This window comes from Calonectris borealis, chromosome 11 (assembly GCF_964195595.1).
Source record: "Calonectris borealis chromosome 11, bCalBor7.hap1.2, whole genome shotgun sequence".
Lineage (NCBI taxonomy): Eukaryota > Metazoa > Chordata > Aves > Procellariiformes > Procellariidae > Calonectris > Calonectris borealis.
The window spans coordinates 7692366-7764454 of NC_134322.1; the positions used below are offsets into that span (position 1 = coordinate 7692366).

Genomic DNA, 72089 nt, shown 5'->3' on the forward strand with positions numbered 1-72089 from the left:
GCCATCAGAGGTGCCTGATGAGAAATCTCCCCCTGCACAGTGCTCTGGGGCTCTGGGGCTCAGGCTCAGCCTAGCAGGTAGCCGACAGCTTGAAACTGAGACCCAAATCAAAACACAGCCAATGCTGAGAGGACTGCACCCATTACCCATTTTGCTCTGGAGAGCCGTAGTTTGAAGCCTACACTGGTTTACACCACGACAAGGACAGCAAACAAAGACATCAGGAGTACTGGCTAAGCCTTGGTCACACTGAAGTGGGATGGGAGACATCAGCCCAGGTGTCACAAAGGCAAAAATGCCTGGGCTGGAGCCGCTGCCCTGGACTTCTCTGTTGAGGAAGGAGAGGAGCAGGGCTATCCCGGGCAAAGCCACCTTCTTCTCGGCATGGTGCCTGAGCGTGGTCACATATATTGCCTATGCCTTCCAACTGAGAGTAATGGGCGAAGAGTTCAGATCCAGACATCTAACTCGTAGGTGTCTAAGGCTGGGCAATATGGTTTCTCCTTAGCTTTTCCTTTCTTCCTTCTCTGTTCATTGTTGTCCTTTCCCAGGCCCTTGTGTACCAGCTGCAGTGTGTTTGCCCTTTCCTATTAGGTCAATGAACTCCCTGGTCAAGTCAAGGATAGGAGTCTTGTCGCGACACATGTGCATCGTCCCCTAGCCCTCAGGTGACTGACCCATGATTTTAGGGGTGCAAAGAGTTTCTACAGTCACGTGAGTAGCCCAGGTGAGGTTGACAAGATCCTATTGCTCTTTACCTTGTCCCAACTAATCTCTCAAAGGTGAGGTTTAGCAGCCTGTGAAAGAGCCATTCTGTAAAGAAGGAAGGTTTCTAAGATTGGATAATATTTCCTAATATTACCTTGCCATTTCTATCTCCTCAAGACCTCAATCTCTTCCTTCTCAGAAAATTAACAGACAAGTTTCGCAAAATAAATTATGTCATTAGAGTCACTGTACAATGTCAATGGAGAACACAAATTGTCAGGTTTGCTGTCAGAGCATTGGATGATATGTAACTAAGAGCGCTTTGTAAAATAAATGAAGATAAGTTCTGGCTCCACAGAGAGCACAAAAAATAGTCCAGAAAATGAAACAAACTTTTTTTCCCCAAATGCACTGTGGTAATTGGCATGCACAGTCCAACAAAATGGATGAAACATGAAGACCATGGTAATCTTTTGTGTTGAAATACATATTTAGCTGCTTCTCACCATGCAAAAGGACCAGACATTCTTAGAGAAAAAAACACATTCCGGGCTGTGATTCTCAACAGAAGCTGTGAACTGCTGCCAAAGGACATAATTACATTCACTCCTACCTTAGAGAAGGAACCTTGCTGTTTTGAAGACAAATCAAAAAAAGGCCCTAAGCTACCCATAAAATGAAGAAATGAAGCATAATAAGCTCGGTTATTACAGCAGCTTGTGATTTTATCAATTTCATAAACCTCAAAATAAATCTCAAAAATCCCCAATAGCCCATCGTAGCCTAGCTGCTCCGTAAATGTTTATCCCTGATTGACACAATGATAAAAGTGATGCTCATTAGAGGGTTTTGCCTCATCGGCAAGGATTTGCTTCCTGTGATCTAACCACGCTCTGTGTCCCTCACCTGTCCTCTGCAGCAGCGCTGGCACTGACTCCCACCGTTACGGGGGGCTGGCCCCGTGTGAGCTGTTCGCGTAGGCTGCCTCTGCGCAGCTGAAGGCAGAGGTGTTAGACTTCAGTCCTGCTGGACTTCAGCCTAGCCCTGCATGTTTTTCTTAAAGAACAAAAAAGAGGGATCCAAAGAAAGGTAAATAGGAAAGTCATTAGCAAAAATACAAAAGAACTTTTTATGTCACAAAATATCCCGGTGAGACAGATTGCCTGCATTATGTGACAATTTCTGCTCAATTCCGGTCTATTGCCGAGCTTGTTGAAAGGGTCTAATTAGCGCTATCTAGTCAACTGTGAGCATTGGTGGGTTATTTAACAGTATGCAGTTCATTCTTGCTTCCCAAGAAAGTATATCCAAAAAGACACAACTCACTTTGCTTCTAGGTGCAACAGAACTTAAGTCATATGATCAAAAGGGCATATGAAATTCAAAAATGGTCTTTACAGGATATCAAACTTAACTGTCCCATTTAATGGAGAATTTAATGTTCTGTACAGTGAAAGCTTGCTGCATGCATTCCCTGTGTAACAAGTTAAATGGCTTTCAGTAACTGTGCTTACCGTGTTTCAATGAGACCCAAGTATGTAAGAAAATCAAGCATCATATTCTTTAAATAATATGGTTAAAATGCTGGTAAATTCACAGTTACCATACTCTAAGTATTAGACAAAAAGTCCCCTATTTACACTGGATAATATGTACACATTTGGTTTGTGGAATGCTCCAACATCATACCAATTCCTCCTCTGTGAAAGTTGTAGGAAGAAAATTCTTAATCATCATAGAAAGATATATTCCCAGCCATCAATACATTTAAATACTTGGTGTCTGGATATAAAGAATGAAGTGTCACTAAATTGGTCACGACTCCAGATAATCTTGAATTAGTGGGATTAGGTTTTAGTGTCTCTCTTCAGATCTTCTTCAGGGTGCAGATACTAAAAATTATAAATTTCAATAGCTGATCACTTCAATGTGTGTATGTATGTTTGCAAGTATGTGTAAATACATATATATATGTAAAATTATGTATATATTTCTCTCCCAGACCAAGAAGGTGCCTAGTGATTCTCTATGCCCAAGTGAAGACAGTAAAGGGCTTTGAAACCCTGATTCTTCTGAGAGAGCCGAGCACCCACCCTCACATCCTCCAGAAATCAGGATTCTCTCACTCTTTCAGGCGGTTCAGGTGGTAACCCCAAAATAAAATCAGCTAGGGTCACTAGCCACATTTTAGCTCTTGTCCCTGTTGCTGGAGCTCACCTGCAGGAGGTTTGTTACCTGCCTCCCCTTCGGATGCCCCTCGTCTCTGAGCACAGCTGATAGGGATTGCCAGGTAGTGCTGGGCAGAGCAGGAGGTATCTCGCAGCTCGGCAAAGGCATAAGGGGGTCAGGACCTGCTCCCCCGTCGGACACGCTCACACCCACGCAGGCGCACACATGCACGAAGTTGCTGTTCGCGTCCTGTGCCGTTACACTGGGATGGAGAGGGACAGGGTAGACTCCCAGTGTAGGCAAGGTTAAAACCAAGCTCTGCAAGGGGCGTGTGGTAGCTGCATGCACCAGTCGTGGCTGTAAAAGGGTCAGAAACTAGGGGTTTCATTTTTATCCCTTTGGGCTCTTCATTCCCTCCGCACTCTCTCTTTGAGGTATCGTCAGAACAGTATAGAAATGGACATTGTGATTTTTCCAAATACAGCTCTTTTTTGTTCTTCTTCTACGCCTGCCCCCCAACCCCCCTGGCCTCAGTTGCTCACATCAGGACCTGTTCTCGAGTCTCTGGCAGGCGCAAAGCAAGCAGACCACCTCCAACCAGAGCAGAGGAAGCCAGAAGGATGGGAACCACCTTGGTTATCCCCACAAAGGAGGCAAAGATTGAGTTCCCCAGGATGGCACCAAACTTGCAAAGCCCATTGAGGATGCCAAAGGCTGTTGCCCTGCGCAGAAGAAAAGCAGAAAGCAATGGTTAGGAGGGAGGTTCTTGGCATAACTACAGAAGATCTGGATGGGTAATTTTGTAAATGCTCTTACGTTGCACAGGCTATGCTTCTAGCAAGTAAAGCCAGGCAGAATAAATAAATAGATAAATAGACGTCACTGTTTTGCATGTCTGTGTGAATGAGGGGAATGTCTGTGTGTACTCATTTGTCCTCTTCATCTCAGCTTCTCCCTAGCCCTAGAGTGACCCGCTATGATAGCCTTTGCCCTCCCCAAAGACAGCAGGACACAACCTGCTGTCTAGAACTTGTCAAAGCCCTTCCAAGCGCTGGCTGGAGTGGGTTGTCACCAGAGAAACAACCAGGGCTCTCCTCCAAATCCTGCTTCACCCAGCAGCTAAAAGCATGCTGCCTTCAAAGCACAGTCCTTCTCCTTCCCTTCTGACTCCCCTCAACAGCCTGAAAAAGGCTAAAAAGGCTTATAATGATGTCACAAGGAAAGATTTCATCTGCAGCACATTCTCCCAAAGTCTCTTGTGCTGCCTCATCTCCCAAACCATTCTGAGCACATGGTTGTCTCCAGGTTGCGGAGGGGAAGGCTGTCACAGTGATGAGCTATGACGAGAGGCTGGGGCATACAGTCTGAAGGGCCAGACCTCCATGTACATCCACGGAAATGACAGACTCCGTATTTTCTCTGCGTACAATTTCCATACGCCCATACGACTCCCTGCGTACAACCCACCATGCATGCAGAACTGTGCTTGCAAATGTCTGTGCTGATCCAGCATAGCTGCAGGACTACCCAGCCCTTAAGGACCGGTGAAAATAAAAACCTCCCCCATCTACATGTACCTAGAGTGACTTTTTCCATCAGGAACCGAGAGGCTAAAGTCAAAAGGTGGAGACTAAAAGGAGGAATACTCTGAGCACCTTTTGTCAGTGGGGTAAAGCTCCACGGTGATCACGTCCAGGGCATTCCAGGCAGCAATGCTGGCGCCGCAGAACAGGCACTGCCAGCCGATCATTGCCGACTCGCTGTTGCCAAAAAAGAGAAAGAAGCAGCACACTGCCGAGATCAACATTGAGCCACCTACGGGGGGAAACCAAGAGAAAAGTGTTGGCACCAGTTTCCCCTGTCCACAGTTGAGCAAACACGTTTGTGGATAAGGATGACTTCCAAGTGATGGCATTTCCCCCCAAAATGAATTAAATCTGCAAGAATCCAAAAATACCTTGATGCTGCCTATCTGTCATTCTCTGATGCTGGATACCAGCCTGAAAACGTTCTCAGTGACCATCTGATCTTACTGATAGTCCTGCTCTATGGAGACTTTGAAGACAGGCTTTTCCAGGCAGGTTTCCAGCATCTCAGGCATCCAGATGGACCCAGGAAGAGCAGAGGCAAGTAAACATGAAAGTCAATGAGGAGGAAGAATCATTGTGAAGGTTTTTCAACTTGAGTTTTGAGTGAAGAGCTGGTGCATTTCATATCGTATTGAAATCACTTGACACATTTCTAGTCTCAATTAGGATAATTTACAGTCAATTGTATGAAGCACTTGAGGTCTCTTAATTATAAGAACATCATTAGATTTCATGGCACATTTGCACAGGAGCCATAATTTTATGAACACCACCGAGGGAGAAAGTGAGAGTATTCATGCTCAATTAGGCACAGTTCAGATTCAGAAATATTAATGGCTACATCACTGCTTTCTACCCCATTGGGAATTTTCACCTGAAAGATGCAATTTCTGCAAAATCAAAGTATCTTTCACTGGAAAGTTCTGTTGTTGCTGAAATATCTCCATTTACTACCAGGAAATTGAACAATTTTTTTGTTTGTTTGGGGTTTTTTATAATCAATTCGACACCATCCAAAATAATTTGGATGCTGAACTGGAACTAAAATGCTTCATTTTGGACATTATATTACATTTTGCCACTGCAGTGCCCTGCCTATGAAAAGCTGTCGTGCAGGACTCCATATCCACTTCTCTTCCATGGTACCTGGCCAAACTACATCCCCCACTGTGCGGCGTGGATATTCCCTCTGCTGAAGAGGTACAGTGCAGCATTAGGGTCACCGTGTGTGCACCAGGAGATCTGCTGTTTGGTACAGGAGAGGGTTTAGTGGAGCATGATAAAACTGAACTGAAGTCCCAGCGAGGTACATAATGCAAAAGCGAAGTTCAGTTTTCATGTTAAGCTGACCAGAAATAATACGTTCAACAGAATGATATGGGTGGGATGCCAGAAGGCTGTTTCAGTTGAAAATTCCATAGTGAAACGTTTCAGCGTGTCGTTACTAATTTTTGTCCTGTACTTTTCATTCTGCAGAAGAAATAAGCATTTAGGATTCCAGCTGTCATCTCAATTCCAGATGAAGATGCTGAAATGCTGATATGTTTGCAGGGTGGACAGTCTGATTCTCATTCAGCTTTATTTAATTTATTTCCCACAGACCCTCTGATTTGTTTGGGTCTTTTCCAAATTCACTGCCTGAATGCTCATTTTCCCCCGCAGCATACATTCCCGACACGCTGGTGGGGTCATCTTTCTTACCTGAACCTGTCTGACGGTGAGGCTAAGCTGACTAAACTTCCCTCTGTTCTCAAAAGAGAGAGATAGGTGAGCTCAAAAGAGTAAGTCATCCCTTACCCCTGAGCCACATCCCTGATTTTATTACACTCACTTGGCTGTCCCTTGAGGCATGATTCCCGCAGTACCTGCAGAGCAAGGTCTGAACCCTGGAGGAAGCAACACCAGAAATTCCCAAAGTAATCATAAAGCTGACAAGGTGATACCTTATTCCCATAATGCTAAAGGGTGGCAACTTGCTTGGTTGTGACATGGTCAGTTAAGCTACCATATGCTTTCTGAAGCTGTTTGTAAAATCATTTGAAAATCAGAAAACCAAAAGAGGGAACTCCTGGGCTGTCAAGCAGCTGCATCAAATAATCTTTGTGACTATTTATTGCTACAAGCAAAGTGTTTATTTATTTATACAGAGAGCTATGGACATCGGCATCAACTCAACAGCACCAAGAGGTCCTGCTTCAGCTCCAGCCCTGTTGTGTTTAGAGCTGGATAAACATACAGGCTTTGACATAAAAGCCAAAATAAGAAAGGAGGATGTCACAAATACGCAGAAAAGCAGGGAGAGGAGGCGGGGAGCAAGTAACTTGCCCACTGCCACGGAGTAGATCACTTGCCTCACCCTGGAGTCTTTTTACCTTTCTGCTCCATTTGATGTGGGAATGACTCATCCCCACCTGAGCCATCTCGGCTTGCGTTGGTGTGTGCAGATGCAGCGAGACCTTCGCACTGACCTTGGCTCTTTGCAGAGTCGTGCTCCCGCCCACGACCTGTGCCATGCACCCATCGTCCCCACTCACCGATCATCTTTATCCTTCCTATTTTGTCCATGAGCAACGCAGAGATGATGTTGCCCGGCAGCACAGACAGGCTGCCCAGAAAGCTGACCAGGTAGATCAGGAAATCGTTGTCCTCCTCAAAGTCCAACTGACAGCCTTCCTTCTCCTTCAGAAACGTGCTGTTTATGAGCCTGCAGTTGATGAATTTGTGTTCATAGAGATCTGCAAGGGAAAAAGGCAAAGTCTTGACCCTGCTTGACTGATCTCCCTTCCTACAGCAGCAACAGGAGTGAGGATCAAAACCAAATCAAAGATCTGAGAGGAGCTCCTCATCAAATGGAAACGGCCAGCAAGTTTTTATTTTAGTGGCAAACTCTAGCTGCCCGCTTGCACTCATGCACTCCTTGTATTTGTGGAATCATCTGGACCAGTATCCCCATGCCACAAGGAGAGGCAATGCAGGCTCTTGCTTTCATGGCATTATGGTTTGTTCTTTATTAGCGTAGGAATGAAAAGCTTTTTCAGGATAAATGGATGACTATTTTACTGCTTACGATCATCAACCACAGGTCGGTTAAAATTATATTTTAAGCCAAATGTGTTCAATCGAGCTGTTAAAGTGCTAGGCGTTTTGCCGTTACTTTAACCTGCCAAGGTCTGAGCGCAGACTTTTGCATTTCCCGCGCAGCAGCCAATGGCACCAGAAGCCATGTGGTTAAACACACTGATGGAGCAATCTGAAGCCTCCTTCCAAATGCATCACCCTCTTTTTTCCATCATCACTCTCATTACCCAGCACACACACAAACACACAGATCCCTATCATCCTTTCTCCCAGAATCTGATAAAATCGTTCCGAATGAGCGAGAGATGAGACCATAGCAGGAATCCCATTACCAGTGTTATAAAAGACAGTAGAAATGATGGTGCAGTTTTCGAAGAAGGTCTCGCTGGATGTCACATTTTCAAAGTAGCATTCCTCAAATAGTGAATCCTCAAATCTCACTTCCTTGAATTTCATGCCAATAAATCTGTGGGGCAGGAAACAGAACTTCACTCTGTGCTTTAAGGTATTTTCTACACATATAGCATGTAACGGCTGTTTCAAGAGACAGAGCCCTAATGGCAATTTCTAGGGTCATTTACAGAAAAGGTGTTGCGTGAATGCATAACTGTCTTTTCCACTCCATGCTTACACATTTTGTATTTTAGTAGGGAAGGTGGATTTGAAGAGGGTTTGAAGATGGACCTTTTAGGATTTCTGTCAGTTTTTCTATTCCTCAAAGTAGTCACATCTAAGGCTGAATGGACACAAATCCTCTTGCTTTAAGTACTAGTCCTCTAAAGAAGACAAAATTTCACTCAGTGCATGGCATTTTCTTTGTGAGCTGGCCTTGCTGCCTTCCTTGTTCTGCCCCTTCCTCCAGCATAAATACAAACAGACATTATCAGGAGCCCATCGAGCCATTTGCTGAAAGGCTTCTGACAGTTGTTTAAACTCAAAGTGATTTTTTTTAAGCAAAAATGCAGTAGAGCTTCTAGAGAGAGTGGGGAGATTATCTGAGTTCTGCTTGTAACCATCTCTGTCCGAGGACTATTGCTTATCATGTAATGAAAACAGATTACACTAAAAATAATCAGCTCTGTCAGGTGATTGATTTCTCCTCTGATGGGAAGCTTGACATGTCTGACCTGCCTGCCTGAAGGATGACACAATATTGATTTACCTGTGAAATTTTGCAGGGACACTGAGAAGATGTATTAGTTAATGCACAGGCATGTTTGGAAGATGTAAGGAGCCATTAAGAGCAAGCATTATTGCTCTAGTTAAGGAGGCCACAGCTGTCGCCAAATAAAAAGCCTTCTAACATATACCCAGAAACTTAATTGAATTGAGCACTTGCAGCACATGATGGCTGTTTACACCATTAAATGAGCACTGCAGGACTTCTTAACTGAAGCTACTAACAGATATTATTAATGCTCAAAATAGCACAAGAAGACTATTCAAGTCTTTTGCTCCACGTAGAAGGTCTCATAGGTTACAGCAAAACTTAAGCTGTTCTGCATTTGCTCAGTAATAGCTTGTGATGTATTTACTCCCAAAGGCTGTTAGAAGCCCTTTTCCTGCAGTTTGCTTTCTTAACATCCATCTTTAAAAGTCATATAGCAATGGCTTGGTGTTCAAGGGACTTTTAACTCACAGGCAAGGGCTGGAGGGAAAATGCGGCTATAAATCATATTGAGATATGCTCGGGTATTACTGGAATGTAGTTTGATCAGGTTTTGAGTTACTGAATTGGAAAGGACCGAAGCAGGAGAATAGTGGTGTACATCACAGTTTTACGTCTTCATGCTGCAAGGTGCTGAGCATCCTCAGTTCTCAATGAAGTTAGTGAACACGGAGCATCTTCCCTGAGCATAAGATAAGGTTTCCAATCCCTAAATTTGACCATCATCCACTTTTCACCAGACTTTGTTTGGCTGCTCGATAGGCAGGGGAATAAGAATTATGGGGCTAGGTTTGCACCGTCAAGCACAGCTCCTTACTGCAGGGCAGGTCTCTGGAAGGACATGGGGACACATACTGGGGTCCCCCACCTATGTCTATGAGACAAGGAAATGGAGAAATAGTTTCTGGGGGGAGAGGAACAACCTAGCTGGGCAATGAGCTATAGTTTCACCCGTAAAGATTAAAACAATGAGTGTTTTGGGTAACATTGAACGTCCAGTGGGACCTCCCCACATAGCGCAATGCAGCTGGAGCAATGCCCTGTCTAGTCTATCTGGGGCAATGGGATCTCCACAGAATTTACATAGGGGTATTTTTCCACCCATTTTATTGGGATTTAGAAAATAATGGCCTGCTACAAATCACTAGGATTTATATTGCTGTGGAACATAGAGTGATTAGGGTCCAGGCTGGATACAGAAGAAAAACCACCCGGCCCAGCCTAAATAGGAGAAGAAAGGGAGGAAAGCAGTGATGTTCTGCTAAAGTAACTTCACTGACTTCAAAGCACTAAAAGAGAAGGTGACACCCTCATTCTGCGAGGAGATGCCAGCCGGTGTGGCAGAAGCACAGCAGCACAACTGGCCGTGACACAGCTCGCAATAATGGGCTGCAGGATGGAGACCGGAGTAAGTCATATCGAGGACTTCACGGGGAAATAGCTTTTTATTTTGGAAATGCAGCAGCTGAGCAGTTTCATTACAAGTGATGGGCTCTGCTGCCCAAGACCAGTAGATGTCAGTGTGTGCTAAATAAAGAGAAGTCACCTCTGCATCCAGAGCTGCCCAGCAGAGCCAGGTGGGCGCCCGCTGCCCTGATCCCAGCGAGGGGCTGCTGGAAGCAGGACTCCCCGCATGCATCCCCATAGGTCTGGAGATGCGTGGGCTGAGGCAGAGAGTGTGAAAAGCAGGAGAAAAAGGATATTTGGTCTGCGGAAAACTGCCTTTGGGATTTGAGAGGTATAGACTGAGTGTCCAAAAGAACAACAGAGATTTTTCAAGTTGGTGGAAAAAGGAAAAAAAAAAAAGAGAGTTTTCTAGAAATGTATTTCAGTTCACATGCATCGAACCAAGTTCCGTTCACTTACTTATCATTTCTGTATTCCCCATTTCTATGGATCTGGTTTTCCAGGGTGAAATTAAAGGTGAAGTGTGACACTTCTTCCTCATCAAAGATCTTCACTCGGGATTCATATGCCTCTTCTTGGAAATACCGGATCATATCAGGGAACCAGACAATAAGGCCATAGTAACTATAGCAGGACAGGAGAAATACATTAGGGATGCAGGATCCTGGCACTGCAAATATCACAGTGCTTTTCAATGATCTACTTCATAACTTATAAACTTGTTCAATTCCTAATGCAAATGCATTTCTGATACAAATTCTTGCTCAGCTCTGGCACAGGACGGAGCAAAGTGTCTCCCTACTCTAAACACCCAGCTGCTCTCAGAAGCATGTTGATCCATTTTTGTTCACTTAAAGCAGGACAATTCATTTAAGTTTTAGTGACATTGACTCCTTGGCTGGGAAATACAGCAATGTGCTATCCTTGCTGCCCAAGAGACCAGCAGAGTAGCAAGAAATTTGGAAACTCCCGCAGAAGGCAGATTTCTGCAAGTGTGAGGTTTAAGTGAGTGTTAGAAAAAATTTACCTGTAGTTTAGATTTAGGCCCACCTGAATAGTTTTTATCTAGACTAAGGAACAGCTGAGAATCAGGTAGGGTTGTGGGTTTTTTGTGTGGACAAGGTCAAATGAAAGATCTAGAGGTAAGAAAGTCGATATACTGCTGCCCTACTGACCAGTTCTCAAGTCCTGATTTGTTCAAAGCACCTTGTACTCTCACATAAACAATCAGACCGATCAATAGTTTGTAGGAGAGCAAGGCTTAGTACACAAAGACCCTTTAAAATAAGACCAGGATTAATTTTGTAATAGCTTAGTTAAATGTGTAAATAATTATTCAAACCCTGAGGGCCCTCTAGTTTCCTGAAAAAGTTAAAGTACCATACCTTAAGGCCATTGTAAACCAAACCACAGCCAGCATCAGTGTGTTCATCCTGTACTGGGCTGTTAAACAATATAGCACGTTGTCCCAGACCTACAAATCCACCAGAAGGAATTAGCTGCAAGGAAACCCTAGCAAACACTTGACAGATTAATTTCTGAGTGCATCATAAATTTAATGTCAGTAAAAAGGGCTCATTGGGGGGAAGGTCAGATGTGTGGCTTATATTTAGTGTTTTTTCAAAATTATATTTATCGAGATAAATGGCTTACAAAAAGATCACTTACTCAGCTATGTGCCAGGGTACTTGATCTGACCTCTCTGTAATGAGCTGGAGTGCATGACTAGGACTGGGCTGGGATGATGCAGTGTCTCTCTCAGATTGTATCAGTAAATGTGGAGCCTGTTCTCAGACCCTCTGACAATTTTGTCTTTTCAAATATATGTATGGTCTCAGGGGTGATTTCAAACCGAGCTCCCAAGCTTGCTGAAGAACAAAAAAGAGCCAAACACAGCTGGCACTGTGATGAACTCAGGTAGGGATGGAGCCAAGGAGAGCAGCAGGGAGACCGAGATCTGCTCTTTTTGACCTGCTGCAGGAAATACTGCCAGGAACACGAGGGCACATAACTCCTCATGCTTTTAATTGCCACATAAATACAGTAATAGTATAGCACCTGCATTGCTATTAATTAAGAAAGACTCTCCTTTACTTTAAGCTCATCCTCTTAGACTAGAAGATCTAGCAAGATTTTCCACAAAGTTTTGCATGGGCATAGGTAAGCAGCATAGCACGTGTGAAAGGTTAAATTAGCTGGAGAGACACTATAACATTGTTAGAAGCTCAGCCTCAGCAGGAGCACGGAGCAAACACTCTTCTGAATCCACTGCGGGTGGTAAATTCACTTAGGCTCCAGGGAGAGGGAATCAATATTTATCTGCCCAGAAGGAGAGTCAAGGGCTTGGGGCTGTGACTCGTCCTGGAAGCTCTGCCATTAGCACAGGTGGGCTACCGTGATGCTCACAGGGGCCTTTTGGGGCCTGGCAGTTTGCAGATGCACACATCTGCATAGAAAGTGCAATCAGATTACAGCCCTTTGCAAACACCAGCAGATTTCTGAGTGAGAGGCAGGGTTTCAAGACACGATGACCTGAAGCAATGAGGCACTAGAGCCCAAAGCTCAAAAGCCCCCGTGGGATGTTTTTTCTTCTCTTTACCTGTTTGAAAATGGTGGTGATTCTGACCAGCCACCGCTGGTACCACGTCCCTGTTGAGCTCTGGATTTCAATAAATTCATCTACTTGCTTTGGAGTTTTGATATAGGAAACCTGGAAAAGAAAAAAAAAGAAAGAAGAAAAAAAAATACTGGACTGAAGTTTCCGGAATTGGTCTTGGGCGGATTTTAAATTCCATTGTCTTCTGGGCAATGTTTCCACCTGATATCCCATATAGATTTTCCTTGAATGATATCACTAACAATTGAGCTAACTGATTTAATTACAGCAAGATATTTTATTATAGAAAGAAGCCTGCCCTCCTTCCTTCCTTTCCTCCACCACTCCATCCTTTCTCTCTCTCTCTCCCCTTCCCTGAAATATTTCAAGTGCATCATATCCACTTCAATCTTTCATTTATTGGCTAATGTGCCTGTGTACTTCTTTATTTCTCTATCCCTTAGATTCCCACTAGAAATTAGGACTAGGCAATTATAGTAAAAAGCATCTCCGTGATCAGCCACTTGTATCCGGACCAAACTGTGCCCGCAGGATCTGTTTCTTCAAAGACAATTGGCAGGAATATTTCTCATTGAGCACCTTTTAAGTACCACTGGCAGAACTTCTATGACAAATGAACGTGTAAATGGGAATCTTTGCATCTGAAAATGCATCCTGTCATCAAGCGAGCCCACACCGTGCGCTCAATTCTCTCCACCAAAACAGTCTGAATTTTCAACACCGAACACCTGAACCGGACTGCTCAAGAAACCTTAAAAATGAGTCCCAGAAAATAGTTGCTCAGTAAATTTAAATGAAGGACATATTCAAGGGAACCATGATCTGTTTGTAAACACAAGAAGGAGGTGAAAATTTACTGAACACATTTCTGAGTATGAATGAGCGCCTTGGCTCAGCTGCGGAGTCTCCGTGTTCCTCTTGCTGGCACCGTTTAAATGTCAGATCTGGGAACTGTCCCGGTACCAGCTGACTCACCACAAACGGACAGCTTCTGGCCTATCAGAAAAACACAAAATCTGACAGTTTGTGCTACACCAGCCGCACTGATCGTCTGCCCATGCCAACGGATGTCAGTAAATCTTGATTCCGCCGGCGCGCCGTACCTCGAGGTGCGATACGGAGATCAGCTCGTGCTGGAGCAGTCATGACACTGTTAGATGGAGTAATGAGCACTAATGGGTGCTGTACAGCTGCTCCTTCATTCTCCTACTCAGCTTAGACTCTCATAGTGCCCTACTTTAATTTTTTTTTTTTTTTTTTTAGTTTCTGTCCTCTTTTCGCCCTGCCACGCAGGGGGACCGGCCAGCCCAGCTCAGCATTACAGCAAAGCCAGGAAGGGATTTAGAGAGAGATGGTGTCTCTCGCCTTTGCTATCAAGTTCACATTAGTCAAAAGGTTGGTAGCCTAAAGATAACACACGCTCATTAAGTTCCTACTTGAACATGCACACAATTGTCATGCACTGATATTAATCTTTTCCTGAAGGATCATTCCTGAGGGGTCCTGTTTCGTGACAACCCTTCAGAACACGGAGCCTTGCTCTCCTTCTTGTTCAAAAAGACATGTTTTACACACAGCCGTATCTCCTTTTCTCCATCCTTTAAGAGCATAAATCAAGAGCTATTCCCTGGCTGGCTCACTGGGAGTTTACAACTGAATGATAGTAATTTGCAACTAACCCCAGCATACACCTTTTACCTGATTTTACTATTAATGAAGTCCACTGGCGTGACCTTTTTCACAACAAGCAGCAGACTAATGAGTAATAGCCACTCATCCCACTTTCCCGTGGAGAGATTAAAGATTGGGTATGAGGCAGGTGGAGTTTGGGAAGCTCATTAGAAGGTACATGAAGTTTAATCAGAGTTTGATTAGAAGCCAGAATGGAGAAAGGAGTGACTCAGATCTCCCACATGACTAATATCTGTCTTATTTGGTTTTAGTCTCTTACAGTAGACCAATTAAATGTGTGTGTAATTGAAAAATCACTGGTCTATACACTGTAGAGTAACACCAGGAATGAAGAGTACTCACTGCAATTCACAGGATTGACTAATTCTTGAAAAAACAGACTGGCATCTAATATTAAATGCACAAAACGTATCTCAGAGTCCTTTTTTCTGATTGCTGGTGGAGGTCACGTTAAAAGAGTCTCAAGGAGGAATAAACCGGTGCTGTGCTGCACCAAAGAAGGTATGTCCAACCTTCCTTTTTACATGCTGATGGCTTTGTTGAACTCACCGTAAACACCCTCTCTGGCTCGCCCTTGGCCCGCATATTGGTGTCATGAACTTGCTTGAGGATCATCCAGGCTTCATCATGTTTACCTATCTGAAAGCACCAAAGAAAAGGAAAACAAATGTTGGAGTTCCCAGCTCTGTAATTCCCAAAGCATAGGGAAACCAATTCTAGAGGTCCGATGTAGTGGAGAAGCACACATATAGCACTGGCTGCATTAAACGCAAAGAGCTGAAAGCACAGTTTGTATTCACAGAGTGAAGCATCTCTGTGCTGAAGAAAGGAGTTACCCTAAAACTGTTTGAGGCAGGAGTGGAGTCAGGAACAGAGCTTTAAAACCAGATGAAAGAAGAGGAGATGGATGAGGAGACCTGGTCTCTAATCCCACCACTGCTGAAGACTTGCAGCGTTAACTTGAGCTAGGTATTGCCACATTTCATATCTGTGAAATGGGAATAAAGAATACTTGCTTAAGATTTCTGAGGTTTATGTATTTTACTCAGTAAAATGTACTCTGTCCTTCGCTCTTCCACCAGGATTCATTGGTTACGTGCCCAAACTCTGTGAGATGTTTTCAAAATGCCTTTGTTGGACTTACAAAATTCCCAGCACTCACCACCTTCTTTCTGTACCACATTTGGCAGTGAAACACTAACCATCGTTGATTGACCCTGTAGTCTTTGGGGTTTAAGCAATCTGTGGAGCTGGTGTAGACATATAGGAGTGGTTTTGCCTCTGAGCTTGTGCTATGCATGTTTGATGGGACGACGAAAGACAGACGGTGACACATTAGGGACCAGCTATCCTCTGCTAATATCAGACTGCAACGTTCAGATGAATCATCTTACCTCCAGCAAAAAACGCGGGCTTTCAGGCATGAATTTCAGTGCCACCAGGGAGGCGATACAGGGCAGAGAGCAGACAAGTACAAAGACTCTCCAGCTGTGGAAGTGGTACTTGGTTCCCATACTGAACCCCCAGCCTGGAAACAGCAAGAGCCAAAAAGTAAAAATACTGACCAGGCATTCTGAGTTTTTCTCTCCTAAAGCAGCTCTGAACTTTACAGCTCTGTGTGACACGGGGACAGGTGGAAAGGTTGCTATTCTTAGTAATGACAGCTCTTAGGGGCTCAATAGCATGCTCAGTAGATAACAGCAAGTGAGTTCATGCTCATTACAGAAAATGGAACATACTTGCTCAGGCTCTGCCTTTTAAAAACCTTCTTTTATCTTTGAGTTTAGAAATCATCTAGTGATAAGAATAGCTCCATGCAGCTGTAGGCAAGTAAAGCTGGGTAAGGATAGAGGAATCAGGGCCATAATTTATGGCTGCTCAGTGATGTTACAAAAAGTTTACAAAGGTTAAATCGTCTCTGCCATCTGAGAGGCACTTTAGAGACAGCTCCTTTCCATCTAGTACCTCACGCATGTATTTCACTTTTTATGGAAGCAAGCTAGGAAAGCAAGTTTATTTTTTTCCAGACCTACAAAATCTGAGCTGGGATTCAAACTTAGAAGAACCAAGATCCTAATCCTGAGTTTGAGATTCCCCCTTTTCTGCTTTTTTCCTGATGTCTGACCAGGTCAGGTATTCCCCTGCTAAGGACTAGAAAGTACAACATCATTCTTACATCGCTCCATTTACCTTCCCTAGGCTCACATCTCAGAAGGAATGTTTAATTCTATAAACATTTTTATTCACATAATAAGGAAATCATCAAGCAATGGCTTTTGCAGAGGTCTCATCTGAGTCAGTCATGGTGTTCTACTCATTTCCCAAAGTTCCAAAATAGTAGGGAACATGGGAAATCAAAAATAGAAACTATAAAAACAAAACATCAAAAAGACATCTGAAAAATAAATGTAATGTAAATATATAAGGGCTTTTTAAAGCAAATGTAGTTGCAGATAATAGAATTATTTCAACCTGACACCACTATGCAGTAAGTTTGCCTATTTGTTCCAACAGTCTCTGTCATATCAATCAAAAGCATGAACATTTCTTTATACTGAGTGTACTTTAAACATGGTAAAAATGAATTGATAGATAGGTAAATGTTAGTGTTTTTCTTCATGGCCAGTCCTATTTTCCTCAAACAAAATTTTGCAAACAGCTGCTGTGCTGGTTTTGGCTGGGATAGAGTTAATTTTCTTCACAGCAGCTGGTATGGGGCTGTGTTTTGGATTTGTGCTGAGAACAGTGTTGATAACACAGGGATGTTTCGTTACTGCTGAGCAGGGCTGACACAGAGTCAAGGCCTTTTCTGCTCCTCACCCCACCCCACCAGCGAGGAGGCTGGGGGTGCACAAGGAGTTGGGAGGGGACACAGCTGGGACAGCTGACCCCAATGACCAAAGGGATATCCCATACCATATGACATCATGCTCAGCATATAAAGCTGGGGGAAGAAGAAGGAAGGGGGGGACGTTTGGAGTGATGGCGTTTGTCTTCCCAAGTCACCGTTACGCGTGATAGAGCCCTGCTTTCCTGGAGGTGGCTGAACACCTGCCTGCCGATGGGAAGTGGTGAATGAATTCCTTGTTTTGCTTTGCTTGCGTGCGCGGCTTTTGCTTTACTTGTTCAACTGTCTTTATCTCAATCCATGAGTTTTCTCACTTTTACCCTTCCGATTCTCTCCCCCATCCCTCACACACTGGGGGGGGAGTGAGCGAGCGGCTCGGTGGGGCTTAGTTGCTGGCTGGGGTTAAACCATGACAGTTGGTGTCACTGAATACTGAGGGAATTAATCTTTTCCAGTAGATATTTGCTTCTGATGTTTTCCTAAGATATACACGAGTTACGAGGAATACCGTGTGACATGCAGATTTTTGCTTCTCAGAGGATGAATATGTTTCAGAGTCCACCCACCTACTTTTTCTCTCCCACTTCCAGCTCTGGGCAGGGAACCCATTCCACTCCTCAGCCCAGTTAGGTGAAGTCAGATGTGACTCCAGCCCATCGCATTCTGGGGAGACATGTAACCAGATACACAGCCCCGAGAGTGTTTCTTTGGCTAAGAAAAAGAGCATGTGCTGTCCTCACTGCTATCATTCATAGCACCCAGTATTTCCCTGATTAAAGTTACTTATTTTTGATAACTGGATCAACTTTTCCAATATAATCTCAGTCCAGTTTTCCCTGAGCGCACTGACATTTAGATTAAGAGCTCAGGCTCTGGCAGTATAATTCAAGGGGTGTATTTGAAGCTTTTGATGCAAAGCAGCCCTCATCAGTCCTATTTACAGCCTTAGTATGAGTCAATCAATCATGCAGTCAATTTATCAGACCTTTTGTGTGCACTGCAGTGTCTAATATTTTCAGGGTTGTTTATGCTGGGATGTTTAAGGACTGACTAATCTTACCTGTGGGGGTTTTTGGGGTAGTGTAGTGATGCAGGAATGTGGTGTTGTCAAAAGTCAATAGCACAAAACAGTTACCGTAATGTGGGATGATGCTCCAAGCCATTGCTGAAGCAAAAATGCCACCGATCATCCAGAACATGCAAAGCCAGCTCAGGTGTTCCCCCCTCTTCTCACGAGATAGGAATTCAGAGAAATAGGCAAACACGATGGGGAGGGATCCCCCAATACTGAGGAGAAAAAACAGCACATGGGAAGAATAAGAGTCTTCTTCAATGTCTTTGTAGTTAGAATTGCACATATAAAGAGGGAAGGTCACACACATGTGCTGCACAAAAGTGAGACTTGTAGGAAAACCGCAAATCTCTCTTTGGCTGGACCAGTCTTAGACATCAAAGATAAACAAGATCCTTCTCATGCTCTGAAAGCTGAATTTCCTGTACCGTTTATATAAAGCCAGTGTAATGCCCTGCTCTTCACCTAGACATCTTCTCTGTTGTGATTTTGTGATCACTCATTTCACGGAGGCAAAATATAGGCAGGCGATGGGAACTGCTGAGGGTCTCATTGGAGGCCCTGGCAGTAAGGACTGTAAAATGAGGTGGGCATTTATCAGTCTCACTCACCTTTCTGCACGATTTGGGCAGTACCAGAAGAACGTCAATGACCAAACTTTCTTACTGCTAACACTTTAAGGCTCAACAGTGAGGAAATGCTAAACAGTAGTGCCGTCCTGGCTCGGTACCAGAGATGCATCTCCGGAGCAGCCTTCCTGCTCCCACCCCGCACACCCAAACTGCCAGCCTGTGGCAGGACTCCTCCAGGACATGGGACGGATTCACCAGATACCCACCCGAGGCCCGAGATAAGGCGGCAGAAGAGGAAAAATCCGTATCCCTGGACGAAGGAGGAGAGGAATGCGAAGGCAGCATTGATTGCAAGTGATATGATGAGGCATTTCTTTCTTCCCAGTTTATCAGCGAGGCCGCCCAGCATGACAGCCCCCACCATCATTCCTAAGTAGACTATCAAGCCTAGAATAGAGACAGGGAGACAGTGAGTTTGGTAACTGGGTAGAAATAGTATGCAATGTAGAAGCAGATTTTAGAACGCCTGTATGGCAGCTGATGTCGACCCCGTATACTACACAATAAAGTAGAGATACTCCCATCCCCCCCAAATTAGATATCCCAGGTACCACAAACTCTATCCATTGGTGAAACCTAATTTCCCCATCTTCTGCCCATGAGCTTGCGTCGCTCCCTACTGCATTGCTTCATGCGATATAGCCATACCCTCATTTGATCAGACCCACATCTTTCTTTCCCAGCCTCACTGCTCACATATCCCCTGCACGTGAGCAATGGCCAGGCATAAGCAGCTTAGGATACACGTGTCCCAGCTATGTGCCACCAACGATACAACAGAAGTCTGATGTCTTAACTCTGCTAACCCTCCTGAGCGCAATGGGACTGAGGATGTGTAGGGAGGAGGCTCTCTCTAGCTGCTGTTTATACTCAGAAAGCTGTGAGAGCAGAGACTGCTAAAGCACGGCTAAATCTCTCTGAGGTTACCTACCCTACCCATGCGCCCGTTGCAGTATGTCATCTCTTTCACTCTCTGCTTTTCCTAGCTTTAGCTGAAAGATCAGTCTGTTACCAAAACTCACCTTGTGTAGCACAGCTACTTCCTTCATTACTGAGCCAAGATCTGGCATCTAACTAAAGGATAACTTACAGAAAAGAGTGCAGTCTTGATCTAAAAATTTCAGGAGAAGGGAGAGCCTACTGCTTGTCTTCACAGCGTGCTCTAGAGAGTTCTTACTTTGACATTGTTAAGAAAAATGGGTTCTTCTTTTTAATTTGTCTTCATTAGGTCTTCCACCATGGGGTCCTCAAAAGACAGTTTCAGTGACTACCTTTAGTGCCGGGCTGAATAGGAGAGGATGGTTTTCTTCTCCAAATAGGCTCCCTGTACCCAGCTCACTATGTGCTTGCAACTCTGGCCTAGAAAACACGGCAGTTGTTCTTGACTCTTCTACTGACACTGCCACCAGAAGGGCCCCCTATTATATTGCCTTTTCCTTTATCTGGGCACCAGTGTAAATAGCACTAATTAATAATGCTCAGAGGTCCAGGAATTTTTTTTTTCACTTATTTTATCTACTTTCCAGATGTAGACACTTCAGTGAGCAAGAATATTCCCAGGAATAACCACAAGCTATGGTCCTTTTGCTGGCAAAATTCCTGTTGAGGCCTGAAGGAGTTACGATATGAAAGGGCAGCAGGATTAGATATTAAGCATTTAAAATCTAATAGCGATCAGTGCTGGAGGGTTGGAAACATTGATCAGCTAGGGCGAAATGATTTGCACTGCTGTTAAAGAATAACATCTGGGAATTGATCAGTCCAGCAGCTGACAGCACATGGACCAGGTCTTTGAAGGCTGTGTTGGCCTCTGGGCTTCAGATTTTTGTTTTAGGCTTGTCTCTGAACAAATCTCTGTTCATTCCTTTGAGCCAGGAAAGATGTAAGGATGGAAGGAATCAGGCAGGAGCATATGTCTCCGAGGGACCTCTGAAAAAGCCCAGATGAGGCAAGACCACAAGGATACAGACTATCAGAAGGTGGATCTGTGCTACTGAAGTTATTCTGAGTTTCACAGTGCAAAAGACAAAGCCCTTCATGCTTTGCCTACTTGCAGTGTGTGGTGCGGCTGCCGCTGCCTTAGCACTGCAGGACCAAACCCCTTGGTGACCAGGTGACCTTACAGCATGCTCTGATGGCTCTGCCAGCTGCTGACATGGAAGGGTTTGGGGCAGCACACCCAAGCACACTGTTCCTGCATTGGCAGCTCCTTGGCTGCTAAGCCGCATATGTCTCAGAGCTGTCTACTGCAAGCTAGCGGTCCGCAGAGCAGGAGCAGTGTCACCATCACCACATTTCAGAAGAACGTGGTAGCAACCGCTGTGTTTCCCGGGGAGCACAGAGGTGCAAGAGGCTGTTCCCAGAACACCTCCTATATCATCTCAGACACCATAGCAGGCTTATAGTCTATGGCTATAGGCTGCACAGTCCTGCTGTGGAGATTCTGATGGGGCCTGATCATGGCTAGATATGATCCAGAGGAGCTGAACTATGTCAGGATGGAGGAATATCTGCTTGCCGAAAAGCAGAACTTGCAGTGCAGGGGGCTTTTGAAGGAGAAAATGATGCTTGGAGATGCTTGGAGACTGGGGGCATGTCAGGTTCAAGACCCAGCTGAGCAGGGGTTGAAGGAAACACCATAACTCCAGAAAAGCAGGAGTGTTCCCTGCATCCCTGGCCCCCAGTGAAGGCAACACATGCTAAGCAAGTAAATACACTGCCTTAATAGGAAACATTCCTATTCGCTGACTGAAGAAATGCAGCTAAACGAAACATTTTTCAGGCATGGTTAAAGAACATCCCTTTGGAGGGTCAATCCTCACCTTGAAACAAGTGTTGACTTCTCTTGAGAGCCAACATCTTCCCCAGGACCTGTTCTGTCAAACACATCACTTGGGAAACAAGGTGACGATGAATTTTTTTTGCAATTTGTTAATGTTTAAATAAGACAATCAGTCTGATGGCTGAAGGCTGTTCTATGCCATCCAGCAAAGCTGGCTAAGGACTAATGCAGAGAGTTATTTGGCAGCTGATTCTGTCTTTTAATTGTGAATGCCTGCACTTGATTCGAAATGCATTACTAAATTAAAAGCTATGCAGCAGAGAGCCACTGCAGCATTTGAAGGGTGCTTCTCTCACGTTGATCAGAAGTAGAGAAGTTTTGACTTCTGAAATCTCCCCCGTTCCATAGCAGGGTAGCGGGGTCACCTCTCTATGAATGGTTCTGCCTTCTTTTCTATCCACACAATGTCTAACGGGCAATCAGGATTTTCCGTTTCAAAGGCAAAAACTCTGTTTTTTTGCCAAGGCAAAAACTCTGAACCATGGCACAGGATTTTGCCAGCACAGTTTTACCTCCACCATAAGCACGTGGCTCTGTGCAATCAATACCCACACTCCCTGCCCTACCCTCCTCACCCAAGCTGTCCTGGTGAGGTGGTCTGAAGGTGCGTAAAGGTTTCAAATACTGATCTGCAGCAGTCAGAGAAGATCCGTACACAGCTGGGAATCTGGGATCTCTTTCTCTATTAACTTTGGTCTCCAGCTTGTTCGCTGAGGTGCAAATTCCAATGGAGAGCTGAGGCAAAAAACTAGTTCAGTCCAAAATCTTTCTGAAGGAAGAATCTTAATGCAGTGCTGTGAGGCTTAATGCTTTTACCCTGGCTCCCAAGCTACATTTAATGGAGCAGCTCTGATCGCAGCCAGCAGACAGAAGTGGTGATGCACCCTGTATCTGCTCACCGGTGCATTGCAGCCACCCATCTGACAGTGAGCTCTGCCAGCACCGTGCGAGCGGCTCACAGCACAGCTCAGCCCACACCGCCAGACCCCGAGGAGGAAGAAAAAATTATCTGCCAGAGTTAATTTTTATTTTTTTTTCCCGGAGAAAATCCCTGGATGGCAGATGTTCATCCAAATCCTCTTAACAGAAAACGTCCCAGGTCAGGAGGAGGTGGAGGAGGTTGTTACTGTCTTCTAGCTGGTGATTTATTGCAGCCGAGTACGCTGGCTGGCGGCAGGGCAGTCAGGTCTCTGGCCAGGGGAAGAGTGGGCTTTAGCACTGGATGCGGCAGTGTTTGAAACCGGGCATCAAGAAGTGGAGTGGAGCTGCTTTTGTGGGCAAACCCCTGCAGATTCTGACTGAGGAGCCCAGACTTGTGATGGAAGGGAAGATTATATCTCTGCAACACAGCGTCCATCAAACAGTCAGCAACATAAACCACAGCAGAGCTGTTAATGTCACAAACTCGCTTAGAGGATGTGCTTTCATTGGTTATCGCAGTGATAAACCAATGGATGCATTGTCCCTTAGAAATTTAAAACGTTGAAAATCTGTAGTAAAGGAAACCTCAGGGATGACCAAAGACTGTCTGCTTGGCCGGTTTCTGAGGGGAAGGATCCCGGTTATAGAAATGTTTGCTTCAGGGCTGAAACAAAATCAACAGGATGTTTTATTATGATGGAGAGGTCTCTTTTTTTCTGGCCAATATCATTAAGCCTTTTGGGGCAGCTGCTATAAAACACTCTGTCAGCTGACGGTTCTTGGCACCCAAGGTGCTGAACAAGGTGCTGGTCAGGCTTTGCAGATTGATGTGGCCGGGATTAACGATAAGGTGGCAGGGACCCAGGGAGGAGTGGAATAGTTACTCATAGAGTCTCCATGCAGGAGAGACAGTCTTCTGGAGAACTCAGTGATGGTTGTTACCTTTGAAAGAGATTCAGCTGGTATCAAGGAAACCAAAATTTTAAGGAAAATTAGATGAAGAAAAATGATCACTAAATGGTTCTTTGCTGTGTTACTTCTGTCCACCAAATATTCTACAGAACAACATTACAACGGTCTGTATCAGAAATTTGACTTCAAAACTCGGCTTCAAACCACACAGACCTAGACTGTGCTGGGAGGGCTCAGCTTCCCAGTTAACACATGCAGTGGTTAGGTGAAATGTTAAGGGCAACTCTGAATAAGCCATTATTTGCAGACTATTCCACAAGTAATGGAGTATAATGAACGCCTGTGGGAAAGTCTGCAACAGCCTCCCATAAAATCTGTGGAAAGAGCAGAAATTCTAAGAATAAATTTTGGGTTATGACTCATACAATGTTGAAGTTATAAGGAAAATATGTGACCACTGACTGGGTTTATTCCCACTAGAAAAGAGGTAACATATACGGCATTTTCACATTAAGAAATTTATTAGCCTTTATTGAAGTTGTGTGCTCCATGTTAGACAGGAATGGTGGACTTAAAAACTGAACCTCTAGAAGTAAAGAAGGGTGGGTACAGCACACGGTTATGTGTGTGCTAAACTCTCTTTTTCCTATTTCAATACATTTAGAAGTAAGGGTTTCAGAAAGAAAACAAAAAATTCAAGGTTTACCTTAGAAGCATGAATTTCTTTCATTGACTGTTAATGGGATTAAAGTTCTTAAAAATGAGGCACAGCTGAAAATAATCCCTTTCAAGTCAGGACAAGGACTCGGGGAATAAATGGAAAATTTGAGCAGAAAAAAACCCAGCTCAATGGGAAGAATTAGTCCCAGAGTCCTCGGGGCTGTCAGGAAGGCGAGGAGGCTGCCTGGGTCCAGGCACAGGGATGTCTCACCTCTGCTAACAGGTCTGCTCGGAGCCTGTAACCACAGGAACATGGAAGCTCCCACCTGCCTTCAAAGCCCAGGCCACTACCAGTACAGCCTTACAGTAAAAGAGAAGGCTTTTGAAGGGGGAAAGCATTTGGACAACAGAAAAAGATTAGAACCTTATCTATCTTGCAATTCAAACTGTAATAAAAACAAAATCCAAACACTCTCACCAGTGTAGCATCTGTTATACATGGATGCACTTTATGGACACAAACAACATTTTGTGAGTCACGTCTGGACGATTTGGGAGATGGATGAGGCAAGGCACGGGATCGGATTGTGCGTAAGTAATTTAAAGAGAGGAATAAACCAGTGGTAGTCCTGACTGTCTTGTGCTCTAGCGATGGCCAGCGTGCCCCAGAACAGGGGACGGTCTCAGCAGAGGATGAACTGAGGGTTTAGTGGCCTTTTTTCCTTTTCTTCCTGAAATTTCTTATCTGCTTTTCTTTGTAGGCTTATTAGTGCTTTCCCCATGAATCTCCTTGACCTCGTAAATGGAAATCAAATGCAAGGGTAGTCTCGTTGCACTTGCCTTGTTGATTAAGTACAAGCAGAGAGACTTCATCTACAGCTAATGGCTCTGCCGCTGAGAAACGGATCGCCCCTGTGAAAGGCGGCTTTCCATTTTTGGAGATCTGGGGGTGGATATCGGGTGAATCTGGCTGCTGAGATCGAGCGGATTCTGCACATTAAAGCCAAAGGTGGGTGCGTGAATCCACGAGCGCTTTGACGCAGCACCGGCGAGGCAACGCACGCTGAACACTTCAGCGAGCGCTGCCAGCACGGCGTGGGTGGCTGTTTACACTCAGTCGGCTTCACAGTCCCCCCACGAGACTTGTCCATCACTACAATATTCATGGGACCATCTGGTTCCCCCCACCCAACCCCTCTGCTAAAGCAAAGTTTTCAGCAGAGGAAGCCAAACAAATCTTTTGCTGTTAAATGAAAACCTGTTCGTGCTGGCTCTCGTCAGATGAAATTCCCGCAGTGTTTATAAATGGGGACACAGCCATCCCCATATCCGACCTGCACAAGATGCGGGGTGTTCCCAAATAAAAAAAACCCGTTTTTTCCCCGAGCATGTCCCTACCGCTCAGGGTGATGATGCTCCTTGGGCTGCAGGAGCGTTTCTGCCCAAGAGCAAATTTGCAGCCAGGAATTTGTGGGCAGTGCTCGGGACGTGGGCACAGGCAGGTCTCACCAGGGTTTAGCCGGTTGCCGTGTTGTGGATCCATGGCCATGGAGGTGCAAAACAGGCAGCCGTGGGCCACGGCAGAGCAAGGGAGCCATGGCTAGACTTGTCTGCGCTTATCCAGGAAAAAAAAAGAAGTGGAGAAAAGCCCCTGAGCTCTGCCGAGGGGATTAGGATTTACTGTCATATCAGGTGAATTCAGGTCAATGAGAAGCTGAGGCCAGATTTTATCCCAGCTGATAATAAAACATCCTCTTCACACAAATGAAAGCAGGGATATTGTTACACATCCTATTTAACCTGACTCACACAGCCTGAATTGCTACGTAACTGCATAATTACTAATAGGATCTTTTTTCTAATTTTTTTTTATCTAACATTGCAAGGCTAAGAGTCTGTAAAATTATATCCTCCTTAAAATATTATTATTAAATCATAAAAAGAAAAAGGGAGCTGTGTGTCTGAAGACAGATTTTATTCTCAGCATCGGTGTGGCTGTTTTGCAGTTATGGGCAAAGGCCTTAAAAATTTTCTTGTCTCAGTTTACTGAACTGTGAAATAATGATAACACAACTGCAGCTCAGGGGATCTGGGAAGTCTGACGCTTTAACTGTGCCTTACGTTTTTTATATGCAGGATATGAAAAAGTTTAAAACATTACTATGACACCATCTTTTATACTTGCTGTATATTTACTGCTCTACGCTTGCAAATACAATATTTAGTCCTCTGAGAGGTGATTGAAAGCACTTGAAGATATAAATTTATATGATATTTCTCTAGATAATGATAATGTGCACCTTTCAGAAAATAAGTAAATACAAATTTTATGACTCTTCATATGATTATCCTCAGCAAATAAAAAGAATTCTGTTTCTGACAAGTTGTATTATACTGAAAAGGAATATTTTGTTTCAGTAAATTTAAGAAATTAATTATTATTATGACTACTGCTGGTGAAAGCTCAGCAAAGCAGATTTATCAAATGAATACATAAAAATAATGTTGTTACAAGTTACCAAACATATTCTTAACAACCAGTGTTAAAAACGGATTAAATTAAACTGCTAAAATATATAAAGTTGTTGTTTCTTTTTTTTTTTTGTAATACCCCTGCAATAATCTTCAAAATAGCATTTCGCACAACAGAAAAACTCCAAATATGTGTTTTGTCCCAGTAGGGATATTTAGGGCTAAAATAGCTGTTAATTTGCATCTGATGGTGAGATGTTTATTTTCAGCACAAAATGTAAACGTTTTCTAAGATGTGTCATATTCATTTCACACATTTCATGAAACACTGTGGGCATCTGTTTATTTGTAATTTTTGCATAATTTGGCCATAACTTGCTTGATATTTTTCTATGCTTGCTTTCTGAAGGAGGAAAAATATGCAATATACAGAGTATTTAAAGTCCTTTTAGCAGAAGCTGAACTTCACTGAATTGTGATGCTTTAGGGGGCATCTACTTTAGCTCTCTTATTTGTCCCTTCCTATTTCTGTGAGGGTTTGATTACTTAACTGATTTATTTCCCATTTTTTCCCTCCTGGCCTCTCTTGTTATGGCTGAGACCTTCTCGTGTGTTTAAATGTTAGCAGCTGCCTGGAAGCAACCTTAACTCCACCTGGGATAACCTAATTATGTTTCCTTAGAAAAAATGTGTTGAGACGAACGGTCCCTTGGGAATAAACATGAGCTCGTCTGTTGACATCTACTGGTACATGGGGATAGGGAAGGGGCAGTAAATCCTGTGTGGATGATGACCCTGCATCCCTAAAACCTCATGATAATTTGAGGGCAAGCTGTGCCTTCTCTAATCAGCCCTCCGTTCATTCTGTGCAGACACACTCTTACAAGATCATCACTGCACATTAGGCAGAAATTGAGGTGAAGAGCTCTTTGATTGCCACCCATTATTGTGCCAAGTCAACCTATAAGTATCATTGAACCCTGAGTATTGGCAAGATCAATTTGCAATAGCACAACCCACAGACCGTCGAGAGAATGGAAACCCCGAGGGAAATGAGCATGTGTTGGAGGCTCTGAGTTTTGTTAGGAGATATCTTTTTCTAGTTGCTGGTGGATGGGTGCTGAAACTAATCCAGGAAAGGTTTTGAGGAAGATTATGTTCTTGTTTCCATCAATAGCACTTTCCCAGCCTGTCCCTTCAATAGCTGATATCTAGCTGTCCTTATCACGTCGTGTACCCACAGCGGCTCAGAAAAGGGATGGAACCCTCTTGCAGGCTGTGCTGGAGGCAGGTCTGCACCCAAACCTCGTGTCCCTGCACTGCCCCGCTGCCCGCCGAACCTCCAACACCCTCCGCTCCCTGCTGCTGCCCTTAGGACGGCAGAAAGCTCTCCTCCTCCTCCTCCTCTCCAGACCCAGAGATCCGCACTTTTCCCCTCTTATGCCCTCCAGCAGCCCCGAACCCGTTCCAGCCTCCTCACACCCTCACTTGTTGATGCCCTTGGGTATTCGTTACTCCTATCAGTGCACGGCTCTGCAATCTAAAGCTTTCTAAGCCAAGATTAATTCATTTTCACAAAGGATCATCTCACAAACCTCAGGTCCAAAAGGAAACCTGCAGCGGAGAAATATCGAGCAGGCAAGAAAGTATGTTTAACAAATAAGATGGACTGAATGAGAGACCTGCCTCATGTACAACACCAATCAGTAACAACTGAGTGCCACCATAAATATCCGCTTTCCTCTCTGCCTCAAACTAAGATGAATCAACTTTTTTTGGTTTTAAGAAAATTCTTTTTTTCCCTCATATTTAAGCCACAAAATACTGTGAATACAGGCTTTGAGAGCAGATCGCCCAAACAAGCAAGCTAAGGACAGAAGAAACTGTTCTGCAAAACCAGGTTCTCAAAAGTTGTCTTTAAAAGTGGGCAAGAAAGGCAGTGAAGAGAGTGCTCTACCCCTAATTAGCAGTTCCAGATTAGCTTGGTTAATGCGCAGGAGGCTGGAGCTGGGATTGGGTACGGATCCAAATGTCTCCTTGCTTATTCAGAGCTTATCAGAACACCCTGAACTTTCAGCCTTGCAAATACTGTGCTGGAAAAAGCAGAATAAGCTCTCTAGGGAGATTTCTTGTTCATTTTTACCTGTGGTTGGGCCAGAAATACTTCAAAGATAGATTTTCTTGTGACATTTGAATTTTTCTGACTCGGGTGCCTGCCAGAGCTTGAGCTCTATGGAGATAGATATTTATAGGGTCAGAGTTTCAGAAGATTTCAGCTTTCATGTAGTCACCAAAATAAATGACCTGCTTTTCATAAAAGATCTCATCACTGGAAAGACACCCAGCCTGGTGTCCCATAGGGATCTGGTGAATTCAGAAGTCCCTTTGAAATCAGGATCCAATTGTGAGCAATTTGCTTTTAGATATCTGACCTGAGATATTTCAAGCTAGAATTTTTAAGTGGTTTGTGAGGCAAAAAAAGTTAGCAAACCCTTTAAGACACAAAACTAAGTACAAAACTAGCTAACTATGGAAATAAACATCTTCAAGTTCAGAGGAGAAAAAAGAAGAAACAGAAAAGTGTCTAGGACATCAGTACACCAAGATGAGGGGTCGATATAAGGATAATTATCTATCGCTTTTGTCATATGAAAATAATGCAAATGGAATGGAGTCAAGGGCTGGGATCTAAGCCAAAATTTGCATTTACCTTGCATCAGGGAGGGCTTCTGGGCCAGAAAGTATGAACTACAGGCCCTGATGATTCCCGTACTACCCTGGTACATGTCCATCCAGACACACTATCCCTCTCCTAAAGCAGTTCTTCCAAGAGCTACTTTATTTTCCTTCCAGATGCGCTGTACTATTGCACGGCTGGCTCTCACTGTGGGCCATGCTGGATGCTTTCCTGATTCTTGGAGATCTTTGCCATTTTTGGCTTATAATGTGCAAAGGAAAAAATTGTTCATCCAAACCTTTCCACCCAGTCTCACTCACAATAACTAAGCCTTTGTATTTTGACCACAGGGAGGTGTCAATGGTGATGCAAAAGGGGTGTTGCCAGTAGCCTCAGCCTTTAATCCCCATGCCGCACATCAGTTGCATTCCACAGACCTCAGAAGAAACCTCCATAGGCTATTTCGGACCCAGTACGTATTAGCAAACTGCTCTGACTGAGAAGTCAGTGTGCAGAAGGAACTGACTGCACAGCTGATCTGTCGGCTGGGGCTTTGGGCTGAAGAAAAGGGGAACCTGGCCAAAGTGGAAAACTTTGGAGAGCAGGGCAGCATCAGCAGCCACAATGTAACAGTAAAGTGATCCAGAGCAAACAGACCCCCATCTTTTACAACTATCATACTTGGATGGTACTGCTTTGTGGACTTCTCATCACAATTTAGTTTCTAAAAGGATTGAAATATGAGTCACTAGGTCCTCAAGTAGGAAAAGTCACCTTCAACCTTTCACTTATTTGTCCCTGAACACCCCTATGGGTTTTGCCCTGTGGACCTTCTGACTGCGAGCTGCCTTTTTCAGATCCAGCCTGCAGTGACCAGTACCAGGGCCACAGCACATTCATAAGGTGGGCTTAGATGTGGTGCAATTCTGCTGCTTTTGAGTAGCTGCCTTCTCAGCACCATGCAAACCCTTCTTCAGTCAGATCCACCTAGTCATGACTATGCATGACACACCACACAAGAGGAGAGTCATCAGAAGATTCTGAAATCAGCTGGTCACTAGAAAAAGATGTTCTAGCTACTGTCTACTGCATTAGAAGAGCTGTTCACATGTGACACTTACCTAGCATCCCTTTGTTCGAACTGGATAAGCACATATCCTTCTCGGCACTGGGAAGAACAAATCCAACCACAAACACCTCCACCCCATCTGCCATCAGTGCCAACCCTAAAACAAAGAAGAGGGTCCACTGGAAGCGTCCGTGGCCACACTCCTCAATGATGTTCTCGTACTGGTGGGCAAGTTGCTCCTCGTCCTCCATCCTCTCTGCCATAAGGTCAGCACGGTCTCTGTACTCATCAGCCACGGCAGGAGCTCGCTTCTTCTGCTTTTCTTTAATGTCATCTGGGTGCGGGATCCCTTGGTACTCCCCCTCATAGACCTCATCATCTTCATCGTGGCCTTCTGTAACATCACTCTGGGCATCTTCTTCATGAGCGGGCTCATCCCCGCCACGATAGTAACCGTCATTGGGTGCATACCCTTCGTAGTTACCATCCTGGTACCTGTAGTCATCTGAGACTTGGTTTGCCTCTCTGCCCCCTTGATAGAGGTTTGTGTTTCTATATCCATCATCCATTCTGAGATTTCTAAATGCTATAGATCACTGTGTGTAGATACTGTAATATAGGTATTGATTTGTGCAATTTCTGGTATTGGTTACTTGAACATGTCTTCTCTCTGTTCTTTGGAACTGATGGGATACACAGCTTCCCAGGCTCAGAAGGAGAATTACTATATAAAGTTTCTCTCTGACAGAGTCTCACACAGCTTTTGATAACGCTTCACTTTTCAGCTGTCATTTGTGACTTGCTGGTTTCTTCTGTGCTTTGGGTGGGAAGAGCTGCTGTCTGGTGAACAGCAAGGGAACAGCAAATTGCACAGCCAGGGAGCTAGGAGGATTTGACAGGTTTTTCCTGATTCATTGTGGTAGTGAAGGTCATGTCCTGAGAAAGAGGAAACAATAGCAATGAGACAGCAGTGAGCTTGCAAGCATGCGTGCGTGGAGTTTAACGCCCAACATTTTGAATACATGCTTTTCCATTGCAAAAAAATGGCAACAGAGTGCTTGAGGAATGTTTTTGCATCGTCAAAACCCAAAGCCTCAGAACAAAAAAGAACATTAAAAATTACCAAGTTAAGTGGGAACCTAAAGCAGAATGTAAAGCAATGTGTGGTCCCAATTTCTGTCATTCCCAGAAGTCCTGCCACCCACATGTGGTGCTGGTTTCTACAGAGAGCAGAACAGTACTGAGCTGGGTTGCTGGAATAGAGCTCTCAGGTTGATAAATATGTTTCTGTCCATCTACCCAGAGCACGCTCATCCCTGGTACCTACAACTGGCTAACATCATAATGACAGAAAATATGAGCTTGGTTTTCTTTTTCATCCAGATCCCAAACTTAATTTTATTTAATAGCTTCTTTTTTCCCCTGGTGTCTCTGCGTCTGTATGACAGATGTACAACTAAAATGCAGTGTCTGCCAAGATAAAGTCACCCAAAGTCACACCAAGCTCTGTTCTTCCCATATCTAACCATCAACGGAGGATGATTTTCACAGAGAGCAAAAAACAAAGCTAATATGGAATCACTGCTCTCTGCAGGGAAAACCAAGGGAAGCCAAGTCACATCTAAACACATTCTCATTTTGGACACCTGATTTCCATTATTTTTCAAGCAGTTTTCAGCCAGCTGGCTCTCCAGTGTTCTCCTGCATTTGTTGCCGCACACAGCTGTAGGCAAGGAGTTTGAAAGGAGACTCACATGGGAAACTGAGTAGAGTCACGCTAGAGCAGCCAGCACAGCGTGGGCATGCACAAAATGTGGACTTCACCTTAAGCTTTGAGCTACTTGCCTAAATAAAGTGTAAATGAGCTATGAAATGACATGGGCAGGCACATGTCTGTATATATGTGGGCGTTGGTACCTACACAGTCAGTTGACCTATAGAAGTGTACACAAATGCACACACTGTAAATAACAGTGCTACCTCTGCACTTCGGGATCTTATTTGGCAGATAGTATTGGTTTAAACAACATGAAGCTAAAAGGACTTCAGAGGAGAAATTCAGTAGAAGCACTCTTACAAAATGCTCAGAAGGGCATCACTTCTTCTGCAAATGCTGTGATTTTTTGACAGCCCAAATGTTCAGGTTAAGGAAAGAGCAGAGGCTTGACTTCTCTGCGTGGAGTCATGGCCGTGCCTTGCCTATGCTGTTCATGGGAGCTGCTCCAAGAAACTTCATAAAAGCTTCCCCTGCATTTCTGTTTAGCTACCTATATATTTATGGCACATAATTATGTCACAGCCTCTGCAGGTCCTGCCAGAGCATCTTCCTTTTCTCTGACCCCTCTGCCATTTGTCACTGCATTCAACGTGTTTCCTCTTCCCTTTCTTTATGCTGAATCACACAATACATTTTGCATGAAGTTAAAAAGGCAGCAGGGCATTCTTCCAGGGCTGAAAAAGAGCAATCAATAAAGTAAAAAAAAAAAAATTTAAAAAATCCCGAAGGCATTCTGATCAGGTTGGAAAGATCAGGAGACTACAGTGCAGGTAGCAGTAAAGAGAAGTATGTGCGTCCACAATGGAGGTGTTAATGTGCAGGGGAGTTAATACATCTGACAGCCATCGGAAGCACTTGAGTGGGTTTTACAGCTCTTGTTTCAATGCTGCAGTGTCACCACTAATGGTTAAAAAAATCCAAGAGTACTTTTGAGTCTCAGAACCTCCCAGTCTTGAAGTAACTTTCTTCATTACACAAAGATTTGTGTCATGACTGAACATCATGTTCTCCAAGGCAGTAAAAATGTAGTTCCATGGAGACATATTTTCTTTTGAAAAGTAGGGGAAAGGGCCTTTTTTAAAAAAAAAGAAAAAAGAACAACATGTGCTATGGAAGTCTTTAAACATCATGTGTTGGCAGGTTATGTTTCAAAGAGACCTCAAACATCGGAGTGGGAACTGCAGTGACCTCGCTGTTTTTGTCCCTTTCTGGTTGCTACAAAAGTGGATTGAAAACTCGTCTTAGGAAATGAAGTAATAATAATACTCATGATCAATAACAGAACTGATCAGATTCCGGGTCTCCACAGACCTTACCCCAAGCCTTACACCTACTTTTTCAAAAGGTAAAAGTATGTTCTTGAAGAGCATATCTTTTCATTCTCTATTAAAGAGCTGCCAAGGCTGGAAGCTGGGCTCTTTGCCTCCTACAATAACAGGATCAAAGAAGATCACAAACTGAGAAAAGACCTACTCAAACATCCGTGCTCTTTCACTGATACACAAAGATTGTTATTTACCGTATGGGATCACTTACGTCTTGGGCAGCATAGGAAATAATGGCATGAGCTGAGTCTCATAGACGAGTCCCAGCCACCTGTGTCGGGAAGAATGTGTAATTCAGAAAAAAGGTCATGGGTTCCCGTTCAGTTTGTAGGATGGATATTTTCTAGGATCACCCTAGGAGAAGGGGCAGTGCCCAGAGGCAGGCTGTAACTTAGGATTCTTGAATGCTTTACTTTGATACTTGACACTACTCGTTTCTTTTTGTTGCTACAAATGCACAGGCTGATTCACTCTAGACCTGATTCCTTAACACCATTTCACTCCAGCTGAGCTGCACTTACTCATATTGGCAGCCCCATTTAGCATTTAGATGCAAAATCATGACTTCTCATAAAGATTGCAGGCTTGGATTGCTATAATTGCCCTTCACAGTGATGCTTGAGAGCTTGAGACAAATATACACGTCACATCGAGCCTATTACAACCTTGGGCCCTTTTAAACTGACAGCTACCTTTCTGAGACGTGCAAGTAAGGTTAAAACATGACAAATATAAGACTCCATAAGGCAGAGTCTGCAGGGGAGGGAGGGGCAGAGGCAGGAAAGTCTCATTCTGGGTCTGGACAAACACCTAAAGTACCCGGGAATACAGTTCCTTTCCTCTCTTGTAATTCTCCGTAGCACAGTACTTATTTCTCAGTACATTACCTTGCTTTTTCTTCCCCTCTAAGTAATTTTTGCACTGGAGCTTTTCCTCTGTATTCTGCTTGATTTTTACCATAATCTTATTTCCACACCAAACAGTCTATCTCATCAGTTATCCTGATGCTAGCAAGCATCCTTCACTTACTCCTGCATCTTGCATGCTCTAATTTATTTAACAGCAACTCTTTAATATCCACTATTCACCTTGCAGTTTTCTTGCACTTTTTAGCTCTTCAATCAGCTCAGATGTTGCATACTTAGCCGGGAATTCAGTCATTTGAGCTCTGCGATTTAAAATAGTAACCTAAAGTCTTGGATATACTCATAATAGAAAAGGTATTTACTCTAGGAAAAGGGACCTTTAAAAAGAGCAGCTTAACACCTGCGTTTGCCCCTGTGAAAGAGCATATAAGGGAGGTGCCTGGCATGCTCAGGTGATAAACTGTGGGCTGAAGGGCAGCAGAGCTTGGAGGGGATGCAGGTAAGGGTGAGTTTCTTGTACCTGGCACCAAATGAAGAAAGCGCAGAGTCCCGGGCTTGTTAGAGCTGAGCTCTATCAGAGAACAGAGCTGATAGCAAGTTAGTGAGCAGGGCGGTTATGGAGAGGTGATTTCTTATGGAATGTATTGAATCTTGGGGCATGAGGGAGTTTCTGGAAAAGTAAAGAGAGTAAAGTTGTCGCTTTGTAGGAGCCAGAACCTTGTGGGTGCCTGTACGTATGCGGCAGGGAGAGCACCAGGGCTAGGAGCTGAAATCCAGATCCTTCTCTTTGCCTTTGCGTGCTCAGAAAGGGAAAGGTCTCAAAGTCAACAGCTGAAGGGAGAGGCTATACGAATGCTAAGGATAAGGAGCAGCACAGGGACACTATAAAAATGCTTTCAGGGGATCTTTAGCATTCACCAGAATAATCCCTGTAAAACAGATGGCAGAGCAGTTTAATATTCCGCCTGAAGGACAACTCCTCCAGCAAAACATCCTCACCCCCAGAGCTGCTTTCTGCTGGCAGCAACAGGAAGATGCCCAGATCCTACAGTGACCATAAGGACACTCCGCAAGTCACAAAGCTGACTGTGAAAAAAAAAATCCTGAGAGGAAGTTTTCCTCACTGAAAGGAGAAAGGAAATGGTGCAGCTAGGTTTCTGTGAAGTTCCAGTCTCAGACTCTTAATGAGGATGCAATTAATGGATCCATTTGTACACAGAAAGGACTGGATTTTTGAGATGCTTAACTCACAGCTCCCAGGGGAGCAGTATCCTGGATTTCAGGCAGCCAACAATTGCACAAATATTATTAGACAGACTGAAGGCAAGGTCTGATCTCCACGTTGTTAGGTGGAGGTGAAGTGTTGCAGTGCCTAAGATGCAGCTCTCTGCTGCAGGCTGAGCACCCTTGGGTCTGTCACTTGGCTTCGTGGCATTTTTGGGTCCCTCTCAACTGCACATGGGATCAGCACAGCCCTCCTCTGGTGTGACTTGCAGATCGGTTGCTCAAAATCCTTGCAGCTGTGATTATATGAATAGATGGCAACTTGTGCCCCAAAACCCTAAATAAACCAGAAATTGGAGAAAAGAGGTCCCTGTGCTTCCTGCTTCACAGCTGAGGCCCAGGAAAAGTAAATGGTTTGCCCAGAGTCCTTGTTAGGTTTTCCCTCAGGAGAATTTTGAAACTTTCCCTCTTTTCAACCTGTATAAATAATAATAATATAAAAAAAACCCCTAAAAATTAGTCTGCAACCCCATAATTCACAAAAATAATACTTTCAGATCAGGTCCACTAAAAATTTTCATCTTATACTGCAAAAGGTTGCCCTTTTCATTGGCACCAAAAAAAAAAACAGGTGCATGGAGAGTTGTTTCAAACTGAAAAACAAACGTTTGATTTAAGAAATGCCAGTGTGTCAGCTGCTTGATCCATTTTTTATTAGAAACATTTGTTGAAACTGATTTTTTCTTTCCCCCTAAAAAACTCAGGTTTTGAAAAACTGGCATTTTCTTATCAACAAAAATTGCATCAGAAACTCTCCAATTTACTCTCATGGATATTATATTATCTCAGGTGCATCTTTAAGAAGGCAATATAGAGAAATATGATATAGGAAAAGTAATCCTGCTAGTTATACACATATGACTAAAAGTATCTGACCTCTCTGCTGTGAGGCAGAAAAGGGCTTTTCTTCCACTGGGCTCTGATTATTCCTTTTTTTGCTAACTTTAACATTGCTGCTGCAGCCACACGATTCAACATCCAGAAGAGAGCTGAGCAGTGTCATCACTTTCCTGGACAGATGGCAAGGCTGGGTTCTTGGCAAGGATCCTGCGGAGGGAAAAGTGTCAAGATTTGGAGAGAATATATATATGAAGTTAAGAATATATATATGAAGTTAGAAAAAAGAAATGAGAGGGCTTCTAATGCAGAGAGGTAGAAACCAAGTGAAATCAGAAGTCAAAGAGTAAGGACGGGGATTAATAGTCCAAATTGTCCTCAGAATAAAGGGGGAAATGGCCAGGGAAGGATAGAAGCCCTGACATATTATTGATCCACAAACTGTAGGGAAAAAAAAAATGACACCTACTGCTTAGTAATAACAGGAGCTCTTGCCTTCATATCTAAGGATTATAAACCCATCTCAGGCCATCTCTGTTAGAGCTCAGCCTTAATCCTTACTAATTCCTTCTTGACTTTTTTGCAACTCTATTTCACTGCCAAAATAATAACCAGACAGGGAGAAAAGTCTCAGAGCATAGGACTCTCAAATACTTTCGGAAGGAGTTGGCTGTGGGGAACATCACTCAGTCAAAAAAAAAAAAAATTGATTGTTATTTAAGGGGGTGATTGTATCAAAATAGGTCACATCTCTTGCAGGTCTTCAGCAGTCACTTTCCTTACCTTGCCTTTCTATCAAATATCCTAATCAGATGGTGGTGATGAGAAATGAGTCCCTGGGGAATTTCCAGTAGGATCTTCTCAGATCTGAACACTGCCAGTGAATCAGTGTGATTTAATCAGCTGAAGATCTGGTCTCTTTTTTGGAAATACAGGTCAGTCCTTGGAATGCAAGTTTATATATGACTGTAGACAGGTATGGGAGCACTATATACACCACTAGGAAAAAGGTTCCTTTTGATTCCTCCCATTCCCTCTCCAGTCTCACAAGATTGGAAGTAAAATTTGTCCTTGCAATTAATGTCCAAAAGAAACCATAGTCATCAAGCATTCTTGAGGGAGGACTATATCACTGTCCCAGGTTGGAAACCCCTTGCATCTGGAGGAATGTCAGCTCCAGATGTAATTTCTTAGGTCTTTTTTTCTGCTCTTGTTCAGAAAGATCAAGGTGGGTATGTGAGTTTTCTAATTTTCTTAATCAGTGAAATGGTAGCTGGAAGGAAAAAGGAGCTATTTTGCCACCAAAGACATCATGATTATGTGTGTGGGCATGTCAATATATGGTTTTCAGGTGTAAAGTTATGTGTTAATGGCTACAACAATCAACTGTGGCTGCAAATACTTACAGGAGGCTAACTGGGTCCGGACAACAAGAGATTTCAAAATCAAAGTCTGTAGCAGGGCCTGCCTTAAAATGAGTTTGTGTTGCACTCTGGATAAAGAGGTGTCTTTGGTTGTGGCTTCAGAGGAGAGTGCTGCGTTAAGTGAAAACTAAGGATAAAAACAAGTTTCTCCTGAGACTTTTTTTTGTTATTAAGAAATCATTTGATAGATATGTAACACATGTTCAAAAACTCTCCATGGACCTTATTAAGCAAGCTGTCTGTGCCACAGATTCTGTATTAGTAGCTGCGAGTGAGAAGAAGAGCAAGATATTTGAAAGTAATTGACTTGAAATCATCTGGTTCAAAGACCTGGCTTTCAGCAGTATAGATGGCAGCTAATGATTGCTCCCCTGCAGGATAGGTAGGACACGTAGGGTAAAACTCCTCTGTTCTGTGTAAAAATCATTGAATTGCTCTAAGATGCTGCTGGGATCTCTGGGACAGAGATCATTTATTCACTTTGCCCACGCTGTAGATTGGAAGAAGATCAGTGCTAATGCAGCCCTGGTATATTGAGAGATGCAGGGAAAACAGAGCTGAAGCAATTTAGTGTGCTACCAGCAGATCAGATAACTTATTTAACAGAGAAAGCATTTTAGTTCAAAATTCTCTACTACAGGGTCTATTGAACTTAAGTCGTCTTACAGTTTCTGGATAACCTCTATTGATCTGTGGTGGTTTTTACACATTTCTGTGTATGTGCATACCGTGTATATTTTGTTCCACCACGGCAAAATACCTGCTGTGTAATGTGGTCCCAGAGTGCTGCGTTACTTTGCTAAGCAACGTATAGTTCTGTGAAGAGATGCTATAATGTTTGAAGAAGAGGCATTTGCAATAGCCCATGAATTTGGAGGCAGATCTGGATGTGATATGAACGTGAATAGTTCAGTTGTGTTTGACTGAACTATCCTGATCTGTGTTAAGTAAGAATCTGGCTGTACTGCTCTAATGCCATCACACTTTTTCATACTAACCCATCCCGAGCACACTGGGGGAGATTTCTGGTTCCCAGCACATCGGGCACTAAAATGCCATTGCCTTATGTGGTGGTGACTTTCACAGCAAAGTGGTTGTGGGCTGAACTTAACTTGTAATCCACCAAGTTATGTTATGAACTAAGGGACAGAAAGTCCCCCAGATTGTTAAAGGGAGATTATATCTTAAAGCCTGATATTCTGTTGGTGCAGATGCTTTAAAGGTCATCTCTAAGACAGTATGTGCTGCAGCAAGCTGGCGCAGGGAATGTGTAGCAGATGAAACGAGGAACAAGCATCAGTCAAGCAGAATAAACAGCTTTTCTGAAGTGAAGGATGCAGACTAGCAAGTTGGGTGTTCATGACGTATAGGGGGGAATGTTTAACAGTAGGAGTTGGAAAGCAATGGCTTAGCAGCACAAAGCTATATAAGGAGGGACAGACTACACATTAGGATTCCAGAGAAAGGCCATAAAAGGTCAATTTGACAAGCTGAATATGGATAATGAGTTGAGACAGATGGTATCAGAGTATGGTAGCTAATAAATAACGAAGAGACTTGCTTCAAGGAGCAAAAGGAGGGAGAAATCACAGCCGAGAGCTTAGTCAGAAGGGAGGTGGTGGAGGGGAAAAGAACAAAACCATGGAGGATGGGGGAGAATCACAGCAGGAGGACTAGTGGGAGAGGAGTGTCCGGTTTCAAGTGCCACAGTTTTGTGGAGATGATAATTTACCCAAAGAAAACTTGGAAATGCATATGCCTGAACTGGAATTTGGCCATCTTATTGATATTAACAATCTTTTAGCTGGGAAAATACTTATGGTCTCTAAACTTTTCCTAGATATCTATTCCCTCTTCCCCTCCTCTCCCATTATCCCAGTACCTAAGCAGCCTACAGTGCTCACAGCTCCCTATGCAAGGCTGGGAAAAGTTCTTAGCTCTGTTTTGCACATCATGACCCGAGGCAGAGAGAGACTAAAGCTTCATTTGAGCATTGAAACGGAAATGCTGTGCGCTGTGTCCCATACTGCCGGGGCCCCTGTAGACCAGCAAGCTAGGGCCTCCTTCCAACCTTCACACCCAGCTATCTTTGACATGATGACCAAGATAAAGGTGAGCATTGCTGCCCCGCAAATCTTTTCCTAATGTGGAGCTGAGGCACAAACCCTGACCTGGATACCAAGGAATACCCCAAGATGTCCCAATATAGACGTAAATCAAGAAGCTTTCCCAAGATCACCCCGGGGAAGCCATATCAGTGCCAAACATCCAGCCCATGTTTTTTTTACGTCCTTGTCTTTTTAAATATCATAGAGAGCTAGAGTCTTTGGGGCTTTACTGCTAATTAATAAGCCAACCTCTCTATCAGCTTTGCACCTGGCAGCACAAACCAATAGGTAATTTAGTGTTGATTCAGAAACAACGGTGCCCTCTAATGAGTTTGAACATTTCTATGTGTTTTTGCCCTTGGACAGCTTATTAGGTCTAACCTTGCTGGGCTTGGAGGCCCTGACAAGCTCCCAGAGATGAGTGTAAGCAATAACCTTGGAAATAAACTGCTCGCAATTCAGCAAATTCTGCCTGTGTCAGACAGCAAACACTCCTGATTATCTATGAACTGCTTAGCTTATTGGCAAAGATGTGCCTCTAGCTACAAAGGGGATTTTTATTTCATCACACTTGCAATCTGTGTTATTAAATAACGAGCCACTTAATTAACTAATTCATTAATACATGGCTGTGATGAATAGATTTGCTCCAGTGACAGAGTCATGAAAGCAGGCACAACCCTGAGTGATTTCTAAATACTGCTTCCTTTCAGAAGGGTTTTTATTTGAGCAAATATCTTTATTAAATACCTCATTCTTTATCCTGCCTCTGGCTAATAGAGCAGCGCCAATGTCTGCTGTGTCTGTTCCCCCCCAGTTCTCCCTCCTCTTCTTCCCACCTTTCTGCCTTGCCAAAGCCTGAAGCTCCCCCTCTCCTTTGGCTCCACACAGTCAATGTGTCTTCAGAGCCACAAAATCACTCTTTGCCCAGGGTTACCACACTGCTGCGGCCAGGGTGCAATGTCTCATCGTCTCCTATCTCAAATGGGAAATGACTGCAGTGTTTCAGATACTGAAAAGCTTCGCTAGTTATTGTCCGGGATCACCTTTCCATTGCTGTGGGACCAACAAACCTCCCCACAAACCGGAGGCAGAAGGACAAATCATTTAATGCACCTCTCAGCAGCCCTTGCAGGGTTGTTGTCTCCCGTTCTCCACCGTGGTATTGGAGCGTGTTAAGAAAGAGACATTTCCACCTGCTGAGAGATCTCCCTGCAGGGAACCATTCCTGTTATTGGGAACAGCTCTTTCCCAGCCCAGGATGCTCAGGCATCAGTCTCTAGAGACAGTTGCTTGCCAGCTCCAGTGAAGTGTACCAAGGCACCAGCCATGCCAGAATTCAGGCTCGTTCCAAGAAATCCCCCGTGCCGCAGCCTGTCGCAGTTGCAGCCAACCTTATGCTTCCATCATGCTCTTTAATAGGTTTGTTACTTATGTTTCCCTTCGGGGCTGCTCAGGGATCAAGTCTGAGGAGCATGGTTATTACAATGCTAAGACTGAGATCAAATAAGAGAGGTGGTTCTCGAACTAAATTCAGCCTCTTTCTTTTTTGTGAAAGCCCTCCAATACAATTGTTTTGTGGCTACAAGAGCTTTCAAAATTGCAAATGCACTGTTCATTATGCACCTTGCCTGTGGAGAAATACAAGTACAAGCAGCAGCAGATTTAAAGAGATGTTCACTCTGAGACTCCTTTCAAGGTTATTTAGCTGGGAAAATACTGGAGCAATTGCTTTTGTTCCATCCATTTTCATAGCATTTTGATTACTTTCACCATTTTTTTAGATATGAAACACTACTGAGGAGACCTGGACTTTGTAGCATCTAGGACCATTCAACAGATTTCATTATCTGGTTATCAAATTCACTGTGTGCATTACATATATCACTGCAGCACAAACAAAACATACCCACAAAGAGATGTTTTCCTCTGTAAAAAAGCAATTTGCAAAGCCTGTCCTAGCTGGGAGACTGTGCCTTAAATATCTCAGATTCCCAGATCTTTGAAGAACCTGCTTTTGAAACAAGCATCTTGCAGAAAATCACAAAAATAGATCTTTTCTTTTTTTCATTGACTAGATGCACGAACTAAAATTGCCATAGGGCCTGAAATATGTTGGCACTGACTTAACAGTAACATAAGACCTCACATATAGCAACACTACATCTATACTCATGTTTTATATCCATATGGAGGCTCTCAACTCAAAAGAGCCCCCGGCAGTTTTTGTGCACTATACAGCAGAAGAGGAGTATGGCTATTTGAGCACATGTAGTCGACCCCCTAATGTTATGGAAAGGTGGATTGCTTGGTATTGGTTTTTCCCAAGCATCCCATGTTCCCTTCTTGTTCCTGCAGGAGTCTTTAGGATAGATCTCTGCAAGAGCAGCTCATTTACACAGAGCCTTAAGCTCAGGCAGTATCCTGACAGCCCAAAGTCTTGGGGTTCTCAGCTGTGCCATGGGTCATCTACTCTTTCACAGTACTGAAAGCATTCTGTTCTGACAGTTCATGCCTCTGTTGAATAGGAGAGGAAGAGGAGGAAAGGAGGAAACCACCGACACAAGGAACAGATACTGCAGGAGCCAAAGAATGAGAGAAAGCAAGAGCAGAGATATAGTAAAGGAGGTAGGACAAGGCAGGGGTGGGAGGGTGAAGGTCAGAAAGGAAGGGAGAGGAGAGGCATAACAGTAGCTGGAGTACCCAGTCTTGGAAACTAATGTTGCCTTGAGCCACTAAAAGGGAAAAAAAAACCGAAAAAAGCAACTAGGCATACCACTTCATAGCAGTGAGAAGGCTGTGCATTTTCCTCCCAAACAGCCTAATAAATTCCTGTGTTCGGGTTTAACATTAATGATGAAAAAGTTTCATCTCCCAAAATTAATAGCTACAATACATCATTAGGCTATAGCACCACAGCTCATGTGTACGCAGAGAGAAAATCCCCAAAATCACCTGTCGAGGCAGAAGAAGGATTTAGCTATTATTTATTGCTTAGTGTGATTCATGCTTGTGGGTAGGGGAGTGACAGTACAGATGGGAGTTAAAGTCAAATTGCCGTCCGTGTAATTTATGCAAGGAGAGTGGAATTCAGGCTACTTCTGCTTATGTTTTACCTGTGATTCTTCTGTAAAATATGAAAAGGGTAAGAAAACAGTTTGAAAAATACATGCCTGTGCAGTCATTTGACAGGACTCAGACGGGTTTGGTTAGAAGAAAGATGGCTTAACATCTTGGGCAGCATCAAGAACTCCATACAGTTTTCTGTAATGTCACAAATGGCTTGATTAACCTTAGAGAAGATATTTAGTTACTCTTAGGCTTAGTTCCTTGTCTGCAAAATAGCTGTAGTAACTTACTTTCCCTACCTGTCAGAGATTATGTAGGGAAAATACATGCATAACTGAAAAGTGAATCTTGTAACCACTGATGGAGAGCTCAAATGTTCAACTTTCTGGACTTCAGATTGTCCTTGCCAAAACCACTGTGATCTTAAAATTTTCCTCACAAGTTCCTGCAAATGACCTCCAATGCGCTGTTTCTAACCAGAATCAATACTACTTCCAGCCTGTCCTTCCATTCCTCTTACTTCAGCTCTACCCAAAGAAGACATGCTAAAGACAGTAATATTCATCAGGGTCCCTAAAAATGAGAAAGCAATGGAAAGAGATCCTGAAACTCTGGAGTCCCCATGCAAAGGAGCTGCTCTGGCAGCTGGGGAGGGCAAGGATCCTGTGACCTGGGGACCGGTCCTCACCATCCCTGGTCTGGACATGCTCCTTCCTGCAGATACCAAAATGAGGGGAATGCCTCTACCTCCTCCCAAAGCCCAGTCTCTTTGACCCAGCTCAAGCCTGCCAAGGGGCTGTACAGCAGAAATTCCAGCTGCAGTCTCCCTGGAAGTGACTTTAATGGAGAAATATGGCTTTTAGTAAGATTTAAGCATTGAGGAACTCAGCATTTTCCTCCCTGCCGGGAGTCAGGGATATAGTGTATCCCACCGCTGCTGTCACCATGTGCCCTGGTGCATGTCACCAACAGACAGGACTCCAGGCTGTGCCTCTCCGGCGGCTGTCTGCTCCCACACAGTTGGCTGGCCTCCTCTTCTCGTTAGCCTGCTTGCAAAAACATTATTTGGCAGCAGGACGCCCTCTCCCCTTCATGCCTCTCTAAACTTCAGCTGGAGCACAGCTCTTCTTGTCAGCAGGTATATTGTGGGATTGTGGGGGGCAGCTGCACTTGGCCCCTTCTGAGGATTTCATCTGTCAGCGTGTTATTATCCAGCTTCCAGTCCACGTCCTGATTCACTGAGATCAAACCTCACCAGGCTTTTCAGGGCCATTTTGACTGCCCGTCCTTTTGACTGTCATTTTGATAGTCTGAAGATTTAGGAGAGCTGGCCATGCTCTGTGGGCTGAAGAGCCAGCAGAACAGGCCTTAAAGAATGTGGAAAGCTACTCTTGAAAAGTGTGCTAGGGACTGCTTGCCAGGATTCGGGCTTCAGGTACACCTATGCCAACCCTCCCTGCAGCAGTGTCCCTCCACCTGGCTTCTGATGAGCAGACGAGTGGGATCAGAGAGCGCAGGCTTCCCTCTAGCTCCTGCTTTCCCCGGTACTCATAGGGGAACTCCTGAATTTGGCAGAGTGTGCAGCCCAGTGCAGCCTGAAATGTGTTGATCACACTTACTCCTACTGCTGATACTATCCATCCCCACCCAGCTTTAGAGATCACATCCTGCACCACTGCGCAGAGCTCTATTTTTCGTTCCTCCCTTCAACCCCAAGTCAGTTGGCAACGCCTCTGCAAGACGCCTTCTCGGGACTGGGTGAAGTCACCTGCTGGCAGATGGCACTGGCGGCCAAGTGGCTGCCAGATCAGCATGAACCTGAGCCCCATGTTGTGGAAGGGAAGGCATGACGAGGCAGCAGGCTTGGTGAAGGGTCTCCATGCAGGTTATCTTCCCAACCCCTTGTATGGGCTCTGTTTCCAAGCAATAGAAAGAAAAGGAAAACATCAGTCCTTTTGTCCTAAAACAGTAGATGAGGTGGACATACGTGCGGTCTCATAATAGCAGACAAAAGGACATTCACGAAATTTGAAAGGCAAGAGAGAGAAATCCTGCACAAGGAAATCCCCACCTACGCACTAACCTGTGGGGCTCCTGGGAATAACAGGCAAGGCCTGTGCAGCATTGAAAGCAGGGACTGGATGTATTTAAGGGAACGGAGAACAGGAGTTTCATTTGAGTTTCTGCAGCCTTTTTTTCTATTGGGAGAAATAAGTTGTTCTTCTTCAAGACATCAGGCAAACATCAAGAGAACTTCGCTCTGGTGTAGGCTATTCTGTAACTGTCCACCGAGGAGTTTCTTGGATGTATTTGCTGGTGCCCCCTGTCAGAGAGGGGATCCCAGGCTAGAGGGTTCCCTGGGTGGTCAATCCTGGGTAGCAGTAACAGGAAGGCTGTGAGATGGCTTTCCCTTGACCAACTAAATTGGGACTATTCACACAGAAATGACACCAGAAGATAGTGCTATCACAGCAAATGGCTTCTGCTCCTGAGGGGAAGGAGAGAAGCGCAGTCTATCACACCCTGAGTAAACCTAAGATAAAATAAATTCAAGACTTTTGCTAGAAGCAGGAATCCTGGATGATATATGGGAGAAGGCAGGCAAGAAATGGAGTGTGAGAGCAGGTGTCCTCCAGATGACGAGCCTGGGGGGATTAGCTGGCAAATTTCAAGGGGATAACGAATACTTTAAGGCAGATCATGCTAGTGCCTCTTCAGGGGAAAGAGGATAGAATATCCCAGGTGAAGAAAGTGGCAAGGAGATGATGATCAAAAGTTATTTATCAAAGTATAACATCAGACTTACTTGACGGGAGCCAGGGAACGGCCCGCAGACAGCGGGTGGATATCAAGCCTTTCATCGAACCCAGACTGGCTAGGGGAAAAGACTGCTTTCTGATGGCACTTCAGTGACGAATGCAAAATCTGCTGGTGGTTGCAAAATCCCTCTGGTTACCCAGGAATAAGCAGCCAGAGCACTGAAGCCCACAGTAACAGATCCTGTCACTGCAAGCTAAGCAGAAGGGGCAAGTGCTGACCCGTTCCCCTCTTGCTTGCATGGGATCCCTGGAGGGAAGTGATGGTAGGAAGAGGAATATGGACTCACGATTAGCATATGAGTTTGGGACATTTTACATACAAAGTCCTTTCTCTGCAACAGGATTTCTGTAAGGCTCTGTGTGACTGCTGTCTCTGCCTCTATTTCGCATTTTGGGAATGGGATTGAGTGCTTTCTACCTCCCAAATATGCTGTGAGATCCTTGGGAACAGAGGCAGACAATGTTGTATCTCAGCTGGACAAGGGCAGCCAAAAGGCTGTTGCCTGGGAAAACTGGTATGCTTGTGCTGTAGAGGAGGTTGGTTTTCAGGACTGTGAAGCTGGTGCTTTGCCCGAATACTAAATTCACTCGTTAGCTTTCTCCTGCAAGGCACAGATATGAGGAATCCAGGTAATGAATATGGAAAGAGGATAGCTCCGAGTCTCTGCAGTTCCTGCATGCATGAGAACCACAAATGGATCCAGTGATGGGCACAGACCTGTGAGCAAAAGGCATTGACGTGCCTGTTGAGTTTTAAGCTCAGTGCTGGAAGAGGGCCAAGCGCCGCCTGCCTCTATTCAACAGTAAATGGGTTTGCTGCTGTGATTGGGATGAGATGGGTTTTAAAACTGGTCTGTGGAAGGATCTTTTATTTCCAAATAAAACACATTTCCCGCTTCCCTGTAGAGAAGCAGAGGGTCGGACATGCCGTGGATAGTAGAGGCTTCCATAGTTACTAACAAACCATGACTGGGGCTGGGTCCCACCCAGACCTCCACGCTTTGCTGGTGCCCAGACTTTCCTCCAGGGCTGGCCCATGGCCCTTAGTGGAGGCATTCATGGGCCACGTGCCACAGCTGCCCCAGCACAACACATGGGTATTCACAGCTCACCGCTTTCCTTTGCCATGCACTGCTGTGCAAGTCTGTTCACCACCGCGTAGAATCCAGATACAATATTTTTTCCACGGGGCTAGAGAGCAAAAAACAGGCAACCCACGCTATACCTCCAAACTAACCTGAGCCAGAGACAACATCCTCCAGGCATTTGGCCCATCGTGGTTTTTTGGTTTTTAGTAAGGCCATACCTCTCGTAAAAGTTCGTGGCTAAAAGCAGTGTCCATCCTCTACAGAGTGCAGGTGACAGCTTTACCTGCCTTCTTAGCGTCACCAGCCCAGCTGTCCTTGTCAAGACTCTCCTTCCAAGGCTGGTGGAGATCCAGGTTCTGCAGGAGGTCTCTTTTAACACCAGCTCCACAATGCCTGAATTTAGGGCACCAGAGTTTGATGCAGGTTTGAGAAGATTGCAGACATTTTCCTGTTTGTACCTTGAACTTTTACTGCGAGATGAGCAGGATTTTCTCTAGGAAATAACTCCACCTGCTTTCTTAGAAATAAGTCTCCTCACTTGTTGGAAGCTGAGAAAAAATTGCTCTCCGAGGGTCCCCAGTCTGCTGCTATGTGTCTGACTGTTTTAAAGTCTGAGGGAACTCCCCTGTGGTCAGAGACGGGTGGCCAGCACAAGTGTGTTACTCCATACAGTGGATTGCAAAACACAGCGGGGCTTTGTGAACCCAAAGTCATCCCTGATATTTGCCCAAGGGCACCTCAGTGCTGTTCCTGCAGATCGACAGCCACTTGTGCCCAGCTCATTCAGGGCACCCACCTCTCCCTGAGAGCCAGTCCAAGGTCGCATAGCCCGAAGTACAGGCAGGGAAATTTTGCCTGACTTTTCTTTCTGCTCCTTCCATCTCCTGTGCTTTGCGGGAGGGAAGCGCTGCCTGTGGTCTCTGCAGCAAGGGGTTCCCCTGCAGCATGAGATCATGCGGAGAGCTCCCTTGGCTCATGGACAGCTGATTTCTTCTGGTAGAGTAACCCTGGCTGCCAAGTGAAGGCAAAGCTGCCGATCCTTCTGTACAGCACCCTCAGCACCTGCCCCCAGCCACAGATTAGATCCTTCTCAGAGTCGGTTTAACACTAACCTGACAAATCGCCTGCTGCGCTGCTACAGATGGCTGGGGCACTGCTGACTGCCTCTGCTGGAAGGTGGCAGAGCTTTCCTGCCCTTCCTGGCTCCTCTCTAGCTCAGTCATACTCTGTGATTTTTTTTTTTTTTAACACATTCAATATACTTTGTAGGAACTTATTAGCCACATCGGCTCATGCTGCTGGTCTATTCATCCGTCAGCTCTGGGACGCTGATGAGCAGTATCTAATATTTCAAAGGATGCTAAAAGTCATCCGTGCTTTACTTGCTGTGTGAGACTGTGTGAAGAGAAAGATGGAGAATCCAAATGAGCCCCCTGAGCTGATCAACTCTGAGAAGGGTAAGATCAGAGGATATTTAATTAGGTTCCTAATTACAGCAGTTATTAACTGTCATAAAATCACCTGGGTTTGGATCCCAGAGCAATGTGAACTGCAGGTTTCAGAGATATGCATTGCATAGATAAACATGATTATTACTTTGGCTTGATCCCAACTGGAAGAACAGCAAGCTGCACTATCAATGACTGAAGATTTAACTCTGATATGTCATTTGTTCTTTCCACAATAAAAGCAATATAAAGAAATCACATATAGGCACAGTTGGGTTCAAACACCAGGCAAGACCATTTAAATCCTAAAGGAAATTCAAAATAAGAAAAAAAGGGGAGCACCATTGGAAAGCCCACATATTACTTGAAGAAATACCACCTTACCTCTATTTTCTGCATCCCTTCTAAAAATACAGCTCTGCTGATAGGAACAGACATTGTTTCTTCCACATGATTCTGACTAAGAGAGCCCAGCAAACAGGGAATCTACTAGAAACTACTAGTAGAATAACCTTGAATATTAAAAAAATCAGTCTGAAGTGTTTTCTGCTCCTTGCTTGTCTGTTTGTTTCATTCAGGTAGATAAAGCAGGGAGAAAGGGACAAAAAATAGTCTAGTTTTCTGTGAAAAAAGAGATGCTAATAAACTTTTTCTTCATATCAGTCAATATTTTTCTTCAAAATTTGGCAGGTTTTCCCCAAAGATTCAGAATTCTGCAGCGGGTTCAGTCATTTTCTGTAAAAATGGACAAAAGGAAACATTTGCTTCTCAAATATTTCTAATTTTTCCAGAACAGATCTTTTTTCTTTTGAGAATAAAATGTTTGGATGAACATTGTTTGACCAGAGGGAAGAAGCAAGTTCTCCAAAGAGAGATGGGGAGCTTCTCTTTTAACCCATTGGTTTCACTGGATAGTGTAAATGGACTGTCCATGCTGTCCAGCTGCACCCAGCTGTGCTGAGAGCAGTGGAAGAGAAAATGGATGAAAAAATGTTCCTAATCTAACGTGAACGCAAGAACAAGGAGAGTGTGAACTGGCTGGAAAGGCATTTCAATTGGGAATAAATAGAAAGTTTCTAAGCAATCAACAAGCCAAAAAACCCCTACCCTGTCTACTTCTCAAACAGAGCTGGCTACGTTTGCATGGGGAGTATCCCAGGGGAGCGAGCTGGAATGCTGCATTCCTACGGACCTATTCCCAGTCACACCGAATGAGAGAGCAGCTTGGCCAGGTGCTGGGGCATTTGCAGCAGATGTGAAAGCCTGAAATTCAAACTGGTGCTGAAGTTTAGACAAAGCTTCCTGACAGCAATATTTCTGGGGCTGAAGGACAGGACCTCAAGGGGAAAAACAGAAACCTCATCACTGGGATTGCTGAAAATCAAAGACAAACTGCTGGGAAGCATCCTGTAAGCGTGAGCCCGCGCTGACTGTACAACTGAGCCAGAAGATGTAAGAGACCTTGCTTTAACCCTTCTATGAATTAAACATGGAAAAGACACCAGAGCATGGCAGGAGGGGCTTAGTACCGTTATGGGCTACCAACTTGCATAGGGTGTGAGGAGCAGCTTGTTTTCTATGTCAGCCCAACGGCAGGTAGATTGAGCACCAGCCGGTGGGTACCGCGTGTGCCTGGCAGCTGGCAGGCTCTGAAAGAGCATCCAAATGCCACCCAGCGTTAGGGGGATAAGGCCAAGGCTGCCAGGGGAGGTAAATCCAGGGACCTTCATCTGTTTGTGCGTTTTTCTTGAGTCATTGTTGCTTTTGCAGTTAAGGAGCTCTTCACTGCAGGCAGAGCAGAGTGCAGCAAGCCTCGGGGAGTGTCGAGACTCATGAAATATAGATAGGAGCTAGGCAGGCTCCTAGAGCTGGGTAAATACATGCACAATGATTGGTTCCGTCTTCAAGCATGAAATGTTTTGCATAAGGATGCAGAAAGGGCTTGTTCAGTAAACTTTGACATGCACACTTGACTCAGCAGTTGCTGGGAAAAAAGAAAGAAAAACCCTCCTCCGTGCTCAGTAATTGAGCAGTAACTGAACAAGCAACTCCATTTTACACCCTTTCTCCTTTTTCACTCCACCTTTTTTCCATCACCCACTCAGAAGACTGTTATCTCCAATGTCCTTTAGAAAGAGCATCTGATGATGCAATATCCTGATCCAAACCATTTACAATCTCTATAACACCCCCAAAGAAAACATTTGTCTACCTGGAACTGGCAGGAAACAAAGAGCCGCTGATGCACAGATCTTAGCATGGAGACAGACCAATGGCTAAATGGTTACTATTGTAATGAACATTTGTTAACGGCTCTTTTCCAGCTGCAGGGACAGGCACGCTCACTGGGATGCTCTGAGTGTGTGCAAACCTGAATGGTTGCTCCCTCTGAAATTGCTAAAGGCTTCATGTATCCCGTCTGTCCTCTGCATGTGGATCCTGAGAGATCTCTGCCTTTATGTGCTTTAACCCAGCATGGCAGAAGCCTCTGCTTCTGCGACCACAGTAAATGAATTATTTCTAGACACCTCTCAGGAGCCGCTCATGCTTAACCTGATCTCCTTCGCTTGGAGCAAGCAAGGTTCTCCCTCCATGGGAAGATGAAACCTGAATGACCACCCTGGAAAGGGCAAGGCAGTCCAGATGAGCAAACAAGGCCAGACAGATGCAAAATGAAGCCATGTAGGAAGGCTCTGCACTGAAATCCCATGTAGATCGAATCTCACAATGGAATTTCACAGTGGAAGCAGTCATTGCATCTCCTGCTCAAACACTCGTTTTGAAACAGATCTTGAAAATTATTTTCACTAACGGTGGGGATGAAATTCACTCCAAACCCTCCCAGCTCCAAGCTGCATTCGTGGACAAATTAGTAATACCGTTTTTTCAGCATCCTAAATTTGACCACTAATTAACTCGGCAGCCGCTGCCAGAGTTAATCAAGGAAGCAGCTCCATTATCCCCTGTACCCCCACGGGGTAGGGATCCATCAGCTGCCGCTGCCCAGCCCGCTGTGAAGGCAGAGCGAGGAGCTGCTCCTTTTGCTGCCGTTGAAAGGCCACTGAAGCAGCCACCGGCTCCCCGGCAGGGAGGTGATGCCTGTGGGTGGATGGCCCCGAGCCCTGCACCATCGCTCCCGCAGCCGTCCCTCCGCGATAGCCTTTCCCATTAGGGGAGATCCCTCCACGGTGGGTCCCTCCCTCGCGCTTCAAACTGAAGGAAAGGAGGAATGAAGGCAAGGAAGAAGCTGAACAACAATTAGACTTACTAAACTCAAAGAAGACAAAGGTGGCCTCTTATAATTCAGGTGCCAGGTCCCCCACCAGAGTTAAAGAGAGCTCCTTTCGGTGGGAGCAGTGGGTTGTGCACAGCAGGGCTCAGCTTCTGCCCTGAGCCCCCGTCCCACAGCCCCCGGCTGCTGCCTTCACAAAGCATCAAAAGGGGAAAATCCTCTCATTCAGCTAGTCCTGGGCAAGGAAGATGCACAGGAGATCACGACTCCTGTGAAATGCCTGAACCGTTGGCATGGCGAGCTTTTTTTGCAACTTTTTGGGGTTGCCAGACCCTGCATTATTTCCCGCTTGAGGGAAAAAGCTATGTAGCACAGATGTAATAGACGGTATTTTCTTTCTTACGTGTCACACACTTCTGCTAAGCCACATGGTCTCAGATATTGTAAGCCTGCCAAAATCATAGTATTATTTCATAGCAGGTATGAGGAAAAAAAAGCCCAACAACGGTTAATTAAATAATTACCATCAGGTCCTGCATTTTACAGTACACTGCTTGGAGATGGGAATTTTGGATGGTTTTTAATCAAATGGCTTATCTAAACCTAGTAGGAATAAAAATCTGTTTCAGAATTTGATTTTTAAATCTCAAAGGAAATATTTTGTTTTGGAAGTCTTCCAGATGGAATACTTCCCAGTGCAAAGACAACTTTTTTATAACAATTAGGAAAAATAATTGAAACTGAACAGCTACACTAGACGCTATGAAAGAACAAAAAAGATGCCAAAATTATATCATATGACTTTCACCATGAACACACGTCCCACTCTAATAACACTGAATTTTTAATTTGATTTCAAATATGTTATGGATCAGAACCTCAGGGCTGTAGATTAATCCAGATTTGCTCAGCTGAGAATCCATCTATCAGCTCTGTTGTGATTATGTTCTAATCAAGTACAATTAACAATTGTCACGTAACACCATTAAAAAACACTTAGGAACTGATTAATGGCTACTATAAGCTGAACTGATTAATGTAATTTTTGAAATCAGATTTCAATTAGCTCTAAAGAATAATAAAAATGTGAACAGCAAATTCTGCTGCAGACATACCACCTTAGTCTGAACAAGAGAGATAAATATGATCCTTTTTTCCTGACCACCAACAAAAATTAGCTGCTAAATTCTGTCTTGGGTTTAGCAAACAGTGTCCAGTTCACTTAGGCTGTGAGTAAGCAAAGCTTTGCTTGTACGTTAACTCACAGGCGTTTCTACTCCTTACCATAGGATGCTACCATCAAACTCTAGAAATATTTAGTAAAATTACGGCAGATTTGACTGAATTTATAGATGAAAACAACCAGAAACCAATTTTCAGTCATGATTATATATTAAAACAAACACAGTCCGATGCAAGGACCAAATTCCGCCTGCAGGAAGGATGGAATGCTGCCTCTCCTTCCTCTGCCCGAACCTCTACATGACCCAGTGGGACCAGCAGCTATTTACCCAGCTTGTCCTTTTGCCCCAGCCTGGATGGCCTCTCCGCCTGCTGGTTGCTCGCAGACTATCCAGTGTCTGTGCAGATTACAGCAACATTAAAATCAAGCGGATAACTATTCTCTGGATATATTTATACTTAACCACATCGGAGAGATTTTTCCAAAGTTTTCCGTTGGTGACAGGACAGCAGACTTGAACATCTATTTTGGACACTCAGACAATGAAGGGAACCTTCTTTTCCAGCTCAAATGTGTCTTCTTTGACTACTCAAAGTGGCTAAATGTTTCGGGCCAAGCCCTGCCGCTCTCCTGCTGTGATGTTCCCTGCAGCGCACAGCCCGCTGAGAGACCGAAATCGCTGCGTCCTCACTGGGGCTGGATGCAGAAAAGAAGCAATTTTGTACAAACCCATAGAGGCATGAATGGGTGCTACTAGTAATTTTGGGACCTCCCTGGGTGGATCCAGTACCCAAGTTATGCAAAAGCTCAGGGGGTGGTGGCAAATCTCTAGTACCCACTGATGGGGACCATGAAGGCTTGCCCCTTCAGTGCTGTCGGGAAGGCACCAAGCCATAAAGATTCGGAAGCTCCTGACTGTGCACAGCTAACAAGCTGGAAAACGCCCTTCATGTTTTCTCAGAAGATGAGAAGTGGGCCTGGCTGGGGAGCAGAAAAATACTCAGTTTTTTGACTTTCACCTGAAAGCACCACTTCCTCTCTATCTTTGAGATTTGGCTGTGCCACTAGTCGGTAAAGGACCTTTTTCCTCCACCCTTGGCTTCCCTTTTCCACTGCTTGGTTACATTGAGGTCCCTGGTGCCCAATTCTCCATAGATCGCTCCCATCGTTTATAGGCAGCCTCCCAGAAATATCAACCCTTTTCACGTCTCTCTCCATCCACTTTTGGCCCCTACCCGTAATCCCAGCTCTCCTCCTGCCTCTGCCTAATCCTATAACCCATAACAAACCTCTTCTCCCTCCCCTCTCTCTGCCTGCGTCTCCATCCATCACCGTCTCTCCCAGGGTGCCGGGAGTGTGTGGGACGTGAGCCTGGAGCAAGGCTGCTGTGTGAACGTGCAAACCTCAGGCGTCAGCTCCCATCACAACCAGCCTCTGAGCACCCGTAACAGCCTCTGAATGCCACAGGGTCTCTCAGCCTGACCCCCATCTGCAATACCCCCCTCCCTGAGCTCTCCCACACCTTGGCTCCAAAAAGGAGTAACCCAAACCCACATCCTAACACTGCCTTTACGTTAAAACCCACAAAGCTATTTTTGGTCTCTTTATGGTCAGCCATATTTAAACAGAGACTAATTGCACCAGCTTGTCCTCACATAACTTCATTTTCATCCAGACAGAAGCTTTCAAGCAACAGCAACCAAACCTTTTCAATATTTAATCAGCTGCACGGCCTGAAACAGCGAGGACCGGCAGCAGCTGCTTGGCGCGGAGCGGGCGACGGGGGTGAGCGCTCCCGTCCTCCCCGAGCCTCTCTCCAGGCTGAGCACTCGCCTCCTTTGCACACTTGCTGTGATAGAAAGCCAAGCGGGAGCCCCGTTTCAGCCTGCTAGTTTAGCCCCAGCAGCTTTCAAATGGCATGGATTTGAAGCACCTTATTTTTCATTCCTCTCTTCCAACTTCTCAGCTGCCTTCCAGGTGTAAATCTTACTTTCTTTCCTCCTGAAGGCTGGGAAATTGCTGTACTCAGCACCCTGTAATTGTAAGTCAGCAGGACTTGAGCTTTCTCCCACTTCTTTCTGGTTTTAAAGCAGGCAGGGTGTAAATCTTGGCTACAGACAAGGCTTTGCAGAACTTGCAGTGTGTGTGGGCGAATTTAGGCTTTTCCTAATCTTTCCTCATTCCCTTAGTGCCTGTCCTGTGTGTGTTAGCGGGATTAGGGGGGCTGAAAGGACATCATCCTTCGGTGGGCTGGCTCTGCAGCATTCAAGGCGGACTCTGCTTTTAGCCCCCACACTAAAGAAGTGTTGCTTTAACATAAAGCCCTAAGAAGGAGCCCCCGAAGTGTCCTGCTTTAGTTCGTGGTCATGGCTGGCTTTTCAAAAACATAAGTGTCAAAATACCGAATGCCTTCTAGTCAGAAATGGTCCATGAGCATTTCCTATCAGAGCCCCCGAGTCCTGCACCCTCCCCAGCCCTTGCAGCCCCCCCGCAGCCCAGCGAGGCTCTGGCTTCTCCCCCCGCTGCTGCTGGACCCTGGGCTGGAGGTGCCCGTGCTGCCCGGCACCCGTGGGCACCACGCCAGGCACGGCCGCAGCAAAGGCAGCATCTCTGATGATTTGCAGTGTCTGAGCTCCTAAGAACAAAGGATCCTATCTTGCTAGCATTATAAAATAGATACTAATAACCAACCCTAAAAGAAGGAAAAAAAGCACCAAAAGCACATTCAATTAGTGGTAACAACAAATACAAGATTAATTAAAATTACTCCGCTTTTATTTGCCAGTCTCTCGCTCTGAGAATGCGAAAGGCATTCCCCGTGTTCCCAAAGGTGACGCGATGTCAGAGCATCGCCACAGTCCTCAGAAGGGCTAATAAACGGCAGCAGTGACGGCAGGATTCGTCACGCATGCGCCCGCCCCGCTGGAAATGGGCTCCATGTGCCTTTCATGCTGGTCACAGCTCACCTGGGCTCTCCGAGGAGGTTCAGCCTCCACCAAGCCCGGTAACTTTGGGTCTGTACTGCAAGAGAAAGGGCTCCTCAGCTCCTCCTGAATGCCAGGAAAGCTTGATTAGTTGCCAACAGCGGCTACGCATCAGGAGAAGAAACCACTGGGATTTCTCAATCTGGGTCTGTGTATAAATCATTTAACACCTCATCTACACATGCTCATAATTAATGCACACTAGATCCCTGCGATGAGACAGCCCTGCTAAAATGTCTGCGAATTTGGGCTGCAAGTCTGCGGCATGGGGGTGCAGAAGGACAAACGTACCCCCCAGATGTAGCAGCTGCTCTCGCTGGTGCCCACTCTGAGCTTCAGGGGAAGTAGGTGACAGGAATTAGCGTCAGATTTCCTCTCTTGCGGTGGGCTGAAAGCATTTGAGAACCAGTTCCTGGTTGTTGCAGGGCTTTGGAAAAAGCCCACACCTCTGACAGGCCCAAGCAGCCATGAGCCCGAATCACCCCCTCTTCTCCTCCCTCCCATCTCCCAGGGCAGAGCGAGCGCTGGGCCCCGTGTACAGAGAGCAGAATGATCACTTTCTGTGTTTATGACGTTATGAGGTGCCATATCCCTCATAATAGCCCATGTATCTCTTATTCTGCTATAAGTCCAGAGGAATTTTGCTTATTTTACTGGATTTACAGCCCTGAGATTAAAATCAGGATCCACTCACCCAGGATAGCTTGTAAATCTAAAAGAACTTTTATCCATCAGTATGAGTGTCCGGTGCAATAGATCCTCTGTGCCAAGTACAGCCGGAGAAGTATTTTTGTCACCTAAACCTCACCAATCTGTCAATCATCATCGTGGAGGCATCCAATTCAGTTTGCCTCTAGTCTCATATTCTGGCTGTGCTAATCCGCCCGGGAACATGCCTCAGAGGAGGATGGTAGCTGCAAAACTAGATGTCACTCTTTGAGGACCATCCCTACTTGTAGGACTGCCACTTAAATGAAGTTCCTCAAAGAAGCCACCACCACCGCCTCTACGGGGGTTTCCTCTGAGTGCCAAGGCAAAGGACAGACACCAGGAGCATCGCGCATGCCCAGAACCTGTAAGCTGCAATAATTAGAGCAGTTAAAGCTGGCAAACCTGCAGCAGCCTGACCACCTGCCATAAAGGGCAAGAGAAATGTCCCACAGAGGAGGCAGGTTTTTCCCTGCTGCCTGCAGGGATCTGGTGGGAGCAGTCCCCAAGACCTGGCTGTGACCACTCGTGTCTCAGCAGAGGACCTGCCTTCAGCTCACCACTGCAGTACCGGAGCTCAGTCCCAGAGAGTAGGAGGGGTGTAAAACACACATATCACGTGCAGGAGCGGGCTGGCTCCCATAGCACTTTCCCCACAGTCAAAAAAATCTCCTGCAGGGATTTTATTCACCCTCTCCCATTTTACAAAACACCCCACAGGGATCACCACAGGGAAACCCTCCGTGTTGCAATGGTGCCCAGGGCCCTGCTGGGTGGAAATACCAGGGCTGCCTTGTCCTGAGGACACCCGCTCTTCTGCCTTGCTGTTGGCTTGGGAGGACAGGAGACCAGGGAGACAGCTGCTATGCTGGCAGCACGGTGGGAACCGCAGCTTGAATAAATCCATCCATCACCCAGTTGGGATCGGATGAATTCCAGCTTCCTCCAAACCCATCTCCCACAAGAGCTGCCGTGAATCACAGCAAAACACCGGGTTTAACTGGAAACACTGAATCATCGAGAACCAGCTGCTGCACAGTCCTGCAGCATCTCCTGGAGCCTGCCCAGCATCAGGCCCGCCGCGGTCCTCACGTGAAAGCACTGGGTCTCTCTCCTAGGCAGGACAACAGCAACCACGAAGCAGGAGAAGGGAGAGGACCTCTCTCAGATGGCTGTGTCCATGCATGGGCCATCATAAGCAATTCCTTCAGTCAAAAGTACTGCTTTAGGGCTCACATACTGCTTTCCATTCTTTCCCAGCATCTCCACTGTTGAATACAACATACTCTGCTCTCCTGGCTGCTCTGCTCCACCTAAGAGACAGCTGCTTTCAGCCATGAGTGAGTGATCCCACTCATTATAATGATCCTTCTCATTATAGAAAATGAACACCAGGCATGAATGACTGCCATATAAGCTGAGCTAAGCCAGGTCATGACACCCCAAATCTCTGGCACACAGTCTAGAGGACTCTCACGGCTGTAGGGTCTGGGAGCTATCCTGCTCCCACGCTCCCATAAGAGTCAGGATAAGAAAACACAGTTGAGTACATCTCAGCACGTCCAGCTTTTCTTTCATCTGGGGCATCTTACAAAGCACCATCAGTATCTATATCTTACCTATGTGAGGGGTACAGATAGATTCAAGCTGGTTGGACATAGGGCAGTCTGGAGCCATGTTGGCTATAGCAGTGCTTATTATTTGGAGACGGTAATTTAGATTATGGGCCAGGACTGCCTCACATTTGAAGGGTTAGGTAGAGGTATCTTGGATCTGTACCTGGCTTCTATTTGCTGGTTCTGATGTTGCCTGGGTCTTGGACTTGAAAAGATAGTTAACAGCCCTACTCACTGTCTCCATGTCACCCACAACTTTGTAGATCTCTATCATATCCCTCTATATCTATAATTATATCCCCAGGTTTGTCACACCAAGGTGAGTAGAAAATATCTCTGAAAACCTGCAGCCCCTCCACTTCAACGAGGTGGATTAAAATACCATAAAGTGCTCTCACATTTCAGCCACCTCCAGGCAAGAAAAGCCTTGATTTCTTCTTCCTCCCTAGCATTAAGGCAGTGAAGAGCATGCCCAGGTGAGCTATGTCACCTTAGACATCGGAGAGTCTATGATGTCTAATCATAAGGATCCACTAGGATAGTACTAGAAAAAGAGAAGATTTGTCCTCAAAGTGTCCTGAACTTTCCGGCTTCCTTGTCCTAGCTTAGTTCTCTTCATAAGAGGTTCTTCCCCCTTTTTTAACCCAACTCCTCTTTTGAATTCAACCCAGCCAAGGGAATCTGCAAGGCCACCTTGTTCCGCTCTTCCTTCTCCCCCAAACACCAGTGTGTTTTTACTGACATAAACATGATCACAAAGTCGTGACTGCACGGGGAGAACAAACAGGCTGAGCAGATGGGTTGTGCGGGAGGAAGCCCTCATTTAAAACGCAAATAGCTGGTGGTAATTTAACAGATGTGGTAAGAAAAATCTGGAGAGACAAGCATGAGGTGACTGGATTCCAATTTCATCCAAATAATGTGGAAGTTTGCCTGGCAGGGAAAGGTTTCATCTTCCATCTCCTTGATTATCTTGTTTGAAGAGACAATGACACTTACACCAAGCTTCTTCACAGGAATGATCTGGAGTATTCTTCATTTAGGATCTCATATGACTCCCTGCCCTTACCAAATGAATTTTTTCACAAGGGAAATCCATCCTTTACAGCCCAAATGTCCATGAGAAAAGGCTAAAACTCAATTAGAAGTCATAATATTCATTAATTCTGTAGCACATTCAATTCTGTTTCCATCCAGAGACAAAGACTTTAGAATCTGTCCTTCACTTCCCCAACATCAAATCAGCATCTCTCAGGAAATATCCTTGGCATGCTATAAAAATCCGTACATCTAGCATATTGTAATATTCATTTGGCCCTAGAATTTCATCTTGGCAGATGTACCAAAATTACCACAGATGGGTATGAGGATTTTCTCTTTATAAATATTACAGAGCCATTAATTACACAGGGGAAATTAACCCTTCCAGGCAGCACGGCAGCAGGGACCAGGAAAGCACAGTCACCGCTGGCCAGCATCTCAGACTGAACGTGGGAGAAAAGTCAAGTGCACACAGACACAAAACTGACAGCAAAGATGCTCTAACATCAAGATTCCTGCAGGTTTTAGAAGATAATTCAACAAGGAAAACGATTTATAGAAATTTCTGGTGCTCAGAAGTGTTTTTCCAGGAAACATGGAATGAAGGATTTTCAACCTTTTGAAACAAACCGTGGTGTTGCAGACAGCAAAAGCTGTCCTCTCGAAGAAGATTTCCTCACAGATACAATTATCAAGCCCCCAAAGACAGCGAATTTGGCAATTTCTGCACGCTCTCCTTCTTGCACAGTGCTGGGATTCAGAGTCACGCAGAGCCCCTTCCACTTCCCCCTGTTCACTTCCCCCACTGTTCGCCAGATACAGATTTGGCGCAAAAGATTGTCACCCTGAAACACACGTGAAACAAAAATCCAAGCCAAAACTTGCTGCTTAGGAGATGAGGATCTTTTTCTTTCGATTTAATGTAACTGGTGCTTGAAACTTCAAGGTTGCTCTAGAATAAGCACACTAACCAGAGTGCCCCACTCTAAGTGTCTCAGTATCTAACATCAAAGGGTAGGAAATGCATGAGTTTTTAGCAAGTGGAGGTTTCTGTATGAATACATCATGAGAGGAATATTTTTATAAATAAATCATCTCTGCAATGTTCTCCAGCAGTAGTTTTTAACTCTGCCTGATATAAATAAATCCAGAAAGAACTCGTTTGGTATCCCCAAACCAAATTTTGCACCAGTTTTTGGGTGGAACACAGTGTCTGTCAAGAAGGTCATAGCTTTGTACCCGTCAGCAAAATTGCCAAAGCTTCGCCACTGTATTTTTCCTTTGGTTTTTTTTGTCAACAGAGGTATGTTATGTACAGACCTTTGAAGATTCAATACAGCCAGATTGCAAAGGCTGCTCTTAGGTTTATTATTCCCTGATCCTCTTTAAACAAGGGCCCTAAATTCATCTCTAGTGTAACAGCTCTGCTGTCACTCGACTTAGAAGCAGGACACCCGTTTTGAAAGTCCTGTGAGATAAACCATCTCGCAAAACTCTCATTTAGAGTAAGTCAAGGACAGGACATCAGATAGCTCACAGTCCCAGCAATGTGTAGTCCAGCTAGACCCTCTTCCTTCCAGACATCTTTATCTGCACCTCTCTATATATCAGCTATTCGCAGCAGCTAGGGGACTGGTTTCAGGGGAAAAATGCAGTTAGACTTCATGATGGAGATAGATAGTTTATCAACTAGAAAAGTTGAGGGGCTTTATGCATCACCTTAGGGGCAAGAATTCACGAATGACCTTCCAAAACTCCTGCAGTAAAGAGCATAGGGCAGAAAAAGCAGCATTCAGGTGGCGGCTCACCTAGGACTGCCCCATGGAGAGCACCACTGGTGCTTGGCCATGAGCTCCTAATGTGCCCCAGACCAAGCTGGAAATCACGTAGGAAAAAAGATACAGAGTGGGCGATGAAACTGCATGCGAGTGAAAGCTGCTCCGACTGCCTAGGCACACACGTTGTCCGATCTGCTCGGCTTCCAGCCTCTCGCTAATAGTAATTAAATTGCTTTGATGAGCACTGACCCCTGGAAAAGCTTCAGTACAAACCGAACGGGCTTCGTTGTTTTTTTCTGTCTTTTTTTCAGTTCCCCTCCCTTTGTCTATTGCCCCATTAAGCCTTATTACTTTTGCATCCGGACTGATTGTCCAGAAAGGGACCAAAGAGAAAAGCATCGCTTACCAGAACTAGGAAATATTTCATCACAGTCGTTCACCAGCCATTTCCCCTCTTTCTAGCCCGCGGAGCTGCTCCTGAAAGGGTCACCCCTTTCCGCTAGGATATCACAAGCCGGAGATTAGAAGTAAATGCTCTGCAAGCCAAGCCGATCATCCCGCTGCGACCGCATCCAGGTACTGAAGCGCAAGCAATGGAAAAGTCTATCAGCCAGCAGCAAACCCAGGCGCACGCACACACATCCCCCCCCAGCCACAAGGCAATAGGAGCGGAGGGAGGCTGGAGGCAGGAGGGAGAGCAGATGGGAGGGGGGTGGCTTGGGGGAGCCAGGCAGCGGGAGATGCTAACGTGACAGATGTGTGGACTTTAAGTTAAACAGGAAATTGAGGATGTTCGACACAGGGAGGAAAGACACATTAGCTCACGTTAAAGGCAAAGACTTTCCCTGGTCTTTCCCTTCTTTGCTTTCCCTCTTCCATCCAGGCTTTCTCCGGTGATTTCTAGCTCTAACCTCACATGCAGAAACAAGCCAGGGTTTGCACTGACTCTGCCTGTGTGTCCAGGCAAGGCAGGAGCTGCAGGGCCAGACAAGGTATTTCCCTTCCTAGCAGTGAGCTGGGAGACCGGTCATTTATTCCCTGTTCAACTCAAACTCCCCTGAAGTTATTTAAATGGCATCCTCTGGATGCTGTGAGTAAAAATGGGAATGCTGAACAGCAGGACGAGGCTTTCAATTTGTCCCAGTTCTGGGCAGGCGAAAATACGATAGGGTCGAAATCTTGATTTAGGTTACGTAGGATAAGTAGCAGAGAGTAGAATAAATTGATTTAAATGCAGGAAAAATAAAGCGCGTTGGTGCACTTAACTTCCCCATGAATAAACCCGACTTTTCAGCAGTTCAGACGAGGGTGGCCAGGGTGAGTCTGGGGGATGGCAGCCGTCCTGTGGTTAGCATCCAGGGGGGTGTAACTCCAGGACAAGGTGACAAAACCTCGAGGCAGTAATAAAATGCAAAGGGAATTGGGGAAATCAAACCCTTGCACTGATTTCTTAGTTAAAGCCTGGAAAGCCGAGTGAAGGAAGACAAACCATACTAGTTTTGAGATAGATCCCAGCTTCTAGAGATTAGGGGAGGAAAAAGAGTGGCTCCACCACAAACCCAGATACAGAAAATCAACAGTGCCAGCTGTCTCAGTCTCCTGGACAAGGACTCTGTTCCTGCTTCACAAGCAGATCTCTCCTTTTTCCGCTGCCTTTGGCATCAGGAGGAAGAGCCCCTGTGGCATCCCTGCAGAGCTGGGTGTCAGCCACAGCCCGGCATGGCACAGCCGAGCCTTTCTCGTTCTTCTCCCCACCAAAGCTTTGTTCCAGCACCCACATGTAGGGGTGACAAGAGTGACTCCTCTATGGCACGTGCAAGTCCCCGGGGTGAGATTAGTGACAGGACTCCTTTCTTCTAGCAGCTGTGCACTAGGTAAAGGACAGAAATCTGTCATCTCTACGCACAGGGCGCCGGGCCCATGACTGTGAGTGAAATATTCAGGTTTTGGTGCAATCCAGCCTGCCTCCCTCCTCACATCCCATTCCCTCCCACACCCTCACTGTCCCTGAGCTGTGTTATTGGCCTCCCTTCAACATTTTAATGGAGTACTGACAGTGATCCATTCGCACTCCGAGTAGATGAACCTGACTTGCATCCCCGGAATTGCATTTGCGGAGCCAGCCCAAGCAGGTGGGTTGGGAGCATCTCCTCAGATGTATCAGCTGCAGTTCAAAAAGCATCCCTTTTTCTGGTTAGAGAAACAGCTTGAAAAAGTCTAGTGAGGATATTACACTTTGGAAAACTGCTGCTTTGGGTCTCTTGTCCCTCCTCCTACCTGCTGCCGCACTCCCTCCTCTCCGCAATTATTTATAAAGCTCCGTGTTCTTTCCTAATCAGGATGCCATAATGTTCCCTTTCGCCTCGCACGTCACTCGCGTGTCACTCTGCGTCTGGGCCTGCGGTGACCTCTCGGAGTGCTTGGCAAGGCTGGCAGCAGCCAAATGAGTCATCAGCAACCTGCCCGCACCTCCCTCCCTCCGGCTATTGCCCCCCCCAGCTCCCTCCCAGCCCGGCTGCAGCAGGGGAGGCCTGGGGGGAGTTTAAAGCAGTCTAATCCCCAGGCTGGATAATTCACTGAAAGAGGATTATCCATTCTGTGCAGAGCCCTTACCTAGATACAGACCAGCCTTCCCCTTGCATTGCATTGTGGCATGGAGAGGTTTTCCCTGCACTGCTTCCCCGTCCCGTCTGAGGGGGTTAACTCTGCTCTCGCTCAAATCCGGGACAACCCGGTTGTAACCCGTGGAGTTACGGTGCAATAAAACCCACGTTAGTAAAGCAGAGGCGAGACTGTAGCTCTGTGAAAGCCAGCAGGATCGTGGCAGACTCATCCCCAGAAGCATATTTGCTCCCTAATAAATGCCAAACTCCTTTGGTGGGGTCAGGGCATATACTGTCTTACTGTATATTTGGAAACCAGTGTCAGGATCCTGAACGACAGAGCCTGGCAGCAACGCGTTGGGAGGGTAGAAGGGTAAGTGCTAAACGCGGATAATCCCGCGGCAGGTTGCAGCAGCCTGCCCCGGGGAGCTGGGGATGGCGACCTGACCCTGCCGCCCGCCCTCGGGGCTCTCCCAGCAGGTCACCAGCAGCTGAGTTGTCCCCAGCAGCTGAGTTGTCCCCACTGCCGGAGGGGGCAGGTATTTGCCAGAGAGCTGCTGAAAAGGAAAAACAATAGGTAACGCGTTCCCTGCTTGCCCTCGCAGAAAGAGGGATAAAGTTGGGAGCTGCGGAAGGTATCCCTGATGGATTCGGCAGCTTCCCGGCAGACCACAAATCTCTCCTCGCCCTTCTCTCATTTTCCAACCTCAGACACCTTCCTCCTCCCCTCTGCCCCAGATGGTGGAGTAAGGTCTGACACAGCCAATGCAGGCTCCCCTTTCCTACAGTGTCTTTTTTTTGGCTGTTAAAGTCCTTATGGGACTTTCAGTCACGGTAACATTAAAGCGTTCATTAGCACTGGAGTAATTCCATAAACTTTTCAGAAGAGAACAATTTTGGGGGTTTCAGCTCATGACTTGGAAGATCAATTTGCCGACTTGACGGTGCAGGAAGAGGATTTTCAAGGCCAGCTTTGGCTTCCCCAGCAAGACCGTTAGCAACCCTGGGACTTTGTGGCCAGGCCAGGTGGAAGTCACCCACAACAGCTCTGAGCAGAGGAGGGAGGACCCGGGGGCACTCAGCGGAGGCGAGGAAGGGAGCCGGGCTCATGCTGCATCAGGTGCAGGCTGAGCCTCAAAACCCAGACCTGCCTCATCAAAGTTTGTCCCACTGTGCTGTACAGTATCATCACAGATTGTGGGGGATTTTTCTGCCTTTTCATCTTTCCCATTTCATTTCACCACAAGCAATGCTCCTCGCTCAGAGGTTATTACAAGCGAGAAAGGGATGCATCTTCAGCAGCCCGCCTTTTCCCTGCAGGTACAGGCTGGAACAATTTCTGGTTTGAAACTAAACTCACGCCCCCCCTGTACCAAATACGAGGTCATGCGCTCTTACTCTCATTATGGGATCTTTGACATTCACTTTGAACTGCACTTCCAAAAGCTGGTGCCCACAGCCTACCTGCAGACGAGCAGCCAGATTTGCAGAGATCGTCTGCATGCGCAAGGCTGACTTTTGGGGAGCACCCAGCTGTGCACTTGCGGGTCGGGGAGCTGCATCATCACAGCCTGGCTACGAGGAGGCTTGAAAGCTGGGCTTCCACCTCCAGCTCAGCTCCCTCAAACAATAGTTGTCAGGTGCCAGTGACTTTCATTCGGAGATGTTCCAGAACATAAATGGGTGCAAATAGCACAGCTACTTCATGGGTCAGACCTCTCATAACTGGGCAAGCTGAACAGGAAAGCTGTCTCCTTTGGCTGCTTTCTGTGCCTGGCTTTGATGCTCTGGGAGGGTTCCCCCAGCACTCACATTACGCGTTTGCAAAATCATGTCAGGAAAACCAAAGGTGTCACTGCAGATCTGATCTCCAGTTGAGTTCATCTAATACTGGTGGATATGCCTTTCACAGCAAGGCCCTGAAGAGGGGAGACATCAGGAGCTAACGAAGACCTCGTGGAGCTCTTGAGACCCAGGGCTCCCGTGTAGGTGACTGCTGCCTGTGGCAGATCTCCTGCAAGGGAGGGAGGTGTTCCCTTCCTCTTTCTGCTGGAGGGTGAAAGAGGGCTCTTCCACAGGGAAGAAGAATCAGAAGCAGCTCTGGATGCTGCCTCTGCTCCCACTCCTTCCTCCTGGTTGTCCTGTAGGACAGGGCAGTCTGACCAAGGGCATCCCCCTGCCTGAAGTGTTAGGGCTGCATGTCATTTAGGGCAGGGGCACTAAGGTGTATTTCCAAAGGAGCAGCAGACATCTGGCTCAGTGCTTTCACCCTGGGATGATCAGTGCAGCATTATTGTATATTCAATACCTTGCTAAGCAAGCCAGAGAATTAACGTTTTTCCTCTCTCTTCCCCCAAATGATAATACAGAGGAGTCATGAAACAGCAATTTTCATGCTATGACAGACATATGACTTTCATCCTACCTGGAGACCAATAAGCTCAAGTACGTGCTTACCAGCACCCCATCTAAACAGAGCGCGGGTTCCCCTCAGCACACACCAGCACTGCACTGCTCTCAGACACACATTATAATCATCAGGTTGTTACTCTTTTTCTTTTTTTCCTGAGACGAGGTCATCTATGGCAAGTAACCTCCTTGTGGAGCCAGTTCCTACCCATGATTTTTAATGGATCTTGGCATTACGGATCATATTACTGCAGTTTGACACGTGTAATGAAAACCTCCCTTGAACAACACTTGCCCTCTAAAGGAAAAATAGCCTCTGCAGAGATGTATGTGTTATAGGATGTGCTATAGGCATGCACATGTGCACAGGAACTTCTCGATAGAGAACCCACGTCCCACAACAGCCGTTGTTCAAAGAGCCAGCCCTGCCAGCTCCCAAAGTCATCACTGTCTCTCTGTGGCTTCATTTAATCCTTCCTAACAGAGGTGACTAACTGCAGTTTTTAGCTTTAGCTGCATTTAAGCTCTCCTGAAGACTGGGGAAGATGATGAAGGGAGGACAATTAAAATGGGTGCTGGCAGTGCAGCAACCAGCGGGGTATACGGGGCCGGTGCGTGCGCGGTACCGGCACACCCACACACAGCCCGGCGGTGCCACCACCCACGCAGTCACACACAGCTCCCATGCGGACACGACAGCCCCTTCCCCCATGCAAACACCTTCCCCTTCTCTCCCCCAGCCCACCGCGACCTGGACACACACCGGCAGCGCTCCTTTAAAAATTGCTTCAGCCCGAACTAAAACTATCGCACAGCAGCTCCCCCGCTCTCCGGAGAGAGCAAGGGCAGCTGGGCAGCGTCTGGGGGCCGCTTTACATTGCTGCTTCACCCGCGACTGCTCTGACCCCTCCGATCTCATTAAGCTAACGGAGTCCCTGACAGTTCCCACCGATTCATCCCAACTCAGACACCGACTCCGCGCCCCTGAGCATCCTCGTTTTCAGTGGCAGCTTTTGTTTTAGTTTTTTTTTGCAGAGACCTTTTCCCTGCCCCTTGAGCTGCCTCCCCGGCTGCCCAGCGCTCGACACCGAGACCCCACGGGCTGCCAGCTTTACGGCAGCTGCCTCTCACCCCTTTTCAGTGAAGCAGAAGGAGCGACTCGCTCTTACCTTGAGCACCCCAAGTTGTCGGCGGTGCTGCTGCCTGCGCGGCGCAGCGCGGCGTGCGGCGCAGCCGGGCTCTGCGCTGGCATCTCCTCTAGCAGTGATGCAGTCCTGCCGGGCGCCGCATGCCAATGATGCAGCCCAGGGGATCCCAGCCGAGGGAGCCCAGGGCTGGGAGGGTGCCCAGGGCTGCCTGTCCTACCTGCATCCCTGCCTCCCCCACCCCGGCTGCAAAGAGAGCGGGAAGGGAGTGTGCGGAGGCAGCCAAAGAGAAGGGGAGAGAGCGAGAAGCTGCACAGCAGGCAGAGAGGGAGAGCGGCGAAGCTTGTGTAATTTCATCACGGTAATAAAATCCAACCCGGTGCCTAAGCGTTGCAGCTCTCTAGCTGAGTTCTTCATTACATGGGGGATTTTTTTTTTTTTTTTAATTGCTGTCATACAGGCATGTTTCTAGCTGTAAGTAGAAGGGAATCCCAGCATGACTGGGTATTACGCTGGCATCCTTCATCCACTTTATATATTAGACCATTGCTACATTCGAGACCCCTCTCCCTGGGATGGCTAGAGGGCAAGGTTGGGGAAGGTGCCATGTTTCAGGGATAATCCTGCTGTGGGATAAGCCTGTTCTGTTTAAAATCCCCTTGTGTTTATAATTTGGGAGTCCACTGCCAGAAGAGCAGCAGCAGGAAAAATCCCACTGTCCGTGCAATTTTGTTCTTACAAGAGACCATGTGGACACAACAGTATGGAACACAGTCTGCCATGGAAATCCATTCACAATCATTTTGTATTATTAAAAGAGATAACCAGGTAACACGAGGAGGAATAAAGAATGCAGCTCCTAACTATGAAAAAAACACTGCCAGTGCACGTGGGGGGATGTCCACACCCTGCAACATCTCTCCATGCAGAGATGCCCAGATTAGTCCAGATAATGGGAGCATTAAAGATTTTCACTGGAAGATTTCCATTGCTGCTTCTGGTAACCTAATGCTGAAGAGGAGCACGGAGTTACGGGCTTCCCAGAAAGGAAACAGGGACCCATTTACCCTTGTACTTACCAAAGGGACAGAGCAAAGAAGTGGAACTGAAAGTCTAGCCACTCATCCTGGCTCTGTCAGCAGTGACATCTAGAAAGCTTCCTTCGCGGTCTGTGCCTCAGTTTCCCCACCTGTAAGACAATGCTGGCACTACTGGCCTCTCCAGGCTGTATAAGCGCTAGGAGTTGTCACTCTTTGGCTGGCCACTCCAGACACACCCTCCACCTTTCTTATCTGTCCTGTATTTTACAGCCTGCTACCCCCCCTCAGCTCACCTGATTTGAATCTCCAGCTCAGATGCATTTGTAATTGTTGACAGCATTACAAATTGGGCCTGAAAATTCTCTCTTTATCTGATTATTTGCTGGTGTGGTTCCTGTGACTGTACTGGTGGCACCACTTCCATATGTAAAATGCAGGAAGTGATTAATTTAGGGGTTTTCACACCCACTCATTTAAAAATTGGAACTCAAATCTGAAGTTCAGCTGTATTCTCCCTAGCGCAATACATTAGTTTAATTGCATTTTGTGTTTGGTACAGTGCACTGATTGCTTCAATGTGGGAGCACTTCAGAAGCCAAATTATTATCAGCGCTCCTGTACGCTATAGGCCAAGTATCAAGGCCTTGGCAAAACTAAAAAGCAAGCCATTCTATTACAGTGCCACTAAGTGCCACTTTGCTTGCCTGTCACTGTTCCTCTGAGTTCTCCAGCTCATTAATACTTCAAATTCTTCAAATCACAGTAGCTATTGGCATGTTTCAGATCCATTGCACCTTGTGTGGGTTAACACTCAGAAAGTGCAGCACCGTTCATCACTGCGCTCCCCCGGAGAGGGCTTTGGGGCAGTCCTGGAGATGCTCTGCAAGCTCCATCACAGCTGCCTGCAGAAGAAGGCTGCTCTGCCCCATGTCACCTCCCATCTGCAGGTGGGATCTCAAGCGAGGGAAAATGTGGCAGACTGGTCCTGATGGGCTTTTCTCAACTCCCAGCAAAGCCCCTGCATGTACTTTGCTTACTGTTTCCTATGCAGGATAGATCTAGCTTGGGTAAATTTGTATTAAATCTCATTGCAGGATCAACAGGGAGGGAGGCAATAAATCTGGGAGACGTTCTTTACCATTGCACTGTGATTATCAGTGTTTCTAATTACCTCTGCACCCTAGGCACAACTGTGAATCTCTCTGTTAATCACTGCTAGCTGTATCCAGGTATCTCAGACAGAGAAGAACCATTTTCCATAGTGCCATATGGTGCCGGCAGGGAACCTGAGCCTGACGGGCTGCCTGACATCGAAGGCAGCAGGATGGGGAGGCCTAACACCTTTCTAGTTAAAAGAACACATTGATGAAATCCGCAGCAATCCAACTGTTTCAGAGCTGCGAGAAGCAAATGGAAAACAAAGCTGAGCTGCAATAAATAAGGACCTGGCGTAGAGAAGGATAAAATGATATAAGCTCTTCTATCACGGGGAAATAGGTGTCTGTGTAAAGGTTGATCACGCAGGTACACGTGTCAGCGTGGTTACACAGGCAAAGGGGGCTCAGCCTGGCCCTACAGCTCACTGAGCAGCCCCAGAGCTCCTGGGAAGGGGGGTGGGATGGGAGGTCTGGCTCAGCCGTGTGAATGGAGCAGAGCCCCACAGCCGTAATCAAGCCATTCTCCTCTTTTATCCCACCTACAGCATCAGGGGTTTGTCTTCTGACTTCTTGCATGAACAAGAGACCGGGGACCCTTGCACTGTGTTGCGGAGCTGGGAAAACCGGGGTACCCCTCTTCAGCAGTGCTCAGATGCTGTTGGGAAGGCGTACAAGGGAAACTGAAGCGAAGCAAGAAGTTAAGTGGTGATGGAGCAGCCTCTCCGATGGCTTACGGCCTGTCGAGTGAAAGGAAGATAATTAGAGGAAAAATATGACTCCAAAAACACAGAAACAATTCGTATTTCATGGCTGTGCTGGAGCCATCGCTTACACGCCAGGGCGCTTGCTGTGAGAGGCATTCGATATCATGGGATGTTGAGAGACCGGCAGATGTTCAGGGCTTTTTGGCTTGGTTTTCAGGGTCCCATCCACACACACGTGTACGTGGGTGCACGCGCTCACACGCACACTCACGTGTCCCTCTCTCCTGCCCTGAGCCATCTGACATGGTCTGCACGAGAAGCTCCAGCAGAGTAGAGACAAGGGCCCCCCAAAAAAGTGCTGAGCTGTGGCAGCACACACTCCCGCACCCTGACCCTGGAGATGTCCTCGTCTGAACAGGAGCCAGGAGAAGCCAGCCTTAATGTCCAGAAGGGGTTAAACAAGTCTGAGGGATGTCAGGGCAAATCCTTGGGTCGACAGGGCTTGAGGCTGCAGGGTGGTGGCAGCGGGAGCTGGACGTTGCCACCTCTCTGAGGTGTGTAGTGGCAGCAGGCTGGTGGCTGCTGCTCTCCGCTGGTGACAGCTGTCCATCCAGAAACAGCCCTTACCTCCCCCTCCCTCTACCACTTTTGCTAATGAAACTTTGCTTATGAAAGCCAGAATCTGGCCTTAATAGAAGGGAGAGGCCCAGGCAATGTTTGATTGCATCTGCTATTATACCTGATAAGTGGCATTAGTAATACGGATAATGAATACAATGTAAAAAGCTGTACAAGCGTTAAGTCTAATTATTGGTATTGCTGGCAGACGTAGGTAAAACGCATAGGGAAGAAATCTGGATATCAATAAAATACCTGTCAGTCCTCCGCGCTGCAGGTCTTGCTGCAAAGGGATTGCCTTGCCAAGACCCACAAACAAATTAGGAGGACAGAGCAACCAGCAAAGGGAGAGAGCCGAGCCGCGCCGCATTGCCTCCCGCCGGAAAGGGACAGAGCTGCTGCCTGGTTCGGGGAAATGGCCGGCTTAAACATGGGCAGAAAGGCTTTTACATCAAATACACTGCAGTGTGAAATCATGCTGAAGTCAGGGTTTGGATCGTGAAAGCCTTCCACGTCCATAGTTCAGATGGGGTATGTGGATATATATACACACACATATACCTACTGGATGGGGCATGTTGTTCAGTGCTCGTCAGGGACAGAAAAAGACCCTTACTGGATGCTGTAACACCTGCAGCATGAGACTTAACACCCACATTACTAACCTGCTGCCTAGAAATGTTAAAAGGAGAGATGAGTGGCTGAAATTAGGAAAAATGGGGAAAAAAAAAATCTCAATGAATTTTATATTTTCCACTGAAATTCTGAGCTCATCTGACTAAGGCTCTGTTTCCACAAAGCATAATAATACTTTTTTTCCTTAAATTAGCCTGTCATTTTCTTCTTGACACAAGCTCCTGATTATTGCAGCAACCCAAACGGCTGCACGGTCGGCAGCTCGCGGAGCAACGGGGAATCCCAGCAGAACCTGCGCTCCCGAACGTCAGCTCCATCGCCTCCTCAGAGAGGCAATTCACGAAGTACGGGCTGCAAAATGCAATCTGCATTTGTGCTCTCCGAACCAAAGGGGCTCCCAAACTATCTAAATCCTGCACGACATCACTAACGCTGAGGTTTCAGGGGAAAAGTGCAGCCACCGAGGCAATATCAATTTACCTGAGCTGGAAACGTGAGCTGGAGAGGCTGTACCACACAAGAAAAATAGAAAATGAGCATAACAGTAGGCACTTAGGTGAAAACTATTTGTGACATAGAAACTTTGATTTTTCCAAAGAGCCACTGTCCTTAAAAGGTGCCACTGATGCGTGCTGTGACACGCCAGGGAGGTGCAAT

At 45.8% G+C, this 72089-nt stretch overlaps 1 protein-coding gene across 1 annotated transcript; it reads right to left on the reverse strand.

The window, feature by feature from the left end:
* Positions 1–3367: 3367 nt before the first annotated feature.
* Positions 3368–31102, reverse strand: SV2B (synaptic vesicle glycoprotein 2B). The gene is made up of 12 exons (XM_075159505.1): positions 30586–31102; positions 19187–19367; positions 18412–18563; positions 15823–15956; positions 14978–15067; positions 12719–12829; positions 11505–11593; positions 10579–10743; positions 7877–8010; positions 7001–7201; positions 4533–4692; positions 3368–3599 (listed from the first exon to the last, which is right to left on the reverse strand). Exons 1-12 carry the CDS (start codon positions 31100–31102, stop codon positions 3416–3418), a joined length of 2118 nt encoding a protein of 705 aa, XP_075015606.1. The 3' UTR covers positions 3368–3415.
* Between the last annotated feature and the right edge of the window lie 40987 nt (positions 31103–72089).

Coding starts and splice junctions, on each gene's coding strand:
- SV2B (XM_075159505.1), bottom strand. CDS start 31,102: ATGGATGATGGATATAGAAACACAAACCTCTATCAAGGGGGCAGAGAG. Junction 19,368..30,585: donor TTCGAACAAAGGGATGCTAG/GTAAGTGTCACA, acceptor TCTCTATTCTAG/GCTTGATAGTCTACTTAGGA. Junction 3,600..4,532: donor CTTTACCCCACTGACAAAAG/GTGCTCAGAGTA, acceptor TCTTCTGCGCAG/GGCAACAGCCTTTGGCATCC.